This window comes from Mytilus galloprovincialis, chromosome 12 (assembly GCF_965363235.1).
Source record: "Mytilus galloprovincialis chromosome 12, xbMytGall1.hap1.1, whole genome shotgun sequence".
Lineage (NCBI taxonomy): Eukaryota > Metazoa > Mollusca > Bivalvia > Mytilida > Mytilidae > Mytilus > Mytilus galloprovincialis.
In genome coordinates, this window is record NC_134849.1 from 41,678,540 (window position 1) to 41,750,628 (window position 72,089).

Sequence of the window (72,089 nt, forward strand, 5' to 3'; positions counted from 1 at the left end):
GTGTTTTTAACATAACTTGATGTGTATGTGACTTAACGTAATGTACTTGTTTCATTACAATAAAATTGAGAATGGAAATGGGGAATGTGTCAAAGAGACAACAACCCGACCAAATAAAAAACAACAGCAGAGGGTCACCAACAGGTCTTCAATGTAGCGAGAAATTCCTGCAAACGGAGGCGTCCTTCAGCTGGCCCCTAAACCAATATATACTAGTCCAGTGATAATGAACGCCATACTAATTTCCAAATTGTACACAAGAAACTAAAATTAAAATTTTCCGAAAAGAGGTCTCAGGGATATGTGTACTAAATAAACAATGTTGCAGTATGAAAAATGTAACATAGGAGTTAAAATTAAGTTAGATGTGGTGTGATTGCCAATGATACAACTATCCACTAGAGTTTAAATGCAGTAAATGTAAGAAATCATATATATAGGCAACCGTACAGCCTTCAACACTCCGTATAGTCAAAAGTCCACCATGCACGTTGTGAAAATAAAAACTATTTTTTAACAGATTTCAATATGTCGTATGTTTAATGTGCTCTGGATGGGAATTGCCAAAGTTAAAGTTCAAATTAAAGTGGTTGCTCAGAGTTATTTGGTATGAAAAAGGGGAACGGCAGACAATAATGAAAAAATAAAATTCTAAAAATTTTACAGTATTTCGGACATAATTGGGATATCCCCAAACCACTTGCTCCTGTTATTTGATCCGAAGTTCTGACATAGAAGCTGTATTATAATAAATTTGTAAAATAGTCCAAGAAACGATGTGTCTCGCCTGATATTGCTGCTTTCAGTGTAAAAGCGTAATGTTGATCGGCTGTACATTCATCGGTCATAAAAAAAAATGTTTTTCTGTAGATGCTTTTTCTTGATATTGAGGTAAAACTCCTACACAAGTTTTAAAACACTTCATGGAGGTAATTAATTTATCATGTCAAAACAGTTTAATTCGGTTTTATTTAACTAAAACAAAACTGTATGGTTTTCAACAATGAGCAAAACCGATACCTCATAGTAAGATAAAAGTTCCGAAAATGCCGCCACTTTCGACGACATTGTTGTGTCTCACTGTCGCTACATTGATGTCGCAGGCTCGACACAAATCAACAGACTAATACATTATTGTTAACAAATGAAAGATTTCAAATCAACTCACACTTAAGTCAGAGGAAAATCGGAGGAGGGGGGGGGGGGGGGGGGGGGTACTCGGACTAAGCGACAAAGCACCAATACTATAAATTATTTTTTTAGCGTTAATAATCATTTGAACATATATACGAATATCAATCTTTTACTTTTAATCAATTGAATTCTCTGATCTACCTCGCACTAATTGAAAAATAAACTTTTAGGAATATCTGTTTCACATGTGACGACGATTATGTTCCAGTTGTAGCAACCATAATACCTTCATCTTTTACTCGAATATGAACTTCAAAATAATACCAAATCACTCGGTTTGTAATTTTGCGAATAAAACGACGGGTTCCACACGTTGAGCAGAATCTCCTTACCTTTCTGGGGAACCCGAGATCACCCCGATGGATTTAATTACCCAGTCATACCGATCTATCGAGTCAGCCAATTGAAACTGTTTTTTAAGCCACTGCAACTTTACTGCAACTGAAAGTTGGAGGCATAGTGTTTAACCTCTGCACATGTCCGTCCGTCCGTCTTTCCGTCCCATTATGGGTATATAGTTATTCCGCATAATCCTCCAACAGTTTGAATCCTAGGAAGTTCTCTTTACTGTCTGTTTGTACACAAATTGAAGGTGTGCTGCAAGTGGTCAGGGTTTAATTTTTATCAATATGTGCTGTTCTTGGAGAAAGTTGAACTTTGTCATTTTTGGGAAATTTACTTGCATAAGTAGGGCGTTTCCAGATAACTCCTCCTACAGTTTGAATGCTATGAATTTATCACTCTGCTAGCTGTTTGTACATGTATTGAAGGTGTGCATTTGGATAGGGTTTTTTCTTTTTATTATTTTTCATCTTTTGGGAGAAAAAATGAACTTTGTCCTTTTTGGGGTATAAGCCGTTAAATGAGTGGAGTGCGGTGGCATCACTTTGTCTAGTTTATATTTTTTTCTCGTGTTGTGCTGTTACACTACTGTTACAGTCCGATGTTCGCTCACATACGTGTTAAACTCCGCCACGAGTACTTTATGTACCTACCCGAAGTCAGGAGCATGAAGTTCAATTGTTTTCGTTGTATACTTCATGTGTCATCTTAGTTGTTTTTATTTAAAACAGACCGTTAGTTTTTTCGTCTGATTTTTTCACATAGTGCATGGTGGCCTTTTGTAGCTGACTATACGGAGTGTTGAAGGCTGTACGGTTGCCTATATATATATGATTTCTTACATCCACTGTATTTAAACTCTGTTGGATAATTGTCTCATTGGCAATCACACCACATCTAACTTAATTTCAACTCCTATGTTACGTTTTATATACTGCAACATTGTTTATTTAGTACGAATATCCCGGAGACCTCTTTTCGGAAGCTCGAGCAACCGCGATAGAAAATTTAATTACGAACTAAAAAAGACTTAAAATAGCTCGAATTTCAACTCGAAATCTTAATTAATCTAAATGAGACTTAAATTCGAATCTTACTCAAACTCTACCTCAATAAGTGACTCAAATTCAAAGTTGTAACTATAACTCTGCCTTTAAATGTGACTCAGACTAGAAGTCCAACTCGAAACCCAATGCTAACTAGAACTTGACTTGAATTCGAAAACTACCTTTAAAGTTTAACTCAAACAGTAACCCGAACTTTATTTTGAACACTAATTAGATGGATGGCCACACGAATTCAAGTCACACGATCTAAAAATAGAACAGGTTTTTCCGAATTGGTCACGTGGTTTTACCTCATCAAGAAATGGGATAACCACTTTAAAGAATGACAGGACCACATCAAAGAATGACAAGACCACATCAAATGATGAAACAAACACATCAAGTTATGTAAAATCGTCAAAATTTGAGGCGTCATTACGTAATGTTAATACCATATAAAGAATAGACAAAATCATCATTACGAAATAAAAAAAAACACATCATGTAATGAAACAACTACATTACGTTAAGTCACATACACATCAAGTTATGTTAAAACCACATTGACTAATGACACAACCATATTAAATAATGGTGAAACCACATCGATTAATGATAAAACCATATTGAGTAATGACAAAACTATATCAAGTCATTACGAAACCATATAGTGTAATATCGAAATATCATAATGACTTTTTCATATTGAGTCATATTAAAACATTATTACGTAAATATTAAGTAAAGACAAAATATCAAAATAAAACAACATAAAGTAATTATATATTAATATCTGAGTTCCACATAAGACAGCTGTGGCGTTCCATACTTTATCATTACAGTTTTGAATGCTAATCGAACTTAAATTAAACCCTATAAACAGATACTGCATTTTGTTTGTATGTAAGTTATCAAATCATGTATTATAATTATAATATGTCCGGAAAGGCACGGTTTTTAATATGTTCGGAAAGGCACGGTTGATTTTTTTATATTATAAAGCTTACCATGTCTTCATATGAAATAAGTGAGTCTTTTCTTTACAAAGTATATAGTGTTCCATTCGCAATTTTATTATTCTTCATGTTGTTACCATACTTATATAAACCTACTGTATATATCGTATACCTGATAATCTAACACAACCAGTAAAACAAATATTGTTGATGGTGTAACATTATCAGATTATTACATGGCATTTTTCATATCGCATGTATTATCAGCCCTAGGTTCAATATCAGCCCAAGAGCCGCATGGCTTGAGGGCTGATATTGACCGAGGGCTGATAATACATGCGATATGAAAAATGACATGTTATGATCTTTTTATCATATGCTTCAACAGTAGAAAAAAATAACAGATTCATATATTGATCCTTCTACGTGGTTCCCGAAAAGAAGTTGAAAGAGTAAAAAGTTCACCGACGTCGGACCCAAAATTTGATAGTCAATATGAAATCTTTCTATCATATGCCTCAACAGAGGTAAAAAAACACATTTTAATATGGACGAATCGACAAAAAAATAATTCAACAATATACATAATGAACATTGTTTGGAAAAGTCAACTTTTTTAAAGTAACTTTCTAAATAAAGTTTCAGAAAAGTTTAAAAAATGCATTTATTTAATTTTTTTTTAATTTTTTTTTTTAATACAATTTAATTATTTTACACAATATACTTCCAGTATTCAAATAATTGTTTTGTACACTACTTTGTAATGTTTTTCACTGAAAACGTAGCATTGAGGTGTATTTTCCGGAATTTGTCGAGTATCACCGGAATGCCATGTGATAACGTTACGGAAAGGCATGTGATAACAATCGAAGCATGTGATAAACTTTTCATATCAGCCCGCTAAGCACCAATTCGAAAAATATGGAAAATACTTTAATTTAATGCTATTATCATACGGTAAAAATCATATGTTATTTAGTCTAAGTATATGATAAATTATTTTATTATATACTTATTAGTTAATAAAAAATTAAATTCTATGAGTATTACAATCATTGACAATCGTGCTGTATCAGCCACCCGTGATGATCTTGGTATCAGCACGGTTACAAAAGCTGTATCACGCCCTTAATCTATATGACGTCACGTCTTCGATTTCAGTCACTGTTGCAAAGGCTTTATTGCACTCCTTATTTGTATGACGTCATTTTAAACCCCCTTAACTGTATGACGTCATGTGACATTAAAACATCTACGTAATAAGTATATAATAAAGTGTATTTGATATGGCTTTTTTTTAATATCACACACCGTATCAACCCTCAAACAATATAAGCCCTCAAACAGTTCTCTTTATCATTATATATGTGTCTCGGGTTGATACGGATATGCTATTTAAAAAACCATATGATATTCCGTATTTATTACAAATAATATGTTATATCGTTTTATGCCAACCATATTTTCCGCTTTATTATTCTTATTTACGATAAGGGAACCTAAATATTTGCTTTTGCATTTCACATTATCGTTCATTGTCCTTCTAAAAAAGTATGTTTTAGTAATGATAATCGATAATCAAAACCCTTTTAATGTCTATCAAACAGACAACACACAGTGCTTATTTGGACTTGTTAAATAATTCTATTTATATATATCATGCACAAAATATACATTTTTTTAATTATCATTGTAATATCTATATATTATACAGTATAAAAGGTAATATAGAAATTAATTGTGATTAATTTTGAATTAGTTGACCTTAACATTTGTAGTTCATTTGATATCGGCTTTTCATAAGTCTTTTTGTGCCAGTTTTTTTTTTATTTGAATTATTGTTTGGCTCTTGGTCTATTCTTGATTTTGAAGCAGAGAAGAATCTGTAGCCTCAAAGCTTTAAGATCCAAACAGTGCCAAACGTTTTGAAGAAATTTCAAAGCGAAGGAAAATCTGCATTTTTATGTAAATGAATGACCGGACTTGAGCTTTCATGTGTTTCAATCCCCTTTAATTTGAATAAATAGTTATGTTTAATCTTATTCCCAATATCCAAAGGGACGTATACGTATGTTAACTTTATTATTGCAAAATATGGTAATACTAGTAGTCTTTCGTGAGAATATTCGTACGTATTTTAGTTGTCAGTTTAAGTTCATCTTTTCAGTACAATTTTCATTTAGCACAATATAAATTTAAGAAGATTGTTTTAGTAAGATAATAAGCAACGTCGAATGAACGGGGGGAATTTGATGTAATAAAGAAATTAAAGAAATGAGGCTGTCTACTTACTTATTACATTAATTGCAATTGTTCAATAGCTGCCAATTGTAAGATTTGAAATATGTTTATTATTAATTTTAAAAAATCAACATATTAAAATTTTATTTAAAGAACTCTTGCTAAAAAGTATTTTGAAAGTCGTTCAAGATGTAGAACATGCATTTTGTAGATGATCATGATCAATTCCTTAGATATGTTTGTTAATGGTGATTATCTTCTCTTTATCTACATACACGTTTGAACATAAATAGGAGGATCAAAATTTAGTTGACAATTACTTACAGTTATGGTAAATATGTTGCGTATGATTAGATCTTGTGAAAATTTTCATTTTAAAGTTAAATTGAAATTTAAAATTTGAAAAAAAAAATCCTTTTCTATTAATGATTTCCCTTCTTTTCGATTTAAACAGTTCAATAGCACACCGTGTTAAGTTATTAGGTCTTTCCACTTTTCTGTGGAAAGACCTATTGTTTTTCTTCTGATTATTTTTTTTTTTTTTTTTTTCTTCCGCCTAATTTTGTTCTTGCGATAAACATTTGTTTCGCAATATGTCGCTTAGATATTTGGTATATGATATCGAACAGTTTATGCACTTTTGAAATTTACCCTGCGTAAACGAATACTTTTCTTTGTAGGAGTTATCTCCCCAAACACTGTTTTCCTTGTTAGCGCATCTCCTTCGCAACCGTAAAAGATTATGACAAATTTATTTTACAAAATTGCTCGTTATATCCTTCGCATGATTTGTCCTATTTTGACCGAAGCGATATGACCGCTCCATATGAGAGTTATTTCCCCTTATGCATCTGATATAAGTGATATGAATTTCTATCTTATAAATCATAAGTGATAGAGACCAAGGATCTTTTGATTTGAGGTCCTTGGTCCCAAAAAATGAAAATTAGGTCAAGGTCAAAGGTCAAGGTCATATTCTAATATTTGAATTTGGCTTATTTTCACTTATATCCAAAGACTGTATAAGATATCAACAAATTATTTTTACTAAATTGTTAGTTGCGACATGTCGTAAGATGTAAATTTTGATTGCAAGCGTACGTTGAATGTAAAAGGGAGTTTTCTCCCCTCTTGTATTTAAAAATACGCGTTTGGTGATATAACTCATTAACTAAATATAATAAAGACCTATGGTCTTTTGATTTAAGGTCCTTGGTTTATGACCTTGAAACTGATCTCAAGGTCATAGCTTAATTTAACGTTCTAGATTTTGACCTTTGCTTTTATTCTATATGTATACATGATAAAGATATACAACTTTTAGAAAAAGATATCAAACCATTTAACCTTGTAAAAAACAACCGGAAATGACCTTTTGTAAACCGGAAATAGCTATTTTTTTGTACTTTTTAATATAAAAGTATATAGAACCAGATATTTTTGGAATCAGTGTCAAGTAAATATTCAAATATAATCGGAAGTAACATTTTTCAAACCGGAAGTAACAAATTATCTCCCTTATTAAAAAAAAATGTATGGAAACAATATATTTTTGGAATCAGCTTACTAGGAGCTATCATTTGACGATTGAAATGACATTTTAAACTTAGTTTCACAACTTTTCATATCAAAATACATTGTTTTGATGGAAAGACCTTCAATTGTTCTCTGAACAATTGGTTTTTAATTTTACTCATAAATTGTTATTTTGTGCACACTTGAAACTCATAAACGGCACTTTCTGAAAATCAACTCATGGGGTATATTTAATGAATTTGCCATTCGAAGTCTTATACCTCCCTATTTTGCATTGTGCATAAAAAAAAAAAAAAAATTAAATTTGAGAATGTGAATTGTCGATTTTTAGATCTAATTCTGATGACCATGTTATTACGGGCGGCGTAGATATCGTTCATGACCGAAAGGTTAAAATCTTTTTGAACAGATAGACAGGTGTCAAAACGCCTTTTCATCGTTTTTCAAGAATTGGTGAAAACAAGACAATTTGAATTCTGATAAAAAAAAAACAATTATTTCACGTGAAAAAAATCAATATTTTTTTTAATAAACTGGGATCAATCTAAACATTCTTGAAATAGAAATATGCACATGCAAGGCTCTAAAATCTGTTGATTCCTATATCGGGGCACTGCCTGGCATTGTGCAATGTTATGTTTTTCGCTGACTGTTTATGATGTCTTTTCACTAAATCCATATTTGTGGCTTGAGGTGTCCTGATTGAGATATTAGTATAAAAAGATAATATTGGCCTTGGACTGTGTCAGTCTGTTATTTGGATATATAAAGACCCGTCCAATTCCACTCTGTCTTTTGTGTTATATGTATTTCGATTTATGTCCGTTCTTGTGTTGTGCTGTTACAACCCTGTTACAGGTTAGGAAAGAGTTGGCGCCAACAGACGAGTTAAACCAAACCACATTATGTATGAGCCTGTAATTCAGGCATTGTTATTTTTTAATGTGTATCATATTTATTTTTCATTTATTTGTTCATATATTTGACCGTTCGTTTTCTCGTTTGCATCACTTTTAGGCATTTTTGGTTCTCAATGTTCTTCAACTTTGTGCATGTTTTTGCTTCATAACCATTTGACCTGCGGGTCACTGATGAGGTTTAATTAGACGAAACGCACGTCTGGCGTATCAAATAATATGCCTGACATCTCTGATACCTTTGATAACTATTTGGCCGATGTCACTGCTGGTGGACGTTTCTTTCCCGAAGGTATCACTAGTCCAGTAGTCAGAACTTCGGTGTTGACATAATTAACAATTATATGATAATTTTGATAAATTTATTGTTTGCTAAAGTATGAATTAATCGACATACTAAAGATTTTCTTATCCTTGTCATAGACTACCTGAGTGGTATTTGGCTAACTTGTTTGACTATAGAGACTTCAATACTCTACTGTGTACATGTTTTTGGCTTTCAAACTATTTCTATCTGAGCGTCACAGATGAGTCTTATGTAGACGAAACGCTAGACTGGCGTATCAAATTATAAACCTAGTACATGTAGTATCTTTGATAACTATTGAATTGTTTATCATTTGACATTTGAAAGCCTTAAACGATGCAGTGTAGGCATTGGTCATTGTCTGGGGACGGACAGTAACCGTTAGTTTGTATTTCCTGTGACAGTTGTTTCTCTTGTTGAGAGTTGTATCATTTGCATTCATACCACATTTTCCTTTTTTTATATTGATATCTAAGAATGAACTCGACCTGCATATAACTTGTATTCTCATTTTATACTGCACTCGTTCTATTTGAGCAGTCAAAATGGGTTGACTGTATATTTCTATGTCATATACAGTCACTGACCCGATATCACTTTTCCTCATGAATATTTAAATAGAAGTTGCCAAAATAGCATTTAATTATTCATATGACCTCTTCAACCTGTTCCTGTTTCCAATGCATACAACGATGCGTGGAACGACTCAACCTTGTTTCTTTTGCAATTATTGAAAAAACATATTTCATTTATTAATATTTTCTATTTGCAACCTATTAATCATTAATTTGTTATGCTTATGGTTGATATTTCAGTCCATACTCAAATGATTTCGTTCACCATTGAGTGTGGGTTTCAACAGGTTAATGCACATTTCATTGTGTTGGAAATTTCTCCGTGAGCATGATATGAGGCCTTTTTAAAGGGGATTTCCCCAAATATTTAAATAAAATAAATAACCTTAACGCATTAAACAACAATTGAAAATGTTTTTTTTAGATTGCAGTATTAAGACAATAATAGTGCATTGACTTGACATATCAACGATATGTCAAGTCAATGCACTATTATTGTCTATTTATCAAATCTTCATACTTCTAGAACACCGATGTTTATGACCTGATAATACATCGTTATAACTATACATGATTATTAAAGTCGTGTATTGTTTGGTCAATTGCAAGTCAAGTGACTCACTCAACATATGCATTTTAGTTATCAATTATAGTGTTTTGCAATTAAACAGGTTAATATTCATTTCTGCTAATCAAGTTGGCATAAACTATTAACAATTTTCCACACTTTTTATATAACAAATATACCTTCATGTGCTACTTTTTGATTAAAATGGTCCAAATTTTATATATTTGCTCAAAATTCGGATTTATGGACGTATAATTTCCTTTCAAAAAATATACATAACTTTTTTGTTTTAAAAAATAAACACAAGCTGTACATGCTGTATTTGGGTATACATTTACAATTAGTTCTCCATAGGCGGTAATGGTAACGTTTGCCTCCGTTGCTCAGTCCATATCGTTTACTTGAACATGTATGATGGCTCATATCGAAGCTGATACATTTATAAATGTCTGGTTAAATTTTCGGGGTGGCTAGTGAGATTACTTTTTTCACAAATTGCTGGACCCCGGAAGATGATGAAAAATGTCACTCTCCTCATGAAATAATCCCAAAATTCTGATCATAAAATTCAATAAAAAAATTGTCCTTTCTAATAATTTATTTCAGGTCAAGTTTACATATTTCTTTTCTCATCACATCAGCTCTATAAAACAGTTCTTATTGTTCATTTATGTCAATTTTTAAAATCACAGCATCCACAATTGTATGGCGGACTAATATTTTTTTTTAATTACGTCATCTGAGTTCCTCATCTCAAGGTCTATTAGGGATCCTGAGCCATTTGTTAAACTATTTGTAAATTCTGTTTTATATAAAAAATGTAATTTAAATTTGTGAAATTTTGTTTTTCAAATAACTCATACATGAATGTAGTACAAAAAAGTCATTTTTTGCTGCATATTTATCAAATTAAAAACAAATACACTATTTACGTTTTCATAAAAATTGGCCTACGTAATCTTCTCACGTAATCAAACTATATGGCATTATAAAACAGAGGGGTCCAGGAATTCGTTTTCAAGTTAGATAAGTTTGATTGATACAAATCAGTCGAAAACTGAATCTTTACCCGATAAGTCATAGTTTGACGTCGCGAAATAAAAATTTACGTTATCAACGTCATTACCTCCCTTTAAACTGTATCGTATGCCCTTAATATATGAAGTTGTAAGTGAGAAAGTTCAACATTTACATGGTTTACAAGTCCTGAAAAGTCCAGAAAAATGCATTGTAAGAAGTATTTTAACGAAAAAGCAAAAACATTTTTATACAAAGTCTAAAACATGCTTATCATTATCTTGTGTTTGTTTAAAATATATAATTATTACAGATTTTCTATCAATGCATAAACATAACATCATATGAATAATGCAACATGAATTCCGAATATTAATTCACAACAACTAATATCATCAAGAAAATCAATAAATACTTATTTGTACTACATAGCTAAACCCATAAACTTAATTAAAATTAACCTACTTTGGTGAAACATATAAGCTGTGACGATGTCACTAACATGATTAATTCAATATATTATATTGAAAGGTTACGTCAAAGCAAACAACAACTTTGATTTTCTTGCTTTTGCTGAACGACATACATATTCATCTTCTTCTAAAGCCTCATCAAAATACTGATAGGCATTGGTAATATCTCCTGATATTTCATAACATACTCCAAGTATTGTTTTTGAATCAGATAATTCATCAATTGAAACAAAACAGTTATCTTCTACTGCTAAAAGTAAATCATTTAATGCCTTTTTCCTGTTGAAAATGTCACCAAGATGTTGATGACATAAAAATCTAAGACAAAAAGACATAACAACTGATGGTATGCCAATGTTACCGTCCTCCACCTCAAGCTTTAGTTCTTCTGGTATTAACGATGAATGCCTTATATAACTAACATGGTTAACAGTTGCTAATTTCATTCTATCAATAAATGCTAATTTGGAATGTACATTTTGTCTGTAACTATTTATGTCTTCTTCATCATAGAAATCACGATTTAAACACACCATATCATGTTTACATCTCGACAGAACATACTCCGTCAGTTTGAGTGTTACATTGTACTGTCCTGTCACATAATAATACGACGCGTACAACAACCAACCCGATACCGCATTTGTCCTAATACCGTCCTGTAAATGTCTATGATAAAGTTTGTGTATAATGTTACCATTACTTTTTGTATTCGGTGGTGGTAGCATTTGTGCTGCATATTGACTGATCATGCCATAATAATAAGTACATGTATCTGTGATAAATTTAGACGATTCAAACATTTTCAAAGATTTGACATATTGCAGTGCCTTATAACAGCTATGTTTGTGTCTTGATTTGATATAAAGTCGACATGTTCTGTATAAAAAGAAATCTAAAATGATGAACGATTTCTCCCTGTTTGTATTTGATAAACTATGATTTACACTCTCAGCCGGAAATACATTATTCATTAGTCCATCAATTCCACCACACTTTATACTATTCAGAACACTTAGAAGTTTCTTGTTATTGCTTTGGTCAACCTTTCCTAGAAACATGTTATGTTTAGGAATAAAATAGTTCGGACAGTCACAGTTGTTTGTCCATAATATTAATTTATCAAGACAGAGAAAAAAACAGTAGAACAATTTGTGTAATTTAAATATTTCAAACTCAACTTCTTCTGAGACCCAGAACAAAGCCGTTTTCAGAAAGTAAGAACACAATAATTCTTTAACACCATCGTTGGTGTTAATTATACGCTTTAATGTTAATTTGAGTAGACCGTAACATAAGAGTTGAGTAAAATTAAACGAATGTACAAGTTGTTTTTCCGCCACAGAGAAAGATAATCTCCATAATAAGTTGTTATCTGAAGTAGTCCTTGGTCCTATAGGTACTAAAAGACATCCATTATTCACTATTTTGTCAATGACCACATTAGGGGGCCATTGATGTCGACGACGCGTTACCCACTGAATCGCAATGTAAGGTAAACTTTTACTTTGTAGACAGATTCCCATATCAAAATTTTGATCTCTATCTGATAAACATGGACCGTGTGATGATATCTGATTTACTGGAATAATTTGCCTTATGTTATGAAGAAATCGCTCCACTGATACATATTCACCGTTTGTAGTACATTCACAACATTCAGATAGATTGATATTAGTATCTTCTTTACTCTCTACTATCAATCTAAGTCGAGTAAATCCTGGATAATCCTTATCTGGCTCCATAACCAGTGTAGTATGTTGTATTTGGTGCTTGATATTCCGTACATTTTGAATTACGTCTACGTAATCTAAACAGAACATTATATCTACGTCACTACCAGGTAAATCCATTCCTTCTGCCAAGCTTCCGCTTGATATTTGCGTTGTATTAGTTTCAAATAAATTTTGTATTAAATCTTCTACGATTAGTAACCGTTGTCTAGTGCGAATATATATTTCAGATCCAATTGTACAAACTAGACGTTTGTAATATTTGTCCCTCAGAGCATTTCCTGGCCAAGGCAATATATCTTTAAAATATGAATTTATTCATTATACTAAATATTGCAATAATGTCACTATAAAATTGATTGTTTTTTTTCAAATTACATGCCTTCCACTGTTTGTCATTGGTTTATTTTTGTCGAATACTCCTATCCGTTCATTTGTTGTTTCGAGTATTAATGATATTGAGAATATTATAAATAGTGCTCAGTTACGCAAAATAATACGTTATATTATTCTGTAGCTTAATCAAAAGTAATTTATGTGAATTTAATTATTTACACACGTATTTAACAGGTACAATTACTCAGACACAAGTTATCAAGGTGTTATCAGGGGCCTCGGTGGTCTTAGTAGTTATTACTGTAATCATTAGCTAGTCAACAGTTTTAACCTCGCTCGTACCAGTGCACTCGACTTCAATCTTAATTGAATAAGATTGTCAGTTTACATATCTCAGGGCACTCTGGCTTCCTCCGCCAATTAAAACTGGCCGCTACAAAATAGACCAAAAAGCAGTGCTAAAAAGTGGCGTTAATCACTCCCACACCCTACACCAAAAAAAAAATCAAAGGTCTTATATACGCCTTTTCTATTGATCATAACCATTTGACGTTGCTCATTGCATACATATTATCCCAATATAAGTTTTATGAACAAAACCCAATCTAGGTATAATATGTACACAATTTTAACTCGAATAAAAGTTAGACAACAGTTGTGTGCCACTGTTTAAATCTCGTTTATCTATTCTTAAAATTCGAATCAAGTTTAAAAATAAGAGCAGGTACTCGGAAGAACTAGTATAACATTAAAACAGAATGGCGTGTTGTTTATGTTACACTCCCATGCAATATCAAATCTATTATTATAGATATACTCACAACCACTGATTTTTTTACTCTTACTTTGTAGTAATTTTTATTAACCATACGCTAGCTTACTTCGTAGTAGGCTAAATATGTTCGTAATAAGCAGTTTATTTATATCAGCTTTCAATTAATGTGTTATCGCAGATGTTACCTTAACCATACGACTTAAATCATTTTTAATTTTAATCTACAAGTCGTATTTTTTTTCAATTGAACAGATAATGCATTTTTTCTTTGTATATGTTACTATCGACTTTGAACATCCATAAGGCAAGGCTTTTCCTTGTGTGGTGTGTTAATAACTGGGTGAAACCTATTGAGCAATACGAACTTTAATTTAGCAGAAACTTTGTAATTACTGTAAAATCCTGTTTCTGGTATGCTGAATATTTTCCTAGATCTTCGTTTGCTGTGTAATATTTTGTGTTCTTGTTCTTCTCTTTGTTGTTTCTCGTTTTTGTACATTGCGTTATCTGCTTGTCTTTAGGTTATAATGTTTAATTTCAATCTAAGTATCTTTTATTTTGACTATCTTAGTTTGCTCCTTGAAAACACCATATTTACCTTCATTGTAGTATACACAATCCTGTAAGTATACGAGGTATTCATTTGAGGATTTGTCAGGATATCTAAGATTTAGTATCCACTGTTCATGAGTCTTTCGTCTTTCTAAGCAATCTTTATAGACACGTTCAAACTGCCTGATTGTTAGCCCGAAAACGTCATTTGATATAACAATTCCTCCGTCTATAGAATGGGAAATTGATGGTGTGTATCGACGCCTTCCACGGTAAGGGAAACTTTTAACACCGTATTTTTGCAGGTACATTATTTTTCTCATTCCATACATATTTTTATCTTTAATATTCTTGGTTTCTGTGCTATGTGTCCATATGAATCTACAGATAGAAACCATTAAATCACTTTAATCATGTCCAAACAATATTAGGCAGTTTTCGCATGTTTAAATTCACTGCTTGATGTTTATTTTCGCAGTTGTCTGTCTCTTACAACGGAGACATGATAAAATGCTAAATTACAGATTAGAATATTTCACCGCTTTCCCCCATAACAGGTTACATTTTAAACCTTGCATTAGATACTACTTGCAAACTTTTTGGGGTTTTTAGATCTTATACAAATGGAAAAAAAACATGTAAAAAAGAAATAATAAAATTGAGATAAACAAAATGTTATTTAATTGTTTAATTTATCATTTTTTTTATAATTCTAAATGCGATGTTTTCTAAGTTGGAATTCACTTTGCGGGTAATGAATGTATATATATATATACATCACGTTTTTAGTGTCGCATTGTCACACGTAGCATTTCGTGTGAATGTTAGTCCTTCAGTTTAAAGTTGTTTATCCAATTATTCGCATTACGACATTCGAATGCCTGCAATTTACTATTGCCTCCGACCTAAGCAATACGTGTGAAAAAAACCATGTTTTCAGCTATCTTTTTCAACTGCATAAGGATTATAGAACAGATGTAACATATTAAAATGAAAAATACAACTCGGAGGAAAATTCAAAGCGGAAACAACTGATTCAAATACCAAATTAAAATTTAAAACAACAAACGAATGGATAACACCTATAATGTTCCTAACTTGTTGTATGTTTTATTTTCTGATTCTGATGTAGAAAATAGTTGATTAAACCTAGTTTTATTTAAGGAATGACTGTAATGATTTTTCTGTCTATGAAGAAATAACATAAACAATTTGTTCACACTGAATTATGCGCATAGCGGGCTATTTAAGAGATTGCACCACATTTTTTGTGATATTTCGAATAAACAGAAAAAATATTACAGTCAGTTCTTATAATTTAATTCTAAATTCCATTTTGAACCGTAGAAACCCACGGAAACACGTTAAGACGTCACGGTCACATGACTAAATTATGTCTATGGGCTGAAAACAAAATTTCGTCAGCCATTAGACAACTTTCGAGTTCGATGCATTTCTGTCAAAAACTTTGGTTTTAGTGAATGTCACTCGTGCGTTTAGGTCCGTCGTGACTTCCGTTTCAATGATGAGCGAGTGGTTGAAACACTATAAAGCTATATTGCTCAAATTATTCGGCAAATTAAATTCTCATAATTGACAATTTGCACCGATGTAATTAGGAAATTGTGATTAAGTACCTACTGAACAAACTTTATTTCTAGTTATCCTGCACAATGACGATCACTAAGACGCTTGATGAACGTTTATAATGCAGGAAAACAGGCGTGCCCCTCTATCTGGTAAATGACGTCACAAAGGCACGTATAATTGACGAGTTTTTTCCGATGATAGTGGTCTATCGGAAGATGCGTTCGATCCAAAATTAAATTATAGCTAGTTAAACTTTTCACTAGCATGACAGTCGCATTAAAATCATTATTTGAATTCTTTCGAAAAGAAATTGTACTTTGGGTGAAGCTTTGATACTACTTTGACCGAAAACCTTCACTTTCGTAAAAATCAAAGACGCCAAAGACTGATGACTTCATATACATGTAGCAAACATCGTTCCTTCTTTAAACGTTATAGAAGTACAAACAAACAAGCACTGACGTTCTGGCATTCATATTGTCTTGATTGAAGAAATCAAAAACAAGTTGTAAATAAACAAATGTATATGAAAAAAATCAGTATACTGTATTTACGCAATGTATTTATAATTGTATAACATAAATAAGGGTACTCCACGTCAAAATGTCAGACTTTGATTGGATATTACAAGAGAGATAATTTACTCAATGCCATAGCTCAGCGGGAGAAAGTTTCGTTTGACTTCTCCTCCAGACCAATCATCAATAAATAAGTTATAAACAAAGCTTTAATAAGGAAAGTCTTTATTCAGCCCTCAGAATAAATATTTCGTAGACTGTCAAAAAAAAAAGGAAATAATATTGCTTCCACTATGCTGTTTTTATTACAAAAAACTATTAAGTTGACGTGCGCCTGACGACATATGTCATTCGTTTTTCTTTTAAATTTAACAGCAAAATACAATAATGATAGAACATTCAGTATAATAGATTAAAAAAAAACTTAGCAAACTGTTACCGCTAGAAAAAGCCTTGCCAATCTCGGCCCTACTTCAGTTTACTATGTTTCTTCGGTGTACCAATCTGCTATATCACCGTTATATATATATTTTCACTACATGTATAAATGGTTGCTGGTGACAGTTTGTCCTCGGCCAAAAAATACAGGGTTTTCACGTTTTGATATAAGTAATACATCTTTTTTTCTTAGGTTCGTCCTCGATATGATAGATAATTGCTCGTGGTGCGATTTCCAGTTTTATATAATGATAGATATTATCAATTTTGAAAGTTGACATTAAAAACTCCATTATACGGTATTAATATGTGATTTCAGTATAAGTTATGCTTTAAAAGAAAAAAAAGAAACAATAATTAATAAGGGATGGTGTTCTCAAGTTTTCGTAGGATTACGACGTGTCCTAAGACCATCGTATCACACGTCTGTGTCATACGTTGTGTTCTCAAAGTTTTCTTTACTTCGGATACATTTTGTACATGACATGTCTTCGTCCTAACTTAAGGACACGTAATAAGGTGTCTAAAGATCATCCTGTCTTCGTTTAGACTCTGGTTTTAAACTTTGAACTTCGGGTTTCACGATACGATGACACTACAAATTAAATCTCATTTCAAAACATTATTTGTTTTACACGCAGTTTAAATTACATTCTTTTTAATATCATTTTACAATTTAACTTGAAATCACGCATTTTTAAAATTATAATCATGTAATTATGAAATTCGAAAATAATTTATTAATTAGTTTCGTCATTAATAAAAACTTATAAATAAATTACTTTTAATTAACGATTTCAAAAGTTCGTACTAAAGATATGTTTAGAGCGTCCAAACATAAGATGCGTCAGAGATAGCTTTGAGACACAACTAAAATTTGTATTATGATGAGTCTTAGAGCTAATCTTGGGGAACTTTCGAGAACAACACCCCAGATTTCATCATAAATTTGGGCCTGGATATATGTCTTTATTTTTAACTCACCTTCGAAAATTCTACTCCATTTGCTTTTAAGTTTATACTTTTTGTTAATTTACACCTTATTTTTAGATGGCTTTGTTTTAATGAGTGATGGGTTTTCTATGGTGTGTCTTGTGTACTATTATTTGTTTGTGTGTCGTTCATTTTTTTCAGTCATGGCATTGTCATATCAATTTCGATCTATGAGTTTGAATGTCCCTCTGATATATTTTGTCCTTCTTTTTAAAAAAAGTCAAAACGGGTATGTATAATTGAATAATCATGTTTAAACATAACCTCGTCAATCACTTGATTTTGTTTTTATTTTAACTACAGTTCATTTAAAAAAAAACATTATTTTAACTACTACGATTTACACAAGGTCATACAAGTTCACAACGAACAGAATATAATCCCGATTTTACCATCTCCAATTAACATCGACTGTTAAATGTGGATACAAAGACATTAAGAGTTAACGCTGCAATCATAATCATTTTTAATTGGTAACAATCAATTGTAATAATTCAGCCATTTTAGTCGGTCTTGAAATATATATTGGTCAAAAGATGATACATGGTTCTACTTTAAATAGTGGCTTGTGTTAAATACAACTTACCACTGTTGTGACACAACAATTAGCTCAATCCTTTCAAAAACTGTACAATAAATATATTTCTTTAGGAATTTCCACTTTCGATATTAAATTTGCTCTGTACACATATTACGCATTGATAAGGTCGTTTAAATTTAAATGACTACAGTCTTTTGATAATATATGGATTTAAATATACTAACGTATAAACTGTTCAAGACAATACATCTCAATTAAACAAAACACAATAGTTAAAAAAATCAGTAATGCGATTAATTGTGTGTATGAGTGCGTGTGTTCATATGTGTACGTCTAAATCTGTACCAATCGGTACTCAACAGGTTTCGATTTGACCATTCTTTTCGAAGACATTTATTATTGTACTGGAACTACTATTAAACACAACACGCTCAGACAGACTATTGATATGAACATATTTGATTCATTTTTTTTTTAATTTTGCCATGTAAAGGGAGATAACTCAGAAAAGATAAAGTAATTTCATAATAACAAAGGGTTGTGAATTTACCTATTGTAATATGTAGACGTTAAACAAGTTAGTGGACCCTATTTTTTTCTATTTCTTGAAGTTGAAATCAAAATTCAATATTTGAAAATAAAATCTTAAATGATTTTTTTTTTATTCCCATAGTGTTTGATTAACACCATTAAAATGAGACCGAGTTTTGTTATTCTTTTATTGTGCACATTTATCATTTAAAGAACATAATCTCTCCTGAACAATGGGTCCAATATTCTAAAGTATTTGATTAAAAAATGAAATTGTATTTTATTTGAAAAATATACATGTAACATTGAATACGACAAATTCGTATAACTGATCATTATTTGACAACCAACGTTCCCGGCTTAAATTTTGACATTTCGGTTACCGTCGGTTACACAACGCAAGACACTAGTTGTCCGGAAGTGGTACAAGGTAAATCGAATTGATATTTCACACTTTCACTTTAAGGCCAAAGTTGTTATTTTTCTGTTTCGCCTTCACTCGCGGTAGGTAGGTAAATAAAGGTTAAAACAAAAATTAAAACAATAATTTGTGAGAATTGTTTGGGAAAAATGATTCTAAGGGATATAGGATGTTATTTCATAAGGATGCGAACATCCTTATTTAATTTAAATTATACTGATAATTGTGTGCAGTTTGTAAGATAAAATTCACGTACACATACAATGTAGAATTGAATTAAAATGCATGATTGTTTAGTTTATTGTGATGTATTAATATTTTGTGTGGTTGGTTTTATTTACTTCTACGCAATCAGGGTTTTTTTACAGCGCAAAACGAATAATAAAAAAACACATAAAAAAACAACAACAAATAGAAAAAAACAGGCATGACCTTTTGAAATGTCTTATTGCAGTAGGTAACCGAATACAGACACGATTCCGACAATGTCTAAGTCTGGCAATGTTATTTAACCAGGGATTCATTACCAGCATGATATACCTACTGCTACTTGTTCTTTTAAGTATTGCAGCAACAGTTTTGGTTAATGCAGATTCAATAGAAAGTGTCGGTCGCGGTGGTGCTGGTGGATTTCCGTTACCACATACTAAGGTTTACTACTCGTACCCCGTCCTGACCAGTCCATTATTTAGCGATATAGGACCACTCAAGCAACAAATACAACACGACAAATACATCAATTTTGTAGAGATATTGGCAATACTGTGTAAGTTTTTTTAGTTATTATTATTAGTATCCTTGCAATGTATTATTTCTGAGAAATGATTTAATTATAAATAATAGAGAGTTATCATTATTTGAACATAAATATTACGTTGCGGGTTTTTTCTTTTCTTTTTCTTTTTTTTCGCTCACATTTTATTAAAAACTGATCTTTCTTTATAATATAGCAGGTTTGCCATATAACATAAATGCAACGTCGTTGTAAATTGTATTTTGGCGGTGTCGTTTTAGGTTGCTGTTTCATTGATGATGACTTTATCTTTAATTTATGCACAATTATCCTTAAATTCAGCAGTTTGACATAAATTGTAAAATTAGGACACATTAATCTGTTAATATCTTAAAATAAACTCGACTTATACATGTTATAAGCTGATTCCCACTTGTCACTTGACTGGTGTTTTTCACGGAAAACACACGGTTTATTCCTCCAGATCACCTATGTTCGTGAAATGAGGATTCATCATTACAGTAGTAAAGGATATGTACAGGTTTTTTTTATATGTAAACATAAACTTCAATTATATATTTTAGTACACATTGTCCCTAATAATTTGTATTAACTATATATTTTCATTCAGGTATCACAGATCAAATTTATTCCTTCATAGTGTGTTAATTTACATTTTTTGATTGAGTTAAGCCTTCCAATTGATGTTTTAACATGTGTTTTACTATGTTGTGATGTTATACTATTGTTTTAGAAAAAGGGAGAAGGACTGGTACCATTAAAACGTTTAATCCCGCTGCAAATGTTTGCACCTGTTAGTAATCTGATGTACAGTAGTTGTCGCTTGTGTATGTAATTTATATGTATTTCTCGTTTCTCGTTTTTTATATAAATTAAACAGTTGGTTTTCATGTTTTAATGTTTTTATACTAGTATTTTGGGGGCCCTTTATAGCTTACGGCTCCGTGTCGAATGCCGTACATTGACCTATAATGGTTTACTTTAATCAATTGTTATTTGGATGGAGATTTGTCTCATTGGAACTCCTACTAAATCTTCCTATATCGATTATATAATTTAGAATCATATTCAAAACAGTGTGGCTGTGGCCATTGATTGACGACCTAAATTATCCTATTGCCTGGGACAGATTAGGTGAACGTTTGTCTGTAACGACCACTGCTCACTATGTACTTGTTAAAGACACTTAAACTGTGGTGTCACCAAAGGTTCTCAACGCATAAATAAAGTAATTAGAAAAACTAATCAGGATTAACACGATGTTTTGATCTATATCAATAATGTAAATCAAAACATAAAGTTTATTCCTGTTAATTTTTTTAATTATTTTAATATTAAAAGCTTTAAGAACCTTTGGTGACCCCACATTTAAAATTCTATAAAAAGTAAGTAGTGAGCAGTGGTTTTTAAAACAAACGTTCACCTAATCTGTCCCAGTCAATCGGATAATTTAGGTTGTCAATCAATGGCCACAGCTACACTGTTTTGAATATGATACTATATTGTATACAAATATGTTATAATAAGATTTTCTTATCCCAGGCATAGATTATCTAAGCCGTATTTATAACAACTTTTAGGAATTATGGGTTCGTAATGCTCTTTAACAGTGTACCTGTTTGGCTTTATATTTATTTTGATCTGAGCGTCACTGATGAGTCTTATGTGGACACAGCGCGCGTCTGACGTATTACATTATATATGGTACCTGCAGAGATATGTTAATGAATTTTTGTCATATTTTCGAAATCCTCTTGTTTTACCCGTTGGAATGCCTTAAAAAGATATTCCCGTGGACCCCCATTTTTTCTTTTATAAATATTGTACATGTATAATTATGAGCCATTTGTAAAAGTGTTATAAAATCGTATGTGTTGTTTAATAGTTTTTGAGAACTTTAACTTATCAATGATGAGGCTATGAAAAATTAAGGGAGAATGTTTACCCGCCAAAATTCCAATGGCTAATATATATAAAAAAAAAACATCACATTGACCCCTAATTTTTTTTTTTGTTGCTTTTTTGATTCCTCAATTAATCCCCTGTCAATATATACTAGTCTTATGGAAAGCTATTTATTTTGAAACTGGGCATCGAACTTCCTTATTGAAATCTTACTCGCACGATGTCTTTTAAACAGTTTGTCTCATTTCAGCAACTATAATGTTGTATATATTCGTTACGTTACATGTACGTACATTCTGGACTTGAGATATGATATTGTGACCTCATTGTTGTTGACCATAATTATATTGCATCATTTCTGTTTTTATCATAATAATATTTCAAACAAATATTATATAATCATGACTTACTTATTTATAGTAAGAGTTCATCAATAAAATATCAACAACAAAAAACAGTCAGTTGAACCAAAATAATCAAATATTTGTCGTCGATGTTTAACGAGCACACAGTATCAAGATATGGTTAAAACAACCTCGAATTAGGTCTCGTAGTTAGAATAAATACACGAGTATATACAATTTACAAGTAGCAAAATTTAAATAAAAATTACACTTTCAAAACTTTTTCATTTTTAACACTTTTCATTAAAGTGAAATGGTTTTAAAATTCATTTATTGTTAAATATAGGTTGAAATTCTGAAATATTTTTTTTTCTCAAATGAACAAGATAAGACAGAAAAATTTTTTACTATCTAAAAAATGTAAACACTTATGTTTTATGTTACCTGTTGTTTGAATTAATGCCATTTGATTATTTTTTTAAGCACGTTTAATAATCAATGTTTCTTTTTTTTTTATTATTTCCAGTTGTCTTGTTCCAGTCGTCAAGAGGTGAGTGTTTACAAATATAAATGTTTACAGCTTTCTTAATATAAAAAGTCATCCATCCAGTTTCATATAACAATACTTAAAATACCGAAATGTACTTGAAGTGCAATTTAACATCTTGTGACTCAAATCCTTGACAGGCTTTATTCATATTGAAACTACATTACAGTAGTAAGCCAAAGAAGTATTCAAGATTGTGTGTTAAAATCTTGCCAGAGCCATGTGTTGCAAGAGTTCACCTTTAATTAAAATCAAATCAAATTGTATACTCGAATTTAGAGTACCGTTACATTCCTATATTCGTTGCTCGCAAAAAAGTGTCATTTATAATTTGAACAGTTTATTGTACTTTGACAAGTGGCCGTTTCAGAATTTAAAGCATCATGGGTTATTTCATTGTTCGTACCCAAAAAAGGAAAATAAGGTCACGTCATTGGTTAAATTTCCATTGTTTATGACATTTTTAACCAATCAGGACATTTTGGTGTACACTTTTGAAAATATTACCCAGGATGCATAAGATTCTGAAACGGCCAATTATACTTGTGTGTTCACACATGTCACAAGTACTATTTGATACCAATTTACGGTGTATCCACTATCGGATGCATTCAGGGAGGTAGAATTGTTAATAGAGTGTTTCAGATATACCTGAGAGATAAAGATTTAGAACAAAATGTTGGTCAATTAAAACGATTATATTTTTTGTGTTCCCTTATGTTCAAAGGAGGATGTTTACTTTGTAACTTTTATAAAAACATCTTCATCCCCTTAAAGGGTTATTCTTACGCGATCAAAGACACTTGAATTTATACTTCAATTATACATAAAAGGAGATGGCATCGCAACCCAGTTATTCAATATTCAAATAATTTATATAGGTCAACATGCATTTTGTTAAAAAAAAAATGTTGTATTTATGATGTGTAAAGGGAAGTAATGTAAATAAAGGCAACAGTAGTATACCGCTGTTCAAAACTCATAAATCCATGGACAAATAACAAAATCGGGGTAACAAACTAAAACCGAGGGAAAAGCATTTAATTTAAGAGGAGAACAACGACATAACACTAAAATGTAACACACATAGACAAAATCCCACGAGAATAACAAATATAACATATATATATATATAACATCAAAACCAAATACATGAATTTGGGATAGACAAGTACCGTGACACGTCTTATCGCAATGTGAATTTACATTCAAAAATAAGAGAAAACAAACGACACAACGTTATAATGTAATACACACAGAAACGAACTGTAATATAACAATGGCCATATTCCTGACTTCGTACAGGGCATTTTAAAAGGAAAAAATGATGGGTTGAACCTGGTTTTGTGGCATGCCAAACCTCGCACTTTTATGGCCATGTGAAATATAAAATCAAAATGACAACACAGGACTACAATATAAATAAATTGGAGAACACAATTGACAAAGAATCACACGAATAACAGCCAACAAAAGGCAACAAGTACATAATTTTAATACACCAGAAGTGTATTTTGTCCACACACAACCTACGTGTGACGCCCAGATACAAAAGTTTGAAAGCCGAAACGAGTACAAAGTTGAACAGCATCGAGGACCAAAATATCATAAAGGTTGTGCCAAAAACGGCAAGGGTTTTCTGTTAGTTACCAGAAAATCTCTATAATTTAGAATAATTTATACTTTTGCCAACAGTAAATTTTATAAAATGAATATTCAAAAGATGTACATGATAAAACTGAAGTATAAACTAATTACAGGAAACAACTGAAATACATTTACATAACCAGATATTTGAAACACAAAAGTAGACACATCCGAATAAGTTTAAACCTCTTCGCCAAGTGACGTCCTATTTGAAACTGAAAAATGACGAAAAAATGACGTCATTTGAATTTGTAAAACAAATCATCAAAAAATGAAAAATGACGTCACATAAGAATGAATAAGATAGAATTAGGATTAATTTAAGATTATATATTTGAACTAGATACTGATATTGCATTTTTAAAATAACAAAGCACATTTTAATACTTATTGATATCAAACTAAAGTAGCAATTAACTATATTATAAAACTTTGTCCGGTTTGTTTTGAATCTAACTTTAAACGTAAAATATCGTACCGATTACGTTGAACGAAATCAAATCTGATAAATGAAGGCGGTGATTAATTTTCTTTACCATAACACATAAATATAATAGAAAAGACGTCAACACATTTGACAAAATCCGATGAGAATTACAAATATAACATTAAACATTTAAACTAAATACATGAATTTGGGATAGACAAGTACCGTACCACGTCTTATAGTAATGCGAGTTCACACTCGGCAAAACAGTCACAATGTAAAGCAGCAATTATTAACCGATTTATAACATTTCAATTGTGTTAATGTTTTTCTTCTGTATATATAATATGTATAATATTAAATGCTCTATTTATAGTTTGTAATTTTTTTCAGCGGTTCTAAATCAGTCCGGTGAGTTGAAGGTGGAGGTGGAGGTAGATATAAGAAAAAAATAATAAGAAAATGTGGTATGATTGCTATCGAGACACCTATCTTAAAGGTACTAAAGAACGACAATGTGTAGTCCAAGATGGCAAAGCGTATCATTCTAATGATTAAAAAAAAACTTTTTCTCAAATGTCAAATTTTAAATTGCTGTAATACTGATAGTTTTGGAAGAATCTATTTGATAAAACTAAAATTTTTAAGCAAACCCCTGTTTAGAAAAAAAAGACATTAAACATGTTAGATAGATATAGAACAATGTGGTATGAGTGCCAAAGAGACAACTCTCCATCCAAGTCACAATTCAAAAGATCAATACATTATAGATCAAATACATGGTCTTCAATACAGAGCTTTGGCTCACACCGAACAGCAAACTATAAAGGTCCGAAAATATACAAGTGTAAACCATTCTAACGGGAAAACCAACGGTCTAATCAATATACAAACAAATGAACAACGAGAAACACTTTTGAATCACACCAAAAAAACGACAAAAACTGGACACCGGATTCATGAATTAGGACAGGTGCAAGTTTGAAGCATATTTGTAATCTAAAACATTTATCTTTTCAGCAGCAACAACAACTACAGCTACAACAACGACTACAGCTACAACAACGACTACAACAACAATGGCAACTACAACACAACCTTGTATTGATGACCCACGTCTCACATGCGATATTGAAGCGTGCGGTACAGACTTAGCTACATTTTGTCCGGTTACTTGTAATTTGTGTCCATAATGTAGTAAGTGTCTTGCAAATAAAGATTAACGTTTAGTTTTTACTTGCATGAGGAATTGCAGCTCAAGGTGTCACCATTAATGAATAACGAATTCAAACGAATTAAGAATAAAATATAAACCAAAGAAGATGTGGAATGAAATTCAATGACATATCTCTTCACATGATACCAAATGTATCAGAAATTATCAAATATAGGTCACCATACCGCCTTCGATAAGAAGTGAAACTTATGCTGTTTAGTTAGCTATAAAAGGTACCAAAATGACAAATGTAAAACAATTCAAACGAGAAAAACTAAAGGCCTGATTGATATGATGTACCGCAATAAACTACAACCTCCTGAATTGGGACAGGTAGATGCTTACTGTGTCGTTGTTAAATTTCAGGGCTCAGTAAACTAATGTACATTTCCGTAAAAATCAAAACGTTTCATTCCCGGTTTTTATGTAGTATTTTGTATATTGATGTTGAATATTTCTTGTTTTTGCCACATTTTTTTTTTTTTGTTATTTTCCCTTTGTTTTCCTCTCACACTTATTCACAGTTATAGATGAATGTGTCAAAGAAAAAAAAACTGTCTTTTAAATCGACACAGCCACAACAGATGTTAATATACTTGCAATTTAATTCTGATTTTTGAAACTCGTATATTCTCACAGAAAGATAAAGTTGCAAATAAGCACATAACATTTCTTAGGGTGTTTCTTGTAGTACTTTATTTAATAATAATTGAATTTATTTTTGATGATTAATTTTCACTTATTGTATTTACATAATTATTGGAAGACCTACATAATGTATTCACAGTTTTTAAACATGGAATTTTTCCTTCATAACAAAAACAACTAATGTTATATCAAAACCGGCAAATTTCACTACTCACGCAATCGTATCATTATATAAACATGTAACGACATAAATGATCTGATTAGAGATAAATATAATTTTATCAATAATCTTTTTTATGAACATCCATTTTATGTCGATTCATTAAAAAATCTTCCTGGTTATTTTGAAATACGAAATACATAAACAGTGTTCATAAATAATCAACTATGATTGAAAAAGATGAAATATCATTTAGTAATATAAGAATCAAACTAGATTAAAACAATCAATATCAAACACAATTTAAAAATTGATGGAATATTTACCGTTCATTAGGGTCTTAATTTTTAATTTCATTTGAGATATTTGGCGTGTTTTTCCATTCATTTTTTTCATGTTTATTTTCTGTGTATCGCCTCTATGGGCCATTTTTACCTATTTTTGCTAACACCATCCACCATTTAATTAACTTTCAGAAAATCTTAAATGTTAAATATATTAGGAACAGTTGAAACTTCAGACATACAAATTAATACTAGTTCTGTAGTTGTGTATCTAAACGTCACGGAAAAGAATCGTATATGTTATGGGTAGATTGGATAGCGGATGTCTAGAATCAAACAATTGCATAAAATTTGCATCGCAAGAATAATTAGCTAGACACTATTATAGTTGGTAACCTTACCTACACAAGAAAAAACGGAAAATATCGTTTCATCTTAGCTTCTAGTGTGTGTTCTACTTCTAAAATATAAGTACTTTTATGAGTTAATAAATATTATCAAAGAAATTATCACTTCCTCTTATAAAATATATGAAAAATGGGGAATTGCCTATTTTTGAAGTGTAAACAATTCTTTGAAAGTTTAAGATAAACTTGCTTTAGGGGATTTATTTTTGGGGATCGGGAATACTTGTGTTAAGTGTAAAATCGTCAAATGGTTTTATACTATTGCAAGAGGAAATAGTCTTTACATTGTATGTACACTATACATCTTTGAAATTGTTTTGTATCCACATCTATCACGGACTGGGATTTTCTTTTATCCTAAACTTTATTGTATAGATTTAATATCTATTTCAGGTCATGATCAGCAGTAATTAAACTGCGTTTACGTTTTCTCTAAGGAAAATGTCCGGTCCATTAATGCGCTAATGCAAGATGATGATTCTGACTAAGCCTCAATGCCAATGCACAAGGGCATCATGTGTTCAATTTTTCAACTTTATATTTTTACGGGCTTTTGACCAGTTTTGATTCGTTTACATTCATTTCCCATTTTTATTTTTGAATGTAGGGATTGTACTGAATATAATATTACTTTTCTGCAGTTTGATCCTTCTTGCCTTTTAATATTAAATAAAGTACGATGAACCATGATAATATCGTTTAAATGTTGATTTCAGCGTTTGATGGAGGAAGTTCAATAGTTTCATACTTTCTAATCACTACAATCTTTGTGCAAGCTTTTTTCCAATATCAAAAGTGAGTGCAGTATGTTTCAACTCCGAAACGTGGCTGCATCATTGAGACTGCATATTTTTCGTAAATAATAATTTTACTTTTTTGGGGGAAAAAAGTGTATTTTAAACTAAGTCTCGTTTTAGTGATGAAATTATGTTTCTCATTTGTAAAGTTTTAGGTAAAAATTTAATTCACACTTTAATTCAAAATGTTGAAGTTTTATAGATATTTGTATAAAGTTGCCTTCAACTATTAAAACAAGTAAAAGGTATTTATTTTGAACCTGGTGGAGATATTTGGTCAGACGTATACATATATAGATAAAATTTGTAAATTATAAAATTTCATAAAATAAGTAAAGCTATAAAAATGTTTTGATTCGAATAAATGACGACTTAAAAATGGTTCTAAATGTATTTATGTGTTACTTTTGGCGACGGTCGGTATTCAAGGATGCAGTGCTGAATGCAAAGGTAGTTCCCGTTGTGTTGTTTTAATTTTAGTTTCTTAGCATTGATTAAAAGAAATATTCAAAAGAATTCTTAAATGCAATAACGACTAATATAACAGATTACAAATGTGTCGAGTTTTGTGATTGGATAACAACACAGAGTAGTCAGTATATATATTCAGGAAACTGCCGGTTTATTTACCATGTTATTTCTTTTTTTTTTATCCCATTTGGAACTTCAACAACGTCATGACAGCACCTGTTCTATGTGACGTATCTCAATCTATACAAAACACTTAAATAATGCCAGAGCTCAACAATGACGTGAATACGTCAATAAGACTTTCTAACTTGATTCAGAATCATGCAATTTACCCTCCAATAACTTAACATTAATGCTTTAAAGTGTTATTATGAAGAATTACATACACGATACAATTACCCAGTCAACAGACTAACAGCGGCCAACGTTGGCAAATTGTCGGCCCGTTGGTCGACCGTTGGTGTTGGCTGCACAACATTGGCCCAACGTTGGCAAATTGTCGGTCCGTTGGTCGCAAGTTTATGTTGGCTGCACAACATTGGCCCAACGTTGGCAAATTGTCGGTACGTTGGTCGCACGGTGGTGTTGGCTGAACAACATTGGCCCAACGTTGGTGTGTTGTTGTAAATTCATATTATTATCTCATGTTGGTTTTAAATAATCGGGCAAATGTTGGCATTATGTTAGTAGCAAAATAGGGCCGATATGAAATTTTGTTAATAAAATTGATTATGAAATATTTTACGCTTTATTTCTCTTGGGAGGCGGATAATTTCGATTGCTGCAGGCTTTATGAAAGTTAATGTTATACCAAAAGTGTTTATCAACTGAAATTACATTTACAACTCTATGTTTGGCCAATGCTGGGCCAACGTTGATCATATATTATAATCTATATATAAGCCAGGTAAAATTTATACTGGAATATCATTACTGTAATAAAAAAATGTATATGGTAAACATGGATTACCTGGTTAAAATTTTTAATTTATTGCAATCATTATTTATAATAACTTTATTCATTAAACTTTGTGAAACATAATAATTAAGCAATTACATGCAGAGTGATACTTGATACAGCCAGTCTGTTAATCAAGCACATTCTGATAAGGTTGACCATATGTTCCACAAATTTCAAAGATAGTTGCTATGGTAATTAAGTTTATAAGAAATCTGAATGTAATGGGATAGTCACTTTTGTGATTATTTCCTGTTGTAAATTTGGAAGAAAGCAGTAAAACGAAGAAAACAAAAAGAGAAAATCATGTCATCCGAGATTCAAAGAGAAAGAAAGTAACATGTAAGTTGTAACTTTAAAAAATCTGATATATATACGATTAAGAATGACAAATACAATATGATTTTTTAATCTGAGGGATGTTGTTAAAAATTAAAAGATATATTAATTTCTATCATTTTATAATGTTGATCTTGAAGTTTATACGTTTCGGGCGAAATATTTTCTAGATTTAAAATCATTTTAATCCTATTAATCATCATGAAATATTTGCCACTGAACATTAGTATCTTCAAAAAATTTGAAAATTACCAATATTTTAATAGTTTTTTTTTCTAAAATCTATAACAATAACATGTATGACAATTACTGAAGTTAATGGAAAAAATCTGTCTTAAGATGTACCTTATTCCGTAATGTTTCAGAAATGTGGTATAATAATTTTCTACATCATTGAAATATAGATGAATTTTCTAGTTTTGTTGTATTTCTAAATCGCTTCTACTTCATTGAAATATAAATGAATTTGTTAGTTTTATTGTATTTCTAAATTGCATGCAAACATATACGATAGATTTGTTAAACCTGATCATATACACACTTGCATGTGTAACAGTGTTTTAAATATAAAAAAAAATCTTATCTAAATTCATTGCAAGAATATGTTGTAATTTGTATATAATTATACGGACTCGGCTGGATTTAGTTTTTGTCCTCGGTAGACATGGTAAAACTTTTGCAAAACAAAACCGATATTTGAATAGTTTGTAGGAGTAAATATCAGTCACAAAAAGCTGACGCTTGAAATATAAAAATAGGGGGAGCGGGGGACGGGGGCGTTAAAAAAAAAAGACTATACCACACAGACGGATATTTATCAAAGAAAAAGACTATAAATTATTGTCTGAATTACTTGAAGTAGCTATTCTTACAATTTTACATTCTAATATAAATTTATAGGTCAGGTATTTGAGTACTACAGAAGACAAAATAAATCAGAGTGCAAAAGGAAAAAAGGAGAACTAGGAATAATAAGAATTATTGACATTATCCTAGCTAGAAAATGCATGGGAATGGAGATGGGAAAAATGCATTCTACTATTTGATAGCCCAGAATGAATAACTTTAAGAAAGTAAGTGAACATAATAGCCATCCTTTATGCTACATCGGATTCGAAATTCACAGATATATATGCCCTTTATAGCTTGTTGTTCGGTATGAGCCAAGGCCGTACATTAACCTAGCTATAATGGTTTACTTTTTTAAAATTGTTATTTGGATAGAGAGTTGTCTCATTGGCACTCACACCACATCTTCCTATATCTATAACATGTTTAATACTACCGTTAGTGTTAGTGTATTTAGATTTGACTTTTTTTCAACTAGTTTTATTTATTTAGGACATTTTTTCACAAAGTTTCCTGTAACAATTTCTACATTCAATTGTCCTGCTTAGCCTACCTAGCTTGGTGAAGTTTAACCATTATAGTAAAGCATGCAATTTGCTTTTTGGCTTGGCTTGTATCATGTGTAAAGGCTAGGGAAAATATTAAAAAAAAAAGTATTTTTTCCAACTATTGTACAAAAATGTAATGTGCCAGGACACCAGAAACAATGTATTTTTTTTAATTTTTTTTAAAATTTTTTAGGAAGATTTAATATATTCTAAATATACATACATTGAGTACTCATTTATTCATTACTTTATTACAGAGTCAGTGAAATAACTTTTATGAAGATATGCTAAACTGGATAAAGGATTTAACATAAGACGGAGCCAGAAATAGTGACAAAACAAAGTGTAGCAAAAAACAAAAGGAACACTCTTGTGAATAAAAACCATGTTGGAATAGAGAACTAGAAAAATAGCTGTATGAAATGAATTATCAATGCCTTCATCCAGAGCTTGGATATTTCTACATAAACTGTAATGATATTATGCAAATGGGATAAATGAATTATCATGAATAGACTTTATAATTTTCATTCTAGATCTGATTTAGCAACGTATAGATACAAAGATTTTTTTAAAAACTTTGCTGGTTGTCTAGCTAATAATAAATTATATTTAATCATACCTTAAAAGTTTGTATTTACATTATTTAAGAAAATTGGGTAACATGGATATGTTGATTGCATTCATTAAAGTTTGGGTAAAATTCAGAAGTACAATTCCTGGAGAGACTGATTTGTTGTTAATTACTGAAACGTCCATTGGCAAATATTTCATGCATGTTCAGGAAGATGGAGAGAAAGGGGCAAAATACAAAATTTTCGGGTAGTATGTAAGACACAACATGGTATAGTGGATATGAAAAACGCAATAATTGCAACATTTAAAAAAGTAATAGTTTCGCCATTTTGAACTGATGTAAGAACCAGAAGTTATTGCCTGGAAGGGATTTTAGTATCCTTCATATGGATAGAAAAGTTTACAGATTAAACTAACGGAGTGCCAACGTTTGATAAAAACCGTTTGTATTACTACGTTGGCCTAACGTTTGTTCAACATCAGCAAGTATTATTCCATCATTGGACCAACGTTGGGCCAATGTATTGTATAAAACCTTACAACGTTGTGCCAACGTTAAGCCATCACGTTGGGCCAACATAGGGCCACTTTGCACTTATACATTGGGCCAACGTTTAAAAATAACGTTGGGCCAATGCATCTAGATACGTTGGACCAACGTTGTGCCAACGTACCAATGTTGTCTGGGTATTTGTAACAGCAAATTACAACCTCCTTCATGACGTATGCGGAAAATATCAGTTTGGATATTCAATTTGTATTTGTTATAAAAAGTAGTCAAACCAAACAGTTTTAAAAAGTAATCTAAAAACAACTTTGTTGAAAATATATTCTTAACGAAAAAAAGTTTTTCAAGATAAAAAAAAGTATTTGTATTAATAACCCAAAACATTCAGAAATAAAAACCTGTATTGATATGTATATCTATGCATATACTGCATTGTATATGCTTTAAGTCCCGACAAATATCGGGTACTGAACAAAAACATTAAGGCAGGAGTAAACCGTAATATATGTGTAATGCAGGTCTCAGACAGGGTATATAATGTAACCTTCCCGGTTTAGGGTTTATTTTTCATTCGACTACGGCTCAGGGGATATAAACTATATGCCAGGAAGGTCTCAATATATATAAGAAAGAAGATGTGGTGTGATTGCCATTGAGACAACTGGTGAGTCTTTTGTAGACGACACGCACGTGTGGCGTAAATACAAATTTTAATCTCGGTATATCTATGATGAGTTTATTTATCTTCACAAGAGATCAAATGACAAAGAAATTAACAAATAATGAAAAAACCCATTTACCCTTTCTGAGACCTGACTTACATATACTACATGAACTATTCCTGATGTTCTTAAGCTTTGGAAACCTGTATTTTACGTATTCAAAGTAACAATTTGAAAAAAAAAATATTATTTAAAATTAACACTTTCAGCAAAATTAGATAAAGTTCTTATATAACAGTGATCAGAGTTAAAATACATTGATTATTGTATGTTTCACCTTTACTTCTTGAAGTTCACACGTGTGAAGACAAACATTGGAAATGTATACCATTCAAGAAAAGAGATATTTGTATAGCACCAATAGCTGGGGTTTATAAATTTAACGCAAGTTTCGTTACAGGTGGTAACAACTGGCTTCAATTAAATTTGATCAAAAATGGAGAATTTATTGCTAGAAGATATGTGCTTAATTCCCATGCGTCAACAGGCACTATAAATGTTATACTGCCTCTCCAAAGAGGTGACGAAGTGAACCTGTAACATCCTTGTGGTTTCGGTATATAATCATTGGACAAAGATTACTCCATGTTTTCCGGACATATGTTATGAATATATATTAAAAGTTATAATCATAATAAATCATAGTTCTTGATGCTTGTACATGTATCGATTCATTATGATTGATTTTGACTATTGTGTTAATGCCAATTATACTGTATCACATCGTCCTACTTGTAAATATCTAGAATACCATATCAGTTCACTAGTTCTGTATTAGACAGATGCTATAATATCGATTGGATTTTTTAGCAAATTATGGATTTTTGAGCCAACTTTGTTGTATATTTTGATATATGTTAACACATGTTTGATAATTTTCTGTTACATTGTTGCATTGTTGTTTGTTGTTTATTGCTCTTCGGTGTTCTGTTGTTTCGTTGTTTTTCCTTTTTAAGTTGGTGTTTTTCCCTCGGTTTTAATTGTAACCGGATTTGTTTTCTCTCAATTGATTTATGAAGTTTGAACTGAAATATACTACTGTTGCCTTGTTGCTTTGGATGTAGCTTTTAGCAATTTTAGATCACAATACGGCCTTATGCAATGACAAAAATCTAAACTGCATAGCAAGCTTAGAAAGTTATCGATATGAAAAACTGACAAAATATATTCGAATGAGAAAACAGGTGTCTGGATAATGTTAAAAATAAAATAAAAAAGATAGAAATAATTGAAAATGAAATACAGCAACAAACGGCAATCATTGAATTTCTTGCTAATGATTTAGTAAAGGCACATACATACTATTAATGGATTGAACATATTTGTGGCTGCTCAACCCTCCCCTAAATTTGAGATTGGGTGAATCATAAAAACAAATGGTCAAACAATAAAAATCAGTCTGAAATTGTCTGACTTGCATAATTGGTATATGGTTTTAAAACTGTTTAAGGTCATTTCACCTTTAATTCATTCTTGGCAAACCCATTGATCAAACTAAAAATATGTTCCAATTCAGTTTAAAGATGTGAACATGTTTTATATATTAAACCCCTTTGTGTATGACTACAACATGTACAAGGAAACGAAAATTTCTCAAATATAATAGCATTTGAGTATGCATATATATATTGAATGAGTTATTTTGCTTAAGGTTCACGGTTTTGTATGCATTGTCCGCAGACAGTTTAGTCAATATAAATTCTTTCTCAAAGGGAAGAATGATTCCAAGCTTATCTTACATAAAGTATGCTACATGGACTACAATTTGACAAAATTTCATGTCCTGGTGCTGCATAAATGTGGCGTGAGTTTGTTGTGACCGTTTTTTGTTAACCACATCAACAAACGACAATCAATGAACAACAGGATCCTGACTTAGGGCAGATGCAAATTTAGAATGAAAATTTAATATTTTTTTACAATAATACATAAATGCGAAAGGAATAAATAAAATCACCCCAAGATTTCAGGTTATAAAAATCCCCACATTACTATGAGTGCAATCACAGACCCTGACAATTATTACCCCCAAAACACATTTGTTTTCCAATAAATTATAATATAAGTTTTGTAACTGTCACAGCTGTCTTGATAGTTTTGTGTAAGGAAATAGTGATTACTTGATTGTTGGATTCATGCTGAAGGTCCAATAGCAAATTGTCCCTGCATATTCAGAACTAACGTGAATTTATATCAAATAAAAAGGAAAAGTCCAGCAATAGAGGTCTGTCAAAAATGATTGACGGGAGATTGGGAACGACACTTAAAAATAATGTTAGATAGGAACACAAATTAAGCCACAAAAAATGCTTACCACGGAATTATTAAAGAGTTGTTGCCACCTTTCTCTGCGTAGACATAGCGTGAGACTCGCCCTACACGATATATGGATATCACCTCAATATCGTTCAGGTCAGAGAAATGAAAAAAAGGACCAAAATATCGTCCTCCATATAAAAAAGATTTGAAACAGTGTAAAACAAATGGCTTGGGTATATGAATTTAACGCAAGTTACATTACAGGTGGTAACAACTGGCTTGAATTACATTTGATCAAAAATTGATAATGTATTGCTAGAGAACATGCTCCTAATTTCCATGCGCCGACAGGCACTATAAATGTTATACTGCGGCTTCAAAGAGGTGACGGAGTGTACCTGCAACATCTACGTAGTTTCGGTATAATCATTGAACAAGATTACTCCATGTTTACTGGACATATATTATAAATATATATTAAATGTTATAATCATGATAAATCATAGCTCTTGGTGTTTGATCATGTATTGATTTTGGGATCGACCCACCTTTAGATCATGATACGGTCTTAAACAATGTAAAAAATCTCAACTGCAGGCGTTGATGGTAATCGATATGAGGAACCGACAAAATATCAAACTATTAATTCGAGAAAATATGTTCCTCAATAATGTTAGATGCAACAAACGACAGAAATAATTAGTAAACTGTTACCACAGAGATATGTCTCGCTTTTTGCAATTTCGATAATGCAAATCAGACTTGGGGTAATTGTAATTGTAATCGTTAATCAGCTGTAATTGATTACAATTTTTCAAGTAATCAGTGTAATCATTAATCAGCCAAAAATCTGATTACATGTAATTTAATTTAATCAATTACTTTTCAAAATACCCTGTAATCATGATTACTTTTTGATTACATTCTGATTACAATGAAAAAAAATCAAAAATTGTGTTTTTGGTCATTTGTTATTCATATTTCATAAATTTTTTAAGCATGTCTACTTCAGTAAAAAATAAACTGTTACAGTATTGAAAATTCATCATTAGCCTAAGCAGAGGCATATAATACAATTATATACCTTTTATCTTGGTAAAAGATATTGTACATACATGTAAATAAAATATTGAATTGAATTGTATATTCATCGTTTTATAATGATCTTCATATTAACATTTGATAATAACTGTTATATATTCAAGTAATACTTTTCTTTAACCCTGAATTATAATCTTTTGTTAATTTTTGTGATTTTTGTCAACTATGAATTGACAGGTAGGAGCCTAATTAAGGTTTGTTTTTATTGCAATTACCAATTGAGTATAGCTGTAGGGAAATATATATGATAAAAGATAAATCAGACATGAAACTTTATCTAATGAGCACAAACTAAATTAAAAGTTAGACAAATATGTTGTTTAAATTTTTTTTGTATTTGGACTGGACATGTAAAATGCAATGATTTTTAGTACTTACATATTGTTTACAATAACAATAACTTTAACTTTCAACCATATTTAAACTTCCATAAACTGCAACTTGGAATACATATAAATTATGAAAGAGGTCAAAAGACAAACAAAAATACTCTAGATTATTCTCCTAGGAGTCGAGATTAAGAATTGAACGATGGTCAAATAGTGCGTGAATTTTTCTTGCTTCCTGATTGGAAGATATTACGAGACGTGAATAATGAAAGTTTATTGATTGGTTAGGACAATCCAAACCAAGTAAATGTCCTTCAATCCCGTAGAGTATTGGATTTGTCCTCTCTATTTTAGCAATTAGATTTTACACAGATAACCTTTATCTATAAATAGTCGAATCTTCTGGAGTAAACAACAACCGTTAAACGATAATAATTCATAGCGTGTGACCTCACGTGTGTGGTAAAATTTGCAGATTGATGCACGTGGCTATTCTAGTAAATGAATTAATCTACAAAGCGAGAGCACTTTCAATTTTCATCAGCTAAGAGTCGAATAGAAAGGCGAACGCTTATGATATATCTTTATTAAATTTAATTCAAAATAATTCAGAGATCATTGGTGATAAAGTGTAATGTATATATATATATGTAGTAAAATTTGGTGTTTATTTAAATAGATGAAGTTTAATTTGAAGTTATCATTTTATAATTGAACCAAATAAAATACTTTCTCAAAAATGCTATAGTTATATTGAACGTTTATTCATTCACATCATTCAAAATGTTTTGTTTTTAAATTGATTGTCATCAGATGTAATCATGATTACTTTGCCAATGTAATCATTAATTTAATCAGATACTTTCAGATATGATGTAATCATTAATTTAATTTAATCGTACAAATGACAAAGTAATTGTAATTTAATCAATTACATTGAAAGTAATCGGACCCATCTCTGATGCAAATGTTTAAATTAAAAACAATACTTTAACATGTTAATTTTGCAAATGTTTAAAGTCAATGAACCATGACTGAAGGTACATGGCTAAACAATCTCCACGGAAATGCGATGTGGCAATGCTAAAACAAACGCATACCAAATACCATTGACTTATCATAGTTGGTTCTCACAAACTAATAATTTTAAACTATGCAAAATCTCAGTCACTGTACCATAACTGAGGGAGCAGGGTCAAATAATTTACATTTGTACAGTTAAATAAGATGTGCCAAAAAATAATAAAACTGCATACCAAATATCATTGACCTACCACTAGCGGTTCTCCTTAATCCGACTCATTCACAAACTTATACATAAACACAAGGCAAAAGTGAAAATAAATGACACCCAATATCCACATATTATAATATCCTTATTTAACTCATTTCAAACATTACTCCACCTGACTATTAGAAAATAATAAAAATATTTCATTTCTGTTGATATTCTAATATATTCTATAAAATCACTAGAACTGGCTGGATATATTTATAGAATTGCTTGCATCAATCCTACACTAATTTAGTGTTTCGGCAGCATTTTTATAGATTCTAAAATGGGTTTTAGATATCGGCCCGCCATCATTAGGGATTGTCCTATATCTCCGTTAATCGAGACAAAAATCCAATCAATCATTGATATTAATAATTATAAAGTTGTCAAACTGATTAAATTTTAAAACAGATCACTGAAACAACACAAAACGTGACATTTGATAATAATAAATGTGAAACCGTAGACAAACTTTGTCAGTGTATCTATATTTATAACAATCCCAACAAAGAGAAAATATTATCTATACCAATTATAAAAGCCTATATGGAAACCATAGACAAACCTTGTCATTTATGGATCTCTATTTCAAACAATAGATACTTAGTGAAAATATGATTTGTTTTAATAACAATAGTTTACTAACTTTTCAAAACAGGGTGCTCCTCGTTAAATAAAAACAAATCTAAATAGAAAACTGTCAAGTATAACCATTCTTCTACATGTGAATAATCTTTTCAATAATTATGTTATTGGTTTTTTTAAACTATGTAATGACGATTTTCATATAATATAAGAAATGTTTTCAGGATACCAAGTGAAGGAAATCATACACAAAATTCTTAAATGAAATACATTCTGAAGGTATATAATAAATAAATTCATTATAGACACTTAAGTTAAACATATATATATATATATGTATACTGGATAGGGAAACAAGTTTTCTCTAATTTTTGTGCTATTTTCACATTTCCTGACCTGTGTGAGAAAACAATTTCTCCTCACTAGTGAAAAATTTGTTCTCGGCACATGGTTGGTTAAAATTTAATTGTCTTCTTCTGAATTTTCTTATTGTGACGTCATGAAAAACGGCGAACATACCTGATGACGTCAAATCAAAAGTGCACAACTTTCCTTAAATCTTTGACAAGGAAGGATATAATTATGTTTATCCTTCCCTGTCAAAGATTTGTAAGCGAAACAGATTTTACAACTGTAACTCGTTTATTACGATATTTCTGCACTCTCAACGGTTAAATTTTAATTATTCAAAAAGCTCGGCAAGCATCGCGCTTTAAATATTATAATTTAACTGTCTCGAGTGGAGAATTTTCGTTATACACTTGTTGCAGTTGTGGAATCTATGTATTACAACTTATATTACTCTTACATTTTTGTAATCCCTTTCCACTTTGTAGGCATACGCCTGCTTTTTTCAAAATCTAAAAGGATGTCTTTTATGTGCAAGATAAAGGCAACAGTAGTATACCGCTGTTCAAAACTCATAAATCTATGGACAAAAAAACAAAAACGGGGTAACAAACTAAAACTGAGGGAAACGCATTAAATATTAGAGGGGAACAACGACACAACATTAAAATGTAACACACACAGCAACGGACTAAAATCCGATGAGAGATATGGCTCTTTCTTAACACGGGTCAGCTATTTGTGGTCCCCTTCCGATGGACTATCATCGTTTCTCAAGACAATACTAGAAAATTGTGTCAAAGGAGAGCCGAAAGTTCAGTCCCGGAATTTTTCTCTCCGTAACGGGGATCGAAACAGGAACCTTTGTGTTTGTAGTCCGATGCCTTTACCACTAAACTATGGCTCTTATAAATACTTGGGTGCAAGGAACAAAGCCTTTCAATTTTTTACTATCATGAACCATGTGTATTGTAGAAATATAATCCTTTTAGTTCCTTTAAATTTTGTGATAAGTTCTCTCAAATAGGTTCTAATAGTACATGTAGTATTGGGAGTATCTCCTTTTACCGGCAGTTCAAAGTATAAACTAACAAGAAAAGTAAAAAAATAGAGAAATTGATTTATACACCATGAACAATATGGCTTTCAAATGTTTAGGTTTGATGCACTGTGTTCCTGATGAAAGTAAATCCAGAAAAGTTTTTTTCAGATAAACAGAATTTAGAACATTTTATATTCAGATGGAAATTTGGATCAAAAGAAATCTTCTCAAAATCAAGATATTAGTCAAATTCAATCATTTAATCACTGCTTTAATCTAACCTTTGAAACAGATAATAAACTATAAAGCACCTGTCTAAGAACAACTTTTCTCGACAAAAGATAGGACTTTTTTGTTTGCTCAACAGTTTGATGAAAACAACTGCAACTTGAAAAACACTTTTCCTGAAATGACTTTTAAAAAAGTGAAGCTTCTAGATAAAGTAAATCTATTTTTTATCCATTTAAATAAAAACATTCTTATAACATCGATAGCACATTTTCAGGTCATTGTGTCATCGCCATCATTTGCTCAGACACAGTATCCTGTACAACCTGTCCATCAAGCACAAATTCATTTCATATGTCAGAGTTGTGATAGTCCTAAAATTAAATGGAGATGTGAAGAATGTGTCTGACTGATTTTTGACAAGTGTAGACTTGAATATCATGCTGTCAAAGGACATAACATCATTAACATTACAATCCAAGTTAAGATTTCAGATGTGAAGGAATATCAGACTAAACTGAATTCCATCAACCTTTTGGCAATAGCCCATGATAATTCTCTGTGGATTGGTAAGGGAACTAAGTTAATATATGTTTTCAATCCCTTTTACATTACATTCAGCCCTACAGAATGTAAAGCTTGAAAGTAATAAAGTGAAGGTTATAGCCAGTTTTAATACAGATGCAAGGGATATAGATTTTACTCCGACCAATGACATCCTGCTGGCTACAGGGAATTCAAGACTGGGTCAGATCAAGGCATGATCTAATAAAGTAACTGATTCTGTATACTGTGAAGATACATGTAGGGTCTGGAGAGTTCATGTGACAAAGTATTGCAGAGTGATAGTGAATAGCGATGAAGTGGTCGTTATTATTGATATAGTAGATAACCATTTAACAAGGTATGAAAAGGATAAAAACAATAGACATATATTTTCTTATATTACATTTATAACCAGCACCATCAACGGAAATATATTTGTGGCAGATAAATATGATAGAAAAGTATGTGATCAGAAACACAGATATCATCAATATCTATAGAAGACATCCTACAAACAGAACTGAGATTAAAAGTTTCAACCCATCATCATTAGTAACCACACCTTTGGACAATGTTATAGTAGGTACAGTCATACCTTACACATACTGAATAACACTGGCCATCTCCGAACTACCTACAACACAGAAGACATTAACATATCATATCAAGAACTATTAGTCATCACTACAGGAGGATCATGCACTGTTTTATAAATGATACGAATGAATTTTAATAGCGTTGACAAGATGGTCATAACAGGATGTTAATTTACTACAATGGCAACTTTTCATTACATCTCTAACATTGCTTAACATTATATATGTCAAAAAATTTAAGGGTTCCACAGAACCCAGTGTCTCGCCGTCCTATGTTGTTAGTCGCTGGCTAAAAAAAAATGGAGAAAAATTATTAACAATTTTTCATTTTTATAAATTTTCTGTTACAAAACTTTTAATTTTTTGATAAACTAAGAATTTTCATATCATAGGAACATATTACCTTAGACGTATTTAAAACACTTTTTGGAATTTTTGGTTCTCAATGCTCTTCAACTTTTAACTTGTTTGGCTTATTACTATTTTGAGTCTTGTGTAGACAAAACGCGCGTCTGGCGTATTGAATTATAATCCTGGTACCTTTGATAACTATTCCTTTAGAAATTTCTATCCGTTTCTAAAAACTTTAACTGCAGACTGTATAACCGGAAGAAAAAAATAAGTCCATGCATATGCAATATATAAAGAAAAGCAGGAATTAAATTTAAAAAAAAATCCTGTCAAAAACTTTCTTTTGATCAATACCTAGCTTCTGTTTAAGTTTGGTACAATTCCAGAATAGTTTAAGAAAGTTATTTAATTTTTAAAAAACTATAACCACAGAGTAATTGGAAAAATACGCCTCATATCTTGACTTACATCTAGAAATTGACAATGAGGGTCGGTTGAAAACAATACTTTACGACAAAAAAGATTATTTTAGCTTTCAAATTGTGAACTTTCCATTTATAAGTAGCAACATGTCAGCAGCACCTGCATACGGGGTATATATCTCCCAATTGATACGATATTCCCGTGCTTGCATTTCCTATCATGATTTTCTTGATAGAGGGTTGTTGCTCACAAGGAAGCTATTAAATCGAGAGTTCAAAATGGTGAAGTTGAAATCGTCACTTCGTAAATTTTACGGACGCCATCACGAGTTGCTGGACCGATTCTCAAATGGTACCGGATATGTTCTTTACGTCATAACTACAATCTCCTTCCCTTTCATAAATGTGACCTTCCGATTTAGACTATTTACCGGATTTATTATCACATAAGCAACACGACGTGCGCCACATGTTGAGCAGGACATGCTAACCATTCCTGAGCACCTGAGATCACCCCTAGTTTTTGGTGTTGTGCCATGTGTAATATTGTTTGTCTGTTTGTCTTTTTCATTTTTAGCCATGGTGTTGTCAGTTTATTTTCGATTGTATTAAGAGTTTGACTGTCCCTCTGGTATCTTTCGTCCCTCTTTTATTAGTAAAATCTGTTAAAGCTAATAAGACAAGTAAGATGAGGGACTACACCATCTTCTCATTTCTCTATGCATATCTATATATATGTATATGTAACAGCATTGATAGACAACGTATTTAATCGATTTGATATCAGATCATCATTCGATTGTGTAAATCATATAGGGGAGGGGTTGGGACGTAATCAGTGCATCTCCTTATTTCTATATTTCAATAATAAGAGTGTTTTTGATATTAGGGAAGTGACGACCAAACCTCCTTATTTTTTATAAAGCTTAGCATGTTAAAATGCAATCATTATAGATAATGTCTTCAATCGATTTCATACCAGATCTCCTTTCTTGTGTTAATCATATCGGGAAGGGGATGGACCACATCTCCTAATTTTTATATAGATATACTTGTTAAAGGGAATAATGAGTGATAATGCCTTTAATCTATTTGATACCTATCGAATCTTAATTCCGTTGATGTGTCCCCAACTTACCTTTTAAAGTATTTATGGTAAAGACCAATCAATAACTAATAATAATCCAGCATTTCATCATGTTAATCGTGGCATAAAATATTTAAAGTTCTAGCAAGAACATTTAATGCATATTGAATAGAGACAACTAATTATATAACAGTCAGAATATTTTTATGTTCAGGAAGACCCTGTTGAGAACGTTATTATATACATGATGGCTCTTTGTAAAACATATCGAGTGAATGGGATACTGGCAAATATTACATGGTAGTCTGGTTTCAATTTCTGTCTCATTTTGTATCTGAGGGTTCACAAAGTATTAAATTGGCCTTAAATTTCTTATGTTATTTGAATTGGGCCAAAAAGTTAAAAAATTCACAAAGAAATACTTAAAAGAGATATATGATATAGATAAGATGTCTTCAAAAATCCTACTTCCGGTAAAATCCAACATGGCAGATATAGTACTAGAATAAACTTATTTTTAGGGAGGGTAATTGAAATGTGTTTTAAAGTATTGCTACTATCATTACATTGTGCAGTAACCTTTCTTGTGTGCTTCTGATGGATACAATGTATAAGACATATGTCTTTAAAACCCTTACTTCCGGTGACATCCAATATGGCGAACATAGAAATATTGATAATTTTTCATTTTAATTTTTTTTTTAATCATTTTTCAAAATGTAAATAAAATGGTTTTTTTTAGCTGGTCATTAAACTTTTGGCTTTACGTCATCCTCAAAACCACTTATTCTATTCAGCTATGTATGTTTAAATACAAAATTAACACTTCCGGTAAAAAACCAATATGTCTTTAAAACCCTTACTTCCGGTGATATCCAATATGGCGAACATAGAAATATTGATAATTTTTCATTTTAATTTTTTTTTTAATCATTTTTCAAAATGTAAATAAAATGGGTTTTTTTTAGCTGGTCATTAAACTTTTGGCTTTACGTCATCCTCAAAACCACTTATTCTATTCAGCTATGTATGTTTAAATACAAAATTAACACTTCCGGTAAAAAACCAATATGGCGAAAATTACAAAGATGAGTCCTCAATCCATATCTTCGATGTAGAGTTTTGAATAGATTGATTAAAACAAAAAAAAATCACTAAGGTTCTTAAAAATCTTAAGAATGACTTATTTATGGCCGTAAATACATGTTTATTCAAAATGGGAGAGCTTATTTTCCAAATTTACAAAGATCGTGGTATTGTTTCTTATATCTATAATGTACAAGCTCCTCATAAGATGAAAAGGCCTCACAAAGAGTTGCCCAAAAGGGTTCCCATGGATCATATTTTCCCCTTCGCCATTCATAAGCGATGGACTAGTTAGCATAGGAATTAATACCAAGCTTGTTACTCAGTTTTACTTGCTGAAAAAGACTAGACCGAGTCGAGGGAATAGCCTCAATAAGTATTTTCTCTTCCAAAAACACATGTTTTCTTGCTTTGTTAACCCCATCTGCTAAGTTTGTTCGATCTTACAACAAAACCACGTATCGTTCTATCAATGACATTGTCAAATCCATATCTGGTGATGTTGGCTGATCAATCATCATTCTAATGATAGAGTCACATCTTTAAACACCATCCATGTCATCAACGCAGTTCCTTTTCCAGCAAACGTGTAATCTTTCAATGCCTAGTGTATTTGGGAGGTCATGGATAGATATATATTTGAAGCTTTTTCCACTTTCAAATGCAAGCCAAAGTTTGTCTGCCCCTATGTCACTGAAAAGCTAAACAGCTAACTGTTTCGCTATTCCTTGAAAGTGGTAGACGAACTATGGATTGTGTTTGGGAGGGCAAAAAGCTTTGGATAAATATATATCAATGACCTTTCAAATGCACCTGGCAATGAGTGATTACACATACATTGTACTTATTGTGATCCATGTCTTTACCAGTTGTGATATGGTTTTCTGATTGCTTGAAAAGGAAAAAAAGACTGCGTGGTAGACATTGATGGCATTTGAAGATGTGATTTTGACATAAAGAATGATGATTGATCAGCCTAAATCATCAAGGTTTAACTGTAAGATCACACAAACTTATCAGATTGGGTTAACAAGGTTTGCGAATCAAGAAAATAACTATTTGCGCAATAGGCAAGACTTATTGAGAGTATTCTTTCAACTTGGTCTAGTTTTTTTTCAGCATGTAAAACGTGCAATATACTAAGGCAGGTGTTTAGGGGACGGGCTGGGAATTGTCTCTTATGCTACTCAGATCATGCTCTAATAGATGACGAAGGGACAAAGAGGATAACTTTTAAATAACTCTTCCTAAGGCCTCATCATTTTGTAAGAAGCTTGTACATTGTGGATGTACTTGGGAATGCGGTTCAATGCCAAAAAATGCTACATCCTTAGCATCAGAAACAAAAGCCATAAAATCTACATTTTAAATGGACACATACTACAACTAGTCAAATATAACCCGTACCTAGGCGTACAAATTTCGGAAGACCTCAAATGGACCACCCACATATTAAAGTGGCAAAGAAAGCAAATTCAACACTAGGCTTTCAAAGAAGTAACTTGACTTACTGCTCACAAGATTTCAAAACAAACAGCTTACATCTCGCTCGTTGATCAAAGATGGAATATGGATCCATAGTATTGGACCCCTTCACGGCAACAAACATAAATAAACTAGAAAGGATACAACGTCAAGCGGCAGGATTTATCACCATAAATTACAAGTAAAGAGAGGACGGGTGTGTCTCCAATATGCTTGCCCAACTGGAACTACCATACCTCTAGACAATTGCAAGTCGAAAAAGCTAGAAGTTGATATTTGTGTTCAAAGTGGTTGAACCAGACGAATTTCTCAAAAAAGAATGTCCTATGAGAAACATAACTGCCAAGAAGTTAGAAGAATACCACGCAACAAATATTGTGGAAAACCAAGTAAAGAATCACTCAAAGTGTTTTGACATTCCACTTAGCAAAGCACCACAATACTCAAACTCATTCGTTGTAGAGACAGTGGTCGCGTCGAATCAGGTAGACGACAATGTAGTGCGTGCATCAAGCGTAGAGAACGTCAAATCTGCTCTAACGCTTCGTCAATAAATCGGCGGCGCTCTCTGAAACCGTTATATTAAAGCCAGAATTGGTATCGTCAACGTATGCATACATATACAGATACACAGGATGTCACGGTCGTTGTTAATGTGGACAATCAGGTCTCCCGTGCACTGCTGTGTTTGCATGTGGTGGTGACTGTGAATAAACATGTATTTTTAGCCAAATAGTAGTAATTTGAAAAACGTTTTAGTACTTCAGTAATTTCATTTTGTTTTAAACATTATATCTAAGACTCATTTTTGAAATTTACACCATATTGGTTTTTTTTACCGGATGTGTGATTTAAAAATTTACAACAGAATAAAATTAGTGGTTTTGAGGAAAACCAATAGTTTAATGACAAGCATAGAAAAAAAAACAACAAAAACATTTTCTTAACATTTTGAAAAAAGATGAATATTTAAATAGAAAATTGAGATGTCAATGTCCGCCATGCTGGATATTACTGGAAGTAAAATTTTTAAAGAGATGTCTTATACATTGTATCCATGAGAAGCACAAAAGAAAGGTTTCTGTCCAATATAATGATGGTAGCAATACGTTAAAACACATTTCAATTACCCTCCATAAAAATAAGCTTATTCTAGTACAATATCCGCCATGTTGGATTTTATCCGGAAGTAGGATTTTTGAAGACATCTATCAATATCATATATCTAAAAGTAGTACAAAACAAAGGTTTGTACCAAATATTATGATAGTAGCATGATAATAACACCTTTTCACATACTAGCCTTCAATATAGGGCTGATTTAAGTATGATGTCCGCCATTTTGGATTTTACCGGAAGTGAGACATTTTTTTCAAATGCCTCCCTATCAGAAATAAAAGAGATATACTTGCGGAAGGTCTATGCCAAATTTCATGCTTGTAGCAGGATGTGCACAATTCGTCTGAAATATGCTTGTAGCCGCCGGACTAAAAATGACAGAAGAGGATTCTTGTATAGTATTCTATCTTATAAAAGCTTTACAAAACCGTGTCTATGCTCTTCAATAACCTATTTACAACTTTAGGATAATCACAAACTGTTCTTCACAAGTAGTAAGGTCGTCATATCGAGGAGCGTTTAGTACAGTGATTTTGTCATAGTTTGGATAATTTTGACATGGTTAATTTATGTTACTTTTCTAAACTATTGCCTCAGTTCTATTCACACAAGCAGAGGAAGAGCAAATAAGATGTTTGAATCTGTATTGGATGTCAAACGATCTACATTGGAATTGTTGTTTCACGAAATTAATGCAGAATAAGCAAGATATCGGAATTGCTATGGTTTGGTTAAGCGATTGACATGGTTCGGTTAATAGTCTAGAAATTCGTCATGGTTTTGGTCAAGTTTGTCATGGTTTAGATCGAAATAAATATATATGTGTTTCACTTTAATACTGAAAATTTGTTTGATAGCGCCTGTTATTGAACGAAGTTACACTATATATTAACTGCCTAAGAAAAAAAAAGCCTTTTTAACCAAATTTAGTGGATGTAATTGTCAAAGCGTGAATTATGAAACCGAATCGTTACGCGTGACATGGACACCAGTTTTAAAACATATTGAAACTATATGTGAATTTACAATAAAAAAAAACACTTTCAAAGTTCGAATTTAAAATATGAAAGATCACAATTTCGATTTGGATTTAAGCCGACATAACGTTCAAGTTTATCAATTATTATTACGAATCAATAAAAATCTTTATAATCAGTGTAGGTAATGTGCGAATACTGAAATGCCATTTTCACTGTATCCGTGATGAATTTCTTATGTAGAATGATAAATAAACAGACGACAAATTCACGATTTTTGAATAAAATAAGATATAATATACAATACGTACTGTTTTCATAAATTCATGATAAATGTATTTCATGCGGACCCTAGAGCCATCCAAGTGTAAAATTGATACACAGATTGATAAAGAATAGTTAACGAACAGAGCGGACAAGAGTTTTAAAAGTAGCAGTCAAGTTTCATTTGCAGAAAAAAATGTACCTTTTAACATGGTTAATAATGTAGTATAACTTAAAATAGGGTTTGTTGTTCAGCTTGTTGATATTGAATCAACTTCCACTTTGTTGTTTTTGTGATGCGATTCATGTTTACTGTTGAATAATGATATATAAATTTCATTTTCACTGTAGAGCGATTCATTACTGTTGTATATGCGATGCATTTTCACAGAAGGATTTTAATAAATTTTCATCATATAAAGTCGTAATTTAGCCGACTCTCTAACATAATTTATGAAGTCAGAAGGATTCATTATGTATGCATACTTTGTGAGTGTGAAAGTCTGAGGTAATATTTCAATAAATGCCGTAAAAATGGCATGTATTGCTCATTGTTGAAGACCGTACGGTTACCTATAGTTGTTAATTTCTGTGTCATTTAGGTATCTTGTGGAAAGTTGTCTAATTGACATACATACCACATCTTCTTTTTTATATTGTCAGTCCTATATTCTCTGATAATTTGTTCAGACCCAGATCTATATGTAAGATTAAATATGTCCTTTCCTTTGACACGCCATTATTTTATACATATAACTTGGACAGCTAAAGTAGCTACCATTTGATTTTCAGATTGGGGGGGGGGGGGGGAAGACCGAGGGGGCTTTGAATTTTTTTTTTTACATTGAGCCAAAGTAAAATGTATTTTTTTACATTCAAAATAACCTGTAATTTTTTCCAGGCAAAGTAACTCGTAATTTTTACCAGGGCCAATCAAAAACATTTTTTTCACGTAGTGATCAAAACTTGTTAGGAGGGTTTGTGTCCTCTCCCCCCAAATCAAATGATTGCTACCGGAAAAGCAGTTTACGATTTGGTCTAAACATACAGCACATACTTAAGACTTGCTTGCTTGTTTTGTATTCATGTTTGCCTAGGCATTGAAATTGAGATAGAGCACACATTTCTACTAAAAAAAGCAAACAAGCCATCCAAACCGTTTAACTACAAGCATTATGAAAATAGCTCTAATAGATGCATCTATGAAAATCAAAGAGAAGTCACATAAAGATCTTCATTTCACGATTGATGAGTGGTAGCGTTTTCGTCTCGCACAACCAATTGCTTTACATTTGACGTCTGGATGGCTGCGTAATTAGTTTTTGTAATGCCATTTTATATACATCTTATACAGTAAAAAAAGTTCCAGCAACAATCGAGTCACTTTGATATATGTTTGAATTTCTCATAACTATGTTCTCGATGTTTTACTTACGAACGGTACAGAACTATGACGAAAAAGAAACAGAAAATTTAGTACAGAAAAAATATCGATGAACAGTACACAATGTCCGAAATCAACCATAAGTTGGTTATACCCGTGTATATTCAAGTGATCATCTACGACCAGCTTGCTTTTTAAATATCATCAGTATTAAAGTAATTTTTTAGACTATTTTCAGTTGTTGCATTTCGAATTATCATATAAAATGATACATGTAATGAAAAATCATCGCACCTGCAAAAATTCCACATCAGAAATGATTGCACTTTCAGTGATAATTTATCGCAATTATAGTTGAAATGAATAGCATCCAGTCAACGATATTATGAATTCAGCTAGCTCTGCTTTAATTACACTTTTTTGGACTTTATTCTTGTGATTATACATTTGAAAGTTATATTCTTATTTAATTGTGTTAAAACATACATTTATATCAATTATTTCGTACTTTCAAAAAGTAAACAAACGCAGTTTTTCCCGTCATCCTTTATTCCACAATAGAAATACTCGCATATAACAGTGAAAATGAACAAACTGGATTCGTACTTTATATACAATGGCAGTAATATTGCATAAATGCATCGTGTATAGTATCACTTAATTCTTTCAAATATTTTACTTTTTATGTAATGATTTAGTATGGTGTGTCCTAGAATTGAAAATATATCTAAATTGTACAGCTCACAATATTGGCAGCAGAATTCCATCCTGAAATTTTAAAAGGAAGCTATCTTGGAATAAAGATTTTTTTATAATTTGTTATTAGTTTGAAACTAGGTCCCACTAAATCAACTTGCTTTTATTGTTTAAAACCGATCTGGTAAATCTTGCATGTCTGCCATGGTGAAGTCGGAGAAGAGGTTTGGGAGCCCGCAAACATGTTTAACTCCGCAATAGTTTGTATATACTGTCTCTGTAATGCCGTGAATATCGTTTGTAACTGTATATCATATTTTGCTATTTATTTTGAACAGAAATTAGGCTGGTGGTTTTCTTATTGATTTTGTCGCAGCCTTTTATAACTTGCTAAGAAGTATGGTTTTGCTCATTGTTGAATGTTGAAGGCCTCTTGATGACATATAGTTGCTAACATCTACGTGATTTGATCTTAGGTGGATAGTTGTCTCATTGGCAATCATATTGCATCTACTGATAACATACTACTACATTGTATGTGCGTTCTTATTCCCTTTTTGTGTTTCAAATGAAACAATTGTTTGATAGTAACTCTTCATTATACACTACAAGAATTGCATTACTGAACCATATCCAACATGAACTTAACCATGACACGAATGAACCAAACCATGACACAGATATTTCAGTAATTTTGAATTGAGTGCAAAAGTAGGTATTTTTCAGAATAATTGACGGCAGTATTATATCACGAAGAAATATGTGATGTAACAGACAGAAAGATAATAACTTTTTTTATGCGCGTTAAACCAATAAGCAACTTTTAAATTTTGACATACGCAAGCTTTGTTCTGTGTTAAATCATTAACTATATGATACAACTTGTGATGTACTAACATATTTACTTTGTACAAAGGTACTTACCAGCTTGAATTATTGATCAGAAGTTCCTTTTACAAAATGTCCGAATGTTTACATTTTTGCATTGATTGTCATCAAAAAAACTTTTAAACACCGTCATGTCAAACTTATCCAAACTATGACAAAATCACTGTACTAAACGCTCCTCGATATGACGACCTTACTACCCGTGTTCTTGTCAATTTTATTCAAAAACATCCGCATTAAAACTGATCTCATTATACACACTACCTTTGGTTATCGATACCATTGTGTGTAGTACAAGATATTTAAACTTTAACGTGCGAACAAAAATAAAGTCACTGACCCGTGCTACGGTACAAAATAAATGTTTGAAATAATTTAGTAATGGAGAATTATCAAGTAGTCTTGCTACTATCCGTAGTTGTTTTGCTAAGTGCATTATATGGATACAACGTAGAACAAAGAATAGTAAATACAGAAAGGAAACTCAGAAATGAAATGGAAGAAATTAAGGACAAATTTGTTACTGCGGAAGTTAAACACAGAAATGAAATTGAAGGAACCAATAAAGAGTTGGAAGACATACAATTAAACTTGCAAGAAAAGAACACTGTTTGTAGGAATGAAATATATGAAATGAAACACAACATGACAGTGTTACTTAAAGAAACTTATATTCGTCACGACAAGGCATTACAGGAGCTTAAAAAGGGGGAATTGAATGGAATGAAAGAAAAATTAAAAGAATTGCAAGAACAGAACACTGTCCGTAGAGATGAAATATCTGAAATGACACGAATAACTTTGTTACTTAAAGAGACTGATACTCGTCACGACAAGGCATTACAGGAACTAAAAACAGGTAAACAAATACAGTCTATAATACACTACTATACAATAGTTTATTTTCTAATTACTAGCTTTGGCAAAGGGTGACAACTCATACGTATCACGAGCAACTTAAAGTATCATGATGTATGGTAATAGGTGTGCAAGAAGTTTTTAGTTCTTAAGTGCATTCCTTACACATTCATGTCAAAAATGGAGTGGCAAAATAAATATAAAACGTATTATTCGCAATAAAAATTTGATACATGTGTGACCAGACGTTATGTCCAACAAATGTATATGGACATCGATAAAAATAATTTATCAATGCATATTGTAACAAAAATGTAAAATGGGGAAATAAAGAGGAAAATTTACAAAAAAATATATTCTTAATCATATTAACTTCATTTCTGTCAATCATAATACACAGTGACCTATTTTTAGCTCACCTGGCCTACAAGGCCAAGTGAGCTTTTCTCATCACTTGGCGTCCGGCGTCCGTCGTCGTCGTTAACTTTTACAAAAATCTTCTCCTCTGAAACTACTAGGCCAAATTAAACCAAACTTGGCCACAATCATCATTGGGGTATCTAGTTTAAAAAATGTGTCCAGTGACCCGGCCAACCATCCAAGATGGCCGCCATGGCTAAAAATAGAACATAGGGGTAAAATGCAGTTTTTGGCTTATAACTCAAAAACCAAAGCATTTAGAGCAAATCTGACATGGGGTAGAATTGTTAAACAGGTGAAGATCTATCTGCCCTGAAATTTTCAGATGAATCGGATAACCCTTTGTTGGGTTGCTGCCCCTGAATTAGTAATTTTAAGGAAATTTTGCTGTTTTTGGTTATTTTGAATATTATTATAGATAGAGATAAACAGTAAAGAGCAATAATGTTCAGCAAAGTAAGATTTACAAATAAGTCAACATGACTGAAATGGTCAGTTGACCCCTTTAGGAGTTATTGCCCTTTATAGTCAATTTTTAACCATTTTTCGTAAATCTTAGTAATATTTTACAAAAATCTTCTCCTCTAAAACTACTGGGCCAAATTAATCCAAACTTGGCCACAATCATCTTTTGGGTTAGTAGTTTAAAAAATGTGTCCGGTGACACAGCCATCAAACCAAGATGGCCGCCATGGCTAAAAATAGAACATGGGGTAAAATGCAGTTTTTGGCTTATAACTCAAAACCCAAAGCATTTAGAGCAAATCTGACAGGAGTAAAATTGTTTATCAGTTCAAGATCTATCTGCCCTGAAATTTTCAGATGAATCTGACAACCCGTTGTTGGGTTGCTGGCCCTGAATTAGTAATTTTAAGGACATTTTGCTCTTTTTGGTTATTATCTTGAATATTATTATAGATAGAGATACATGTAAACTATAAACAGCAATAATGTTCAGCAAAGTAAGATTTACAAATAAGTCAACATGACTGAAATGGTCAGTTGACCCCTTTAGGAGTTATTGCCCTTTATAGTCAATTTTTAACCATTTTTCGTAAATCTTAGTAATCTTTTACAAAAATCTTCTCCTCTGAAACTACTAGGCCAAATTATTCCAAACTTGGCCAGAATCATCTTTTGGGTTAGTAGTTTGAAAAATGTGTCCGGTGACTCGGCCATCCAACCAAGATGGCCCACATGGCTAAAAATAGAACATGGGGTAAAATGCAGTTTTTGGCTTATAATTCAAAACCCAAAGCATTTAGAGCAAATCTGACGGAGTAAAATTGTTTATCAGTTCAAGATCTATCTGCCCTGAAATTTTCAGATGAATCTGACAACCCGTTGTTGGGTTGCTGGCCCTGAATTAGTAATTTTAAGGAAATTTTGCTCTTTTTGGTTATTATCTTGAATATTATTATAGATAGAGATAAACTATAAATAGCAATAATGTTCAGCAAAGTAAGATTTACAAATAAGTCAACATGACTGAAATGGTCAGTTGACCCCTTTAGGAGTTATTGCCCTTTATAGTCAATTTTTAACCATTTTTCGTAAATCTTAGTAATCTTTTACACAAATCTTCTCCTCTGAAACTACTTGGCCAAATTAATCCAAACTTGGCCACAATCATCTTTTGGGATAGTAGTTTGAAAAATGTGTCCGGTGACCCGGCCATCCAACCAAGATGGCCGCCATGGCTAAAAATAGAACATGGGGTAAAATGCAGTTTTTGGCTTATAACTCAAAACCCAAAGCATTTAGATCAAATTTGACATGGGGTAAAATTGTTTATCAGGTCAACATTTATCTGCTCTGAAATTTTTAGATGAATCTGACAACCCGTTGTTGGGTTGCTGACCCTGAATTGTTAGTTTTATGGAAATTTTGCTGTTTTTGGTCATTATCTTGAATATTATTATTGATAGAGATAAACTGTAAACAACAATAATGATCAGCAAAGTAAGATTTACAAATAAGTCAACTTGACCGAAATGGTCAATTGACCCCCTTAGGAGTTATTGTTCTTTATAGTCAATTTTTAACAATTTTCATAAAATTTGTAAATTTTTACTAACATTTTCCACTGAAACTAATGGGCCAAGTTCATTATAGATAGAGATAATTTTAAGCAGCAAGAATGTTCAGTAAAGTAAGATGTACAAACACATCACCACCACCAAAACACAATTTTGTCATGAATCCATCTGCTTCCTTTAATATTCACATGGACCAAAGTGAGCGACACAGGCTCTTTAGAGCCTCTAGTTTTTTTTACTGTGGAAGTCGAAACCTTATAGTTATGTGAAAATTAATAAAAGCTCTTTTAAAAGATATATATGCATATGAAATTAGATGATGCGCATTGGTACAGTTTAACAATGTTTCCCATGGCTAAAACAGTACAATTGGAAAAGAGAAAAATGAAATATTTTACCCCACCCCTAACATATCAAGAATAAAATACACCCATTTCAATGTATTTTACAACGGACTTGGAACAATAGAAATGATTGTCTATTCCTTGAATATTGCAATGGAACTTTGCTAATATTGTTCTACACAAAATGCTAAGAACCAAATGACGTCCTTGATATGAGTAATAAAACGTTATGGATATGGAAGCACATATAAATATTGTTTTTATATCTAAATTGTCATTTTTTTCTCTTTTTAGTTCACCGTTCCGAGGAACGTTAAGCTTTTGCCATCACTTTGAGTCAGTCGTCGTCATTCTGATGTAAAATATTTCAAACATCTTCTCCTCTGAAACTACAGAATCAATGCCTACCAAATTTTAGCTGAATGATCCTTCGAATATCTTAAATAAAGTTTGTGTTTTATTTACTGTTTCGCCTAAAAACATGGTCGGCATGGCTAAAATACAACAAAGGGGGAAAATGCAGTTTTGTCATATATCTCAAAAAAACCAGAGCATTTAGATCAAATCTGACGGAGTAAGTGTTTTTTAGGAAATTTTGCAGTTTTTGGTTATTATTTTGAATATTATTAATGATAAAAATAAACTGTAAACAGCAAAAAATGTTCAACAAAGTAAGACCAAAATTGTCTATTGACCCCTTAAGGAGTTATTACATTTTAAGGGCAATTTTCACAATTTGTTTATCATGTAATCTACTTTAAAAAAATCTTCTTCTCTGAAACTACTGAATCAATTCCGACCAAACTTAAGCTGCACGATCCCTGGGGTATCAAGAATCAAAATTGTGTTTCATTTTCTGTTTCGTCAGAAAAAATGGCCACTATGGGTAAAAATAGAACAAAAAAATAAAATGCAGTTTTTTTTTGCTTTTATCTAAAAAACCAAAGGAATAAAAGTGTTTATATGAGGTGAAGTTCTATCAGCCCTAAAACTATCAGATGAATCTGATAAGCCATTGTTGGGTTGCTGCCACTAAATTGATATTTTTTAAGGAGATTTTGCATTATTTTTTTGTTATTATTTTGAATATTATTAATGACAAAGATAAACTGTAAACAGCGAAAAATTTTAACAAAGGAAGATCTACAAATAAGTTGATATGATAAAAATTGTCAATTGACCCCTTAGGGAGTTATTGCATTTTAAGGGCAATTTTTCACAATTTGTTTATCATGTTTAAAAAATATTCTCCTCTGATACTACTGAATCAATTCCAACCACACTTAACCTACCGAATTAGACTATTTACCGGATTTGTAATCACATAAGCAACACGACGGGTGCCACATGTGGAGCAGGATCTGCTTACCCTTCCGGAGCACCTGAGATCACCCCTAGTTTTTGGTGGGGTTCGTGTTGTTTATTTTTTAGTTTTCTATGTTGTGTCATGTGTACTATTGTTTTTCTGTTTGACTTTTTCATTTTTAGCCATTGCGTTGTCAGTTTGTTTTAGATTCAGTGGCGTAGCTTGCATGTATGCTCAGATGCTCAAGCATCCACATCATTTTGATAAAAAAAAAAGATTAAAAAAAATGTGTTCGTAGGAGTTAAACTCGTATGTATCCAAATGTAACAAGAATGGAAATATGAGGATAACGTCCAATCATTTCTAAAGCAGTATGCGCGGCCTTTTATGTATGATCAATTAGTTTATGAAAACAAGATGTATCAATCGCAGAAAAGTGTTCTGACTTTTTTGGTGAAAAGTCTATGTCGTCAGCTACGGCAAGCCCAGACAGAGGATGATGATAGGCAGACCCGCGGAGATGTCTCATCTGAAATTGAGCCAAGCGGAGAGATGGCTTCTACATCTGACGTAGCAACGTTACTAACAACTAAACAACCATTTATATCCTGATATCGTTTCCTCTGACATGAAAGACGACGTAATAAAAACGTGAATTTGTAATAGAGTGTGATCATTCATGGGCTTATATATACCCCGCGTTTCCATCTAGATACAAATGATAATTTTGCAATAAAAAAAGAGGCAATGCTCCCCATATTGCATTTTTTTATCTATCCAAGAAGCAAGGCCAAAAACTAAAAATAATATCTAAAGAGAAATAAAAGCTTCAGAGCAAATGCAATGTGATTTCCATTATAATTTTTATTACAAAGGGGTATAACCGGTTAAAAATATTTGATCAGGACTTATTTTAGATAGTGTCAAAGACATTGCTGATGATTTAAGTTTCATAAAAATCTGGCAAGAATTATACACATGCGAGTGCCAACAAGACCGTACAGACGGAGGGACGGACGCCCGATATTTCCATGTCCCCTGCAACGCGTTGAGCGAAAGATTAATCACTATGTTCCGAAGTTCCGGCATATACAGATGTGCCGCATGTAATTGGTCCGTTTTTGAGATGTCAAATATAAGATAAAAAAAAAATCAAAAATTTATCATGTTTACGAATTGAATGATGGAAGTTTTGAGAAAACAATAAAATTATGTTAAAAAATATATGAATGGGTGGGTATTTTGAAATTACATAAAAAAAAATCTAACAAGTGTCGGATTCTGGGGGAGTACACGTGCAAATAGGAAATGTCCGAAAAAAATATATAATTTTCTGCATAAAAAGATCTCCAAAATTTTTGCATCCACATCATTTCAACCCTGGCTACGCCACTGAGATTTATGAGTTTGACTGTCCCTTTGGTATCTTTCGTCCCTCTTTTAAGCTGCATGTTCTTAGGTATCTTCCTCATCCAAAGTTCTGATTCCTTTCATGGATTTAATTATACTTTTTGGACCTTTAAGATTATAGCTCTTCATCTTTTATATAAGTTTTGGATTTCAAATATTTTGGCCACAATCGTCACTGAAGAGACATGTATTGTCGAAATGCGCATCTGGTGCAGAAAAATTGGTACCGTTAATGTTATTAGGGTATCTAGAAACAAGAATAAAGGTTGTGTTTCATTTTCTGTTTCGTCAAAAAAACATGGCCGTTATGGTTAAGATACATGTAGACCGTAGGGGTAAAATGCATTTATTTTTACTTATATCTCAAACACTTAAGCATTAAGAGCAAATCTGATGGAGGTACAATTGTTCAAAAGATAAGGTTCTATCAGCCCTGAAATTTTCAGATGAATCTGATAACCATTTTTTGTTGTTGCTGAATCTAAATTGGTAAAACAAAGGGGGTAAAATGCATTTTTTCGCTTTGGAAGAAAATATGACAGATACAAAGAACATTTAAACGGAATTTTTAATCATTATTGAACAGCAAAGATGTCATTGTGGGAAGATTTTAAGCAAAATATTACAGGCGAGCGAGTCAGGCTCTTGAGAGCCTCTTGTTTGATTTAGAATACAAACAAATTAAAAAAAAATAATAATAAACAAGAACAGTCATAATGAGAAACTCAAATAGTAAAACAACTCAAATACCTAACTCCTAGAACATTTCAAAACGGAACGATCCTTAGAAATGGTAAAATCAAAAGCTCAAAGACATCAAACGAATGGAAAACAATTGTCTTGGTAAAGTCATTTCCTTATGCAGTAAATGGTTATCATAGCTAGCTAAACATACTTAGTTTATTAAAGTTAAACAAACATATTTCTAGACTATTTTACAAGTTATAGTCTGTACCTTTGATATCATATGTCGAAGTGAATTCTGTCAAGACAATTTTCAAATGTTTTTACAGTCATGACAGTATAGGCAAAATCGATCAACTTAAAGTAACAAAACTGTTAATACAACATAATCTAAAATTAATTAATGTTTAACATATTACATTTTAGAAAATGCGAAAACAGCCTTTTTTGTTACCATGAAAGATGTTTACGAAGATATCACTACTAATACCATTCTCAAGTTCACAAATGTGAAAACCAACATTGGAGATGGATATCATTCAGGAACTGGGAAATTCACGGCGCCAGCGGCAGGGCTATATGAATTTAATGCAAGTTTTATGACAAATGGTGCCAAATGGCTTGAACTAAACTTAATAAAAAATGGGGAATTAGTTGCCAGAGGACATGCTCATATGTCTCATGGATCTACAGGAACTCTAAATACTATACTGCTGCTACAGAAAGGGGATCTGGTATACCTGCGACATCCACGTAGTGTTGGTTCAATCTGTGGACTGGATTATTCCATGTTTTCAGGACATCAGTTATAATAATGTATATAATGAGAAAAACGTTCTTTGTGTTATTTATCTTTTGAGGTGAATACATGCATGTATATTCTAATTGATTTATTTTTATGATTACAAGTTAACGTATATGTCTTCTGTTTTAGACTTCAGATATACACGATACATGTATATGCAAGTACGATCAAACCTGTATTAAGCAGTCACTATCGAAAATAATAAAGGGACAGCAATAAGGAGGGTTATTTTTTAAACGCCTTGCGGGTTTTTTTTCTAAAACAATGTGTAGTAGTATTGTTCTTGCGGCAGAGAAACACAAAATGGCAGAATTCGTTTCTGTAAATTTGATTTAAACATTTGAAATATTTCTATATTTGTGGAAAAATTAATTTGTGTTACGTTTAAGCGTCGGTTTCATGTGGGAACAAAAATGTCTGCAAACGGGTTGTAATTTTTATTTTGACTCCGATAATGAACACACATATTTTTTTGGTATTTTAAAACGTTAAAATGATTTTTATTGAAAGTTGACATGGCGATCTAGTTTGAAATTAAGGATGCCAATTGATCACGTAAGACGGGTGGCAATTACAGGGATTTTGAAATATGTAGACAAACGTTTAGGTGGTATGCTAGTAGCCGTTAAAACGACGTGACCGTGTTAAAGTGAGAATAGAAATGTGTCAAAGAGACATCAACACGACCAAAGCAAAAACAGTAAAATGTACTATAAATGATCAAGATCTTGAAACATTGAAACAAAATGATTTCTTGGCTTTGAAAAAGCTGTCAGTAACTGCAAGTACTCTGAGATCTCGTTGTCTCTTTTGTTGTTCCGGGATGTATAGATAACTTACCATGTTTGGTCTCTGTTTTTGTTTGATATTGTGTTTTGATATTAGATGCATGTATTGGTAAATTGTGATTTGGGGGTGCTGTCTCACTACACGAATGTTTATAACCACAACTTTCACTGAAAGCTGTTATAAAAGAATATTATAATGTGGATTTTATATTTTGAGACTGACTGATTTTTTCAAAAGTATTTTGTTTTTTAAGAATTTTGAAGAAAGAAATTTAGCCCAAAATGATAAATTTATCAATATCTAAAACCTTACCAATTGTTTCTTTATTCTTCAATATTTTTTTTTTCTTTTTTAACATTGATGCAAAAGAACAAAAGCGAAGACAAAAAAAATATTCTAATATATCAAGGACAAGAGATATTCCCAAATGTACATATAATTTTTATTCTGCTGTGGGTAAACAATCTTGAAATATAATAAAAAGAATCATAAGATATAATGTAAGCTTGAAATAAATAGTAACGTAGAGATTTTAAACTTTAGCTGGTTAAAGTTAGAACAAACGCTAAAGTTGTAGCTTCCAAAAAATAATACTTAAGCTTTGCAGGAAATTGATAAAAGTTTAGCATTCTTGACAAAACCTTAAATTACAAAGAAAGATAAAATTCAAGCATGTACTGATGTACATTGTATACGCAGATAAATGTATTTTAGCAATGATGATAGCATAATTGCTCTTTACCTATAGATAAATGGATTGTTGGTAGCTTTATGTCCAGTGGCAAATATTTCATGCATTTTCAAGACAAGAACAAACTAACAATACGTACAATGGGTAGGTCCTTTAATAGGGCTCGATATGGATGAAGGGGCGGGACATTTGGACTAACAAGTGGATATATGAGAAAGTTAACATAAGATCATACAAAAATTAAACACACCTTATGGTATTGGTCTGAACAAACAAGTCGCTTTATAAGAAAGTGAACATATAAAAGGTCTCGCAACTCAGTCCTATACTGACTCACAGACATCAACAGTAATACATGTAAAATGATGAAATTTCCCTCAAGTTAATAGACCACTTTCGATGTCATCGGTCAATTATGCGCGCCTTTATGACGTCGTTTCCCAGATAGAGGGGATTGCCTGTATCTCTGCGTCTCAAGGCGTAGACCTCCATAAAAGATTTGTCTAAAGCCAAACTCCATCAAAGTTCATCACAAGATTCCTCTCAAAAGCACTCGTGCACGCCGCAAAAAGCACTCACTCCAAAACGAACTTGATTACTCTCTCCAATGAAACACTCACTGACCTAAAAATACTATCAGACTTCATCGCCATGGACCTTGATATCCCAAATGGTGACCTCTGCTTTAGATATATTTGTTCTAACGTTGAAACATTTCATCATGTTCAATAAGGCTGACATGGTTTCCTTGATTCGAGATGTCTAATGTGTTTTCATTAACATAATGTGATTGTGTTCCAAATATGTCACTTGCACTAGAAAGACACGAGTTGATACAAGAAAGGCAATTTTCTAAAGTTCCGTTATCTGGAACAATTACGCCTGTAGTGCACTGACACACAAACACAAATCTCGAGTAATGCCAATTGTCACCTGCAGACCCTATTTTTGGCGTATGGCGAGCTCTTTATCATGTTTATAGTCTTTCAATCGTAGACCTATAACATATCGTATCAAGGAAACCATGCCAGCCTCATGGAACATGATGAAATATATCAATTTTAGAACCAAGCTATTTAAAGTAGGGGTCAGAATTTGGGGCATGAAGGTCCATCGCGATGAAGTCTGATAGTATCTGTTGGCTTGGAACTGCGAATTTAATTCTTGCGTCTTGGGGATTGGCCATTCTGCGCTCACAAGGTTTCTGTAATGTGTTCAATCCTTTTTGGTCCACCAATGAAATATAAAAAGTTACCGTGAAAAAGTCTGTAGCCAGTTTTCGAAAATCTATTTCATGTTTCACGATACCACATTTCCGATGTTATTCTTTTTGACATGAATCTGACCGTCTCCAGGAAAAGAAGAAGGGAAATATCGTCTAAGGGAAATTTATTTTATTTTACCATTTTGATGAAAGATAGAAAATCAGCAGCCAGATCAAGTTTTTAAGATTTTGAATCTCTGTTTTAAAATCGTTAAGAATATTAGAAGATGTGTCATCGTCATAGGGTCTCCTTGAAGCTGTACTATCATTTGATGTTAAAGATACCGGTGAGTGTTTCATTGGAGAGAGTAATCGAGTTTGTTTAGACGTGAGTGTTTTTTGCGGCGTGCACGATGCTTTTGAGAGGAACCTTGTGGTAAACTTTGATAGAGTTTGATTGTTTTTGGCTTCGGATAAAATATTTTATATAGAGGTCGGCTCTGTGAGTTTCCTCTATGTTTCGGTGCTTTGAACCACAGTCGTGATATTTTCTGACCATGATAGTAACTTAAAAGAAGAAGAAATCATTATTCAGCTTTAAAAAATAATATTTTGAGTCATTTTTTACTTTTTATGAAATCAAAAGCACATGTCTTATAAGACTAAAAAACACCCCATGTCAGACATAGGCGACACCCCGCATGTGGCGTTCTACACGATGCTATATATATGAGACACTGGACATCAAAGCATACACTGACTCACATACATCAAAAATAATAAATGCTGAACATTCTTCATGGTTATTGCTATGAACAAAAGGATGGCCATATGAGAGAGTGAACGTCCCAGGTTAGGGGGGAGGGTTGGGATCCCGCTAACATGTTTAACCCCGCCACATTATTTATGTATGTGCCTGTCCCAAGTCAGGAGCCTATAATTCAGTGATTGTCGTTTGTTTATGTGTAGCATATTCGTTTTTCGTTCATTTTTTTTAACAAAAATAAGGCCGTTAGTTTTCTCGTTTGAATTGTTTTACATTGTCTTATCGGGGCCTTTTATAGCTCACTATGCAGTATGGGCTTTGCTCATTGTTGAAGGCCGTACGGTGACCTATAGTTGTTAATGTCTGTGTCATTTTGTTCTTTTGTGGATAGTTGTCTCATTGGCAATCATACCACATCTTCTTTTTTATATAAGGTCACACTGATTCGCAGATATTAACAGTAATACATGATGTTGAACAATTTAACTTTCCATTATGGCAAGCCGTTATACTATTTATTCGAATTTCAAGATATCTCCTATAATATATAAGATATCTTATATAATATATAAGATATCTACTTAATATATAAGATATCTTACAAATGTATATAATTTCATTTTCAATTTTTATATTAAGATAATGTTATATAAGATATTTCATAAAGTTTATATGATATCTTATATACTTTATAAGATATCTTCTAAAGTATATGAGATATCTTATAAAGTATAAATATGTGATATCTTATAAACTATATGCGATATCTTATAAACTATATGCGATATCTTATAAACTATATGCGATATCTTATAAACTATATGCGATACCTTATAAACTATGTATAAACTATGATATCTTGAAGTAAGAATAAATAGCAAAACGGCTTGCCATACCCCCTGGTTATTGATATGCACAAAAAGGTTGCTATATATGAGAAACTGAACACAAGGTTGAAGTGACGTTCAGACATTAACAGTAATATATGCTGAACATTTCTCATGGTTATTGGTATAAACAATGTTTAAACACGTGGACTATAGAGAGGCTAGTTCCTGTGTTTATACGCTAAGGAGGGGATCGGACCTTTCTCGGGACTCCGGGATCGGTTCTTTTTAAGCTCGGGATTTCGGGATTGGTCCTTTTGGGGTCCGGTAATTTTTTTTTCGAATTTCGGTATGTCGGAATAGACCACTTTCGAGTTCATCCGTCACCGGAAAAAACTCGTCAATTATACGCGCCTTTATGACGTCATTTACCAGATAGAGGGGGTCGCCTGTATCCCTGCACTATTTACGTTCATCAAGCGTCTTGGTGATCGTCATTGTGCAGGATAAATTAGAAATAATGGTTGTTCTGTAGGTACTTAATGACAATTCCCTAATGACATCAATGCTGATTGTCAATTTTGCGAATTCAATTTGTCGTATAATTCGTACAATATATAGAATTATAGTTTTCCAACCACTCGCTCAACATTGGAATGGAAATGACGACGCCCCTAAACGCACAAATGACGTTCACTAAAACCAGAGTTTTTGACGGAAATGCATCGAACTCGAAAGTTGTCTATTGAAATTTTGTTAAATTCAGGACTTCGGGATTACATGTTTTAAGCCCGGAATATCGGGATCAGGACCCCTTCGACCGGCCCCTCCCCCTCCCCCCACCTCACCCCCAGCAAGGACCTGGGCTCAATGAACACGAAAAAAAGGAATGGAGAGCCATGTTGCTATATTTTAAAACCTGGAACCTAGCCTCTAGGAATACTCGAAAACGGGTCCTTGCATCATGTTTATTTACCGGTATATTTGATTGTGATAATCGTTGGAAAATGCTAATCAAAACCACCCCACTAATTGTTTTCCACACAGTCATCATGTGACGAATCCTAGGAGTAGTTCCTACTTTAAAATTGAGTGTTGACATATAAGTGAATAACAGCCTAGATTTTATTATAAGATTAAATAAGGCAGCTATCATTTGATTTCTTATTTGACTAGAATGAAGTTTTAACAACACAGGCAAGACAAGAGTTTGAGTAATAAATGAAAATAGACAGGAGGAGACTATGTAAAAAAAAAAGGCCGGATGACAATTTATGTCTCTGTTTTTTGGAAAATAGAATAGAAGAAAAAGTTATCGTTTGGTTTAAATATGAACGTTTGACATTTTCAATATCAGCGATAGATTTCAGAGGGTCTAGCTATAGGGACCAACCTTATTATACGGTATGATATTCATCTATGATACAGCTTAGACTTTGCTCCCCCCCCCCCCCCCCCCCCCCCCCCCCCCATTAAGCCCTTTTTCAAATCTGGATCTGCATGTAAGCATATCTCATTCAGTCCATTGATATTATTTAGCCTTTCGACTTCGGTCATGGGCATTGAATGACTTGGAATATTGGGGACCTACATGTAAAATATCTTATGTTACAAAAATGTATGTTATCTTATCGTATAATCATATAATATAATATATCATTTCATATCGGTTAAGAATAACTGAAGCTTATCTTGTTGGATAAAAACAGGCCACATGCTATTCTTTATTTTTCAGTAATAAATTCCATCGGTCATTAACAGAACAAAACGTGATAATGGATGGAAATATTACGAACCCCAATTGGATAAAAAAAAAAAAGGGGCCTACAGATGATACATAAATATTCTAAATCAAGAGTTTCCCCATACATTATAAATGTTGATAAAAAATGTTGATTACCAGCATCGAGAAAAAAACGGAATAAAACGGTTGCGCGGAAAAATTTCTGGCTCAGATAAATTAACAAAATACCCCCCCCCCCCCCTCCACACACACACACTTTTTTTTTTAAAGTTAAGCCATTTTGATGATTTGCAGTAGTTTAAAAATGATAAAGATGTCTCGATTAAGCATTAGAAAACGTAGGCTGCAGCAGCGTGCTTACAGGCGAAGAATATATATTTTTATTCTCATAAAGCCAATGCATTACATCGGTACAGAGATTGAAGGAGAAAAGGGAATGATATATTAGGGATCACTATATTCCTATCTTTTCTGTTTGTTTCAAATGGTATTTCTTCTCCAAGGAGCATTTGGCAAAGGGAGGGGGTAATGTTTTTTTTTTAGTTTTAAGGGTCATTTAACGGATCCGAGATACATGTACTAGACAAACAATACATTTACCTCACACTTTTTAAGTAATGCATTTGTGAGTGAATCGTTGTTTGAGTAAAGACCAGTGGCAAACATTTCTGTGCAAGTCAAGTCGATTCGGAAAGACCTTAATTTTCAAATGAATTATGTGTTCGGCAATGATGCTGCTTTGAGTCTTGATAGAGCTTTCTTACAAACTGACGAAAGGTACGTATGCTTGACGAATCATACGTAAGACACGTTTTAGGGATCCTTAATTTTGACATATTCAAATAATCGTCATGGAACTTCGATGGCATTTCACTCTAATGTTAGCATATTAAGGACCATTGCCCTACATGCAACGACACTTATTAAATTAGATTTTTGGTGAGATATAGGATTTCGGGACGTACGATAGTTAGAAATATTATACCACCAGGTAAACGAAGATAACTGTACAAAATATACTAAACTTAGGGAAGTGAGAAGAAAAAACATACTCCTAAAAACAAATAAAAAAGGCGTCCAATCCATCTCCCGCCACACATTTTTTTTTTACAAATACCAATGCAAATACATTCATGACAGTGTTCACTTCCCTGAGATAAAATAATAAAAAATAATAAAAACATATACTTCCTTAATTCAATATTTGCAACTTCCACAATAATAAAAGGAAAAAAACAATGACCTTCATACTATGTCATATACAGGTGCTCATTTTTAAAATAACTTGTGAATCAGCTCTTCTCCCTAGTTAATATTCATTGTTACCTTGTGGTGTTTCCATACACCAGACATGCCAGAGTTAGTCTCTTTTATGGAACCGTTGTTATAGCGTAGGATTGCGTTTAGGTACTGAACATTCATGAAATATTAGCCACTGGACGTCTATGCGTCTATCTCCCAAGCATGTTGTGTGTTTAAACGTCATAATGAAATCCACAACCATAACCCCCTTCCCCTTAAATGATTGTTCCCTAAACTTGTTGTTACTATTTCTATTCTTTTTTTTAGTCATTTAATGCTTGTTTAACAGCTAGTGTGAATTAACTTTGTTAAGTTCATATTAAACTGAATTTGCAATTAAGGTATGAGTTTCACATTTGTTGCCTGCAATCACAAGAGTCACATTACGTTCCTTTATTAACCATAACATTTATTAAAATAAACTTGTTCACAAAATCTGTTTTCCTACATTTATTTCACATTGCTTTTTCAAATCATTGTAGCATCCTTGTTTTGCAAATCTCGATGATGATTGATCAATGTTGAAAATTAAATAAATGTGAACCTTGTCGTTTAACGTACTACAATTATGCCATTAAAATATTAATCGTGAAACTCGTGCTTGAACAATTCCCTCGAAAATGTATGGTATCGTGGTTTACGTACATGTAGGTAACGTAACGTACGTAAGTGTATTTGACACTATTTTTCTTTATTTTCTGATATTAAAAGCGTGTTTTATTTCCGATATGCTTATTTTTTTAAAGATAATTTTGATTTAGAAAAGAATGATGTTTTATACCGGATAAAACAAAGGCTCTTAACTGTTATTGTGGAAATGTAATACGTGCTCCCTTTACGTTCGTTCGTAGCTTTCGTCAATTTGTAAGAAAGCTCTGATAAGTGCTTAACAGCTACGTTAAGTTTAAAAAAAAAAAATAAATATATCAAGATTAGACAAATATTTCTGTAAAGAACTTTATTAATAATTGTTATAAATATCAATTTTATTCAAAAAGTGTTTCTTCCTTAAATATACACGGTGAAACTAATGTTTTAAATACTAGAGTGTTGTGTACACTTAATCTACACAAGGCCTACATCGAGTATCGACTGCATGTAGACAAAACATGTTTTACACTACATGTAAACATTGAGTTTTATCAACGTAATTTTGCTTAGTTTACGTGTGAGTTACACTTACACAACACCGAGTTTAGGTCAATGTGAACACGGCCTTATATGGAGCCTCTGACCTTTGTTAGTCTTGTATTATTAGGTCTTTCCACTTTTCCGTGGAAAGACCTATTGCTTTTCTTCTGATTATTATTAGGTCTTTCCACTTTTCCGTGGAAAGACCTATTGGATTTCTTCTGATTATTATTATTATTATTATTTTTTTTTTTTTTCTTCCGCCTAATTTGTTTCCTTCGCTGTTTTTTTGTTTCGCAAGATGTCGCTTAGATTTTTGGAATATGATATCGAACAGTTTATACGCTTTTGAAACCAACTCGTTTTAACCGAATACTTTCCCAAATAAGAGTTATCTCCCCGAACACTGTTTTTCTTGTTATCTCTAAGGCTTCGCAACCGTATAAGAAACCGACAAATTTATTTTTCCAAATTGCTCGTTATATCCTTAGGATGTTCTGTTTTATTTTGACCGAAGCCGTATATAGATTCCATATGACAGTTATCCCCCCTTTTATGTTTGATATAAGAATTTGCATTTCTAACTGGTAAACCATAAGTGATAGAGACCTAGGATCTTTTGATTTGAGGTCCTTGGTCCAAAAAAATGAAAATAAGGTCAAGGTCAAAGGTCAAGGTCATATTATAAAATTTGATTTTGGCTGATTTTCACTTATTTTCAAAAGCCGTATAACTTATCGACAAATTATTTTTACTAAATTGTTAGTTGCGACACGTGGTAACACGTAGATTTTAGTCGAAAGAGTACGTAGACATTTGATGCCAGTTTTGCCCCCTTTTATATCCAATATTAGTTGTAAGGTAATACAACTCATTAACTATATATAGTAGAGGCCTAGAGTCTTTTGATTTGAGGTCCTTGGTTGATGACCTCGAAATTGAGCTCAAGGTCATAGGTAAATGTAACGTTCTAGATTTTGACCTTTGCTTTTACCTCATATGTATACATGATCAAGACTTGGGACTTTTTGAATTAGGTTGCAAGCAATGTGATCTAGAAAAAGACAACCGGAAGTGACCTTTTGTAAACCGGAAATAGCTATATTTATTATTATTATTTTTTTTTTTTTTTTTTCCGCCTAATTTTTTTCCTTCGCTGTTTTTTTGTTTCGCAAAATGTCGCTTAGATTTTTGGAATATGATATCGAACAGTATATACGCTTTTGAAACCAACTCTGCTTAACCGAATACTTTCCCATATAAGAGTTATCTCTCCGAACACTGTTTTTCTTGTTATCTCTAAGGCTTCGCAACCGTATAAGAAACCGACAAATTTATTTTTTCAAATTGCTCGTTATATCCTTAGGATGTTCTGTTTTATTTTGACTGAAGCGTATAGAGATTCGATATGAGAGTTATTTCCCCTTTTGTATTTAAAATTTTGAAATGTATTTTAAACTGAAAAACCATAAGTGATAGAGACCTACGGTTTTTTGATGTGAGATCCTTGGTCCAAAAAAAAGAAAATAACGTCAAGGTCAAAGGTCAAGGTCGTATTTTAGATTTTTATTTGTCTTTGATTTCCCTATAACTTTGGAATGGTTATAGATACAGAAAATTTAAATAGTGAAAAATGCTTGGTACTTCAAGGGCCAACTTTGTTACATTATGACTGTATTGGTTTTACCATTGTGTAAGGGACATAATCCCCATTGATGGTTTGTATAAAGCTATTATTAGGCAAAACTCTTAAACAAAATGTCCTTGACCCATAGGGTCTTTTGCAATGACATTGTGGAGCAATGACCTGGACAAAGGTCACCAGGTCAAAGGTCAAGGTCATGTACTAAGAGGCAAATTATGTGATTTTGGCACTTTTTAAAGAGTTTTATGTGTGTTTGAATACCAAACCAACTAACCAATCAATCAATCAATCAATCAATCAATCAATCAATCAATCAATTAGTGCATGCATGTTTCCGTCTCATGTGTTTAATATAGGGTCCAAGATCTTCTTTGTTTCTTCTTCGCTGTTTCAATTGACCCTATACAACGTGTTTAATCAACCAACCAACCAACTAACCAACCAACCGACCAACCAATCAATAAACCAACCAATCAATAAATCAATCAACCAACTAATCAATCATTGCACGCATGTTTCCGTCTCGTCTGTTTAATACGGGGTCCAAGGTCTCATTTGTTTTTGTCGCTTGTTTCAAGAGGCCCTATCCCAAGTGTTTAAGTTATAAACCAACCAATCAATCAATCAATATGTATGACAGTTTATTAATGACAGTATATTTAAAACAATATGAAAGGAAAAAACTCTCAATTATTCAAGAAGAATTTAATTTTAATATTGTTCTTACATCTCTTGTGAAAAAAAAAATCCAACTCCTTGTTATCAGTTATACTCTGAAACTACAAGTCCAATCGACCCCAAAATTTACAGTCAGCAGGGCATACATGTACTTAAGGTTCATAAAACAACGTGGTGCCGATATCTTTCAAGACTTTTCCTAACGAAAAGAATGGCAATGCCATAAAAATCGATTGCTAGGTCCGTAAATCTCAGTGAAATCCTACAATAAAATGTCCGCTCCTAGATTGAAATACTTATCTGTGTTACAAACAGGTGCTGAAAAATGTACATTTTAAGAAAATAATCGTTAAATGTGTATTAAAGTTACACCGGGGTCCAAGTTCTCATTTGAGTTTTTTCGCTTGTTTCAAGAAAAAAAAATCACATGTATTCTGAAACTACAAGTCCAATCGCCCTGAAAATTTGCAGGCAGCAGGGCATACATGTACTAAAGGTTCATAAAAAAACTTGGTGCGGATATCTCTCAAGACTTTTCCTAGAGAAAAAAAATGGCAATGCCGTAAAAATCGCTTGCTAGGTCCGTAAATCTCAGTGACATCCTACAATAAAATGTCCGCTCCTAGATTAAAATACTAATCTGTGTTACAAACTGGTGCTGAAAAATGTACATTTTAAGAAAATAATCGTTAAATGTGTATTAAAGTTACACCGGAACAATTAAATCCAAATCATGCACTGCTGGTGAACTGTGATCAAAATGTCAATTTCCTACAAAGACAAAAGAAATTACATTGTGTGCATTCTGTCTCTATGCATGTTGTCTGTTCAACGTCCCCACCCCACCCCACCCCAACTATATGTCCCCATTTCAATGCATTGATCGGCAAAAAAAAGGGGGGTTCCAACCTCCGGAACCCCCCCCCCCCCTGGATCCGCCAATGCACTGTGTACACGAAAGGTGCTGTCTACACGAAAGGCATTGTCTACACGAAAGGCTTTGTCTACACGAAAGGTGTTATGCATTTCACTGCATCTATAGACACAATGTCGCTATTGTGTCTTAAATTACATAATGCATCTTATCTAGACAAAAGTTAAAATGACAGATTAAGCTATGTCACTTTTATGTGAATTTTAACTTGCTTTTCATAGTTCATGTTTTATGTTTTTATCTGTACAAATTGTTGATATTTGTTGAATTATGTAATTTACTAATAAACTATGTAAACTTGCTAGTGTTAAGTTTTGCAAAGCCATATATGAAGGATCAGAGACTCGGCTATGATTCCGATATCTTCTCTTCACACGGGCTGGGGTAAAATATGTTAAAGTTGACACTGCCAAAATACGGTACCGAAAAAACACATTGTAAAAACCCCTCCGGCTACATATTTAACATACCTGCTATTTTAAAAATTGTTATAGTAATGTTTTATGTTTTCATTAAGCAATAAAATGTATTCGTATATCCTGGGACTATTATACTATATATATATATAATATTACTTATTAGTATTTATATATAGTCCCAGGTATGAGCTACAAAAAATGCGGAATTCTCTCCGACTTTGGTTTACACGTTAAAAATTTGATTTGATTTCCTGTGCAGGCTTTGTGGCATAGAAGATTTCGAGCTGTTTTGAAAAGATAATCTTATTATACGCGAT

The 72,089-nt window shown here is 32.2% G+C and overlaps 3 long non-coding RNA genes across 3 annotated transcripts; 2 read left to right on the forward strand and 1 right to left on the reverse strand.

Annotated features, from left to right (window-relative positions):
- The first annotated feature begins 25,615 nt into the window (after positions 1 to 25,615).
- Positions 25,616 to 26,453, forward strand: LOC143055366 (uncharacterized). Its single transcript, XR_012972003.1, has 2 exons — positions 25,616 to 25,658; positions 26,245 to 26,453. It is a non-coding gene; the product is annotated as an uncharacterized LOC143055366 (long non-coding RNA).
- A 3,954-nt stretch (positions 26,454 to 30,407) lies between these two features.
- Positions 30,408 to 32,472, forward strand: LOC143055107 (uncharacterized). Its single transcript, XR_012971954.1, has 3 exons — positions 30,408 to 30,507; positions 31,405 to 31,577; positions 32,159 to 32,472. It is a non-coding gene; the product is annotated as an uncharacterized LOC143055107 (long non-coding RNA).
- An 18,251-nt stretch (positions 32,473 to 50,723) lies between these two features.
- LOC143053496 (uncharacterized) lies at positions 50,724 to 51,978 on the reverse strand. The gene is made up of 2 exons (XR_012971375.1): positions 51,813 to 51,978; positions 50,724 to 50,960 (listed from the first exon to the last, which is right to left on the reverse strand). It is a non-coding gene; the product is annotated as an uncharacterized LOC143053496 (long non-coding RNA).
- Between the last annotated feature and the right edge of the window lie 20,111 nt (positions 51,979 to 72,089).